General features: G+C 43.9%; 1 protein-coding gene, 2 long non-coding RNA genes and 1 pseudogene across 3 annotated transcripts; 3 read left to right on the top strand and 1 right to left on the bottom strand.

The window, feature by feature from the left end:
* Positions 1 to 1176: 1176 nt before the first annotated feature.
* LOC125538530 (chloroplast processing peptidase-like) lies at positions 1177 to 2649 on the bottom strand. Its single transcript, XM_048701814.1, has 5 exons — positions 2584 to 2649; positions 2371 to 2439; positions 2197 to 2265; positions 1651 to 1737; positions 1177 to 1318 (listed from the first exon to the last, which is right to left on the bottom strand). The coding sequence occupies exons 1-5, from the start codon at positions 2647 to 2649 to the stop codon at positions 1247 to 1249; spliced, it is 363 nt and encodes a 120-aa protein (XP_048557771.1). The 3' UTR covers positions 1177 to 1246.
* Positions 2650 to 20523: 17874 nt separating this feature from the next.
* LOC125540458 lies at positions 20524 to 26352 on the top strand (annotated as a pseudogene).
* Positions 26353 to 30734: 4382 nt separating this feature from the next.
* Positions 30735 to 33012, top strand: LOC125534620. Its single transcript, XR_007294526.1, has 3 exons — positions 30735 to 31077; positions 31888 to 31992; positions 32823 to 33012. It is a non-coding gene; the product is annotated as an uncharacterized LOC125534620 (long non-coding RNA).
* A 3806-nt stretch (positions 33013 to 36818) lies between these two features.
* Positions 36819 to 38513, top strand: LOC125540457. The gene is made up of 2 exons (XR_007297314.1): positions 36819 to 37139; positions 37210 to 38513. It is a non-coding gene; the product is annotated as an uncharacterized LOC125540457 (long non-coding RNA).
* Positions 38514 to 67017: the final 28504 nt, after the last annotated feature.

The following is a 67017-nucleotide window of genomic DNA, read 5'->3' as shown; positions in this document are numbered from 1 at the left end:
AAGGAAATTCAGAATATAGTCCTGCCGCATCGCAGCGAAAAAACATGGTTTTTGATGCTCTGTTTCTTCAGCAAGAATCTCAGGCACCTTGATCCTTTGTTTGATTAACAACTTCTTGCTCTTTTTAGCAGTATGAGCATGGCTGTTGCAGATGAAGGAACATGGCAAGCATTAGCTTGTATGTATGGACGGGCGATGAGTACCACGTATTACATTCTTAATTAAGCATAGGGATGGGCGATGTTACATTCCAGGATTCCCCGTTGCTACGAACGAACCAAGGAAGGAAGGAAGGAAGCCACCAAAGTATGCAGGCAGGCATCAAAGTATGCACAAGAGGAAACAATAGCGGTCGTGTAGTAAAAGAATATGACAACACAGATTTATCCACAGGCAGTAAGAAACTACCACAATGGTTTTCAAACTTGTGACAGATACTACATTCGGTCATGCGATACATAATAAAACATTACCGGTAAGATTCAGACAGCTACGGTTACTACAAGGTGTAACCTTAGGCACATTTTGCAGGTTCTACCAACAAGTAGTAGGCTTAACTAACACCTGACAGCAGCCCAGGGGCGAGAGACAACAGCTAACCAAGTCACTACGTAGTTCTTCCCAGGATTAAGTACTAGTACTACACAGACAGCGCTACATCACACTGCATAGGAAGGTCTCGTGGATCTACATACTAAGAAGGGCTCGAGGCCCAGCATAGCTCGATAACATCATATCGACTTAAGCAACTGTAAGTCCATAACCAAGAAATTCCTTAGAGCACATTCTTCTAGCAACTACATACAGCCATAATACTAAAGCAACTTCAACAGAGCGAATCCTTAGAGCACATTCTGGTATGTGCATTAATACTCTCACACCATTAGAGATCACATAATTATCATAGCAATTCAATGATTCAACTTCAACAAAGCATGGATGCAATATGACTAGCACAAGATTTCCTCAACAGCCATAGCCAACATAAAACAGCTGAAATCAAGCTAATCCTTTTAGAGTGCATTCTAGCAACTCAAACATATATGTGCATTCCCACTCTGAAGCTATTACACGAAATTAAGAACACATAAGTCCCAGCTCTTATTTACACTCAACACCTTGACAGTACAGCTATATATAAATAAACCTTTGGGAAAAAATTCAATACAATCTGTAATGACTTCAGATGAGTAGCATAAGAATTTCATTGTACAGAGAGATAAAGCATGGGAGTGGATGTGTTGTCTTACCATACACGAGAATCACAGCTGTTATTACGGTTATCACCCATGACGAATACATGGCCTTCAGGGAGGCGCTGCAGGACGATGCAGACTCTTAGTAACAGATGGATTCGGGAATAGAATTGAGCAGACAGTGAGAATATGATTGGAGGGAGAGATCATCCACCATCTGAGACCCATCATTTCATTTCGACAGAATAATGGGGGTACTCAGGAAGTCAACAACATGGAGCAGCCATGCCACTTTTGGTCCTCCTCTTGCAGTAGTAGTATGTATAGTCATTTGTTTGTGTAGAAGTAATGGGTATACAAGTATCTCTGGACCTGGCAATAGCAACTCCTCAATGTTGTTCAAGGAGACAATGCTCACTCAGCAGGGTAATAGAAAGAGATGCAACGAACAAACCATGGCTTCCATCGTGTACGACGCATGGGGTGCGGTGTAATGTTCCTTCTGTGCAACACCGTTGACAATATGCTGGCCTTGTCGAACCTGTAAGAATGTGCGTGAGTAAGCACAATATTGGCAGCCAGGTTCAATAAAGAATGTACAGTATAATGCATCTTGACATATATTTGGCATTTGCTGAAGCAGCCTACATATGTGAATCAGCAGAGCAGCGTGAACAGATGACACTAGTACTAAGTATGCATCTGAAGATATATGTGTTGTATTTGTTGAAGCGGCATGTATCAATCATTAGGATGAATGCATGGTAGTAATAAGGTGGGTGGGCCGGGGATGCTCATTATGTAATGTATCTGCTTGATGCTACATTTTGAGTCAATAAAAACGCCCTTTATCAGGAAAAAAAGTAATAAGGTGGGTGGAGTTGAATGTTAACACCGCCTTTGGTCGAGCAAAGCATCATATTTCAGTCAGTCAGCAGAATGAATGAGTAAATGTTTGAATGTGTGATAGTAAGTGGAAGAAGATTTGGTTGATGATTACCTGGATGAAGTCTCCAGGGGTGGCAATAACCCTCTTAATGAATACAACATCCTTATTTATGCCACAGTTCTGCAGTAAAAATTAGGAGAAATGTAGCATCAGATTGACTAACTGACAAGTAAAAATGGAATGGAAGAATATATATAAGGAGAGGTAAAAAGCAGAGCAATGTACCTGCAGCGCGGTAGGCACCCTGAAGAAGACAATGTCGCCCACAGACGGCCGCCGGAACATGTAGCTCACCTGACCAAAATCAGAATCGAAATCAAATCATTCATTCCCCATTTCATTCTTTGGTAGATCATGGCAGATCCAAGGGAGACAAGCAGAATGGAAGAGATCTATCTACACCATCTAGCAGGGGGAAAGAAAAGAAAAGGAAGCTACTTTTTCTGCGACGGCGCGGTCGCCGGGGCGGAGGGTGGGCGCCATGGAGGCGGAGGCGACGATCATGAAGAGCTTGGGAATCGTGTCCGTTATCCCTTGCATATTATAGTTCATCATGAAGTTCTAGTAACTAGAGAATTTTTTCAATTACTATCTTATCTGGAAGATTAATTCCCACTTGATTCAAGCAATTGTAGTACGCAGACAATCTGAGCATATGCTCACTGGTTGAGCTATTCTCCTTCATCTTGTAGGCAAAGTACTGTCAGAGGTCTCATACCTCTTGACACGGGCATGAGTATGAAATACCAATTTCAACTCTTGGAACATCTTATATGCTCCGTAGCGTTCAAAACCTTTTTGAAGCCCCGATTCTTAGTCGTAAAGCATGGTGCACTAAACTATAAGTAGTTATCATACCGAGCTTTGCCAAACGTTCATAACGTCTGCATATACTCCTGCAATAGGTCCGTCACCTAGCAGTGCATCAAGGACATAATTCTTCTGTGCAGCAATGAGGATAAACCTCAGATCACGGATCCAATCCGCATCGTTGCTACTAACATCTTTCAACTTAGTTTTCTCTAGGAACACATATAAAACATAGGGAAGCAACAACGCGAGCTATTGATCTACAACATTATTTGCAAAATACTATCAGGACTAAGTTCATGATAAATTAAAGTTCAATTAATCATATTACTTAAGAACTCCCACTTAGATAGACATCCCTCTAATCATCTAAGTGATCACGTGATCCATATCAAGTAAACCATGTCCGATCATCACGTGAGATGGAGTAGTTTTCAATGGTGAACATCACTATGTTGATCATATCTACTATATGATTCACGCTCGACCTTTCGGTCTCAGTGTTTCGAGGCCATATCTGCATATGCTAGGCTCGTCAAGTTTAACCTGAGTATTCCGCGTGTGCAAAACTGTCTTGCACCCGTTGTATTTGAACGTAGAGCTTATCGCACCCGATCATCACGTGGTGTCTCAGCACGAAGAACTTTCGCAACGGTGCATACTCAGGGAGAACACTTATACCTTGAAATTTAGTGATTGATCATCTTATAATGCTACCGTCGAACTAAGCAAAATAAGATGTATAAAAGATAAACATCACATGCAATCAAAATATGTGACATGATATGGCCATGATCATCTTGCGCCTTTGATCTCCATCTCCAAAGTACTGTCATGATCTCTATTTTTACCGGCATGACACCATGATCTCCATCATCTTGATCTCTATCAACGTGTCGTCACATGATCGTCTCACCAACTATTGCTCTTGCAACTATTGCTATCGCATAGCGATAAAGTAAAGCAATTATTTGGCACTTGCATCTTATGCAATAAAGAGACAACCATAAGGCTTCTGCTAGTTGCCGATAACTTCAACAAAACATGATCATCTTATACAACAACTTATATCTCATCACGTCTTGACCATATCACATCACAACATGCCCTGCAAAAACAAGTTAGACGTCCTCTACTTTGTTGTTGCAAGTTTTACGTGGCTGCTACGGGCTGAGCAAGAACTGTTCTTACCTACGCATCAAAAACACAACGATAGTTTGTCAAGTTGGTGTTGTTTTAACCTTCCCAAGGACCGGGCGTAGCCACACTCGGTTCAACTAAAGTTGGAGAAACTGACACCCGCCAGCCACCTGTGTGCAAAGCACGTCGGTAGAACCAGTCTCGCGTAAGCGTACACGTAATGTCGGTCTGGGCCGCTTCATCCAACAATACCACCGAACCAAAGTATGACATGCTGGTGAGCAGTATGACTTGTATCGCCCACAACTCACTTGTGTTCTACTCGTGCATATAACATCTACGCATAAACCTGGCTCGGATGCCACTGTTGGGTAACGTAGTAATTTCAAAATTTTCCTACGCACACACAAGATCATGGTGATGCATAGCAATGAGAGGGGAGAGTGTGTCCACGTACCCTCGTAGACCAAAAGCGGAAGCGTTATGACAACGCGGTTGATGTAGTCGTACGTCTTCACGATCCGACCGATCCAAGTACCGAACGCACGGCACCTCCGAGTTCTGCACACGTTCAGCTCGATGACGTCCCATGAACTCCGATCCAGCAGAGCTTTGTAAGAGAGTTCCGTCAGCACGACGGCGTAATGATGGTGTTGATGATGCTACCGATGCAGGGCTTCGCCTAAGCACCGCTACGATATTACCGAGGTGGAATATGGTGGAGGGGGGCACCGCACATGGCTAAGAGATCAATGATCAATTGTTGTGTATAGAGGTGCCCCCTGCCCCCGTATATAAAGGAAGGAGGGAGAGGCCGGCCCTAGAGGGGGCGCACCAAGTGTGGGGAGTCCTACTAGGACTCCCAAGTCCTAGTAGGATTCCCCTTTCCTTTCCGTAGTAGGAGAGAAGGAAAGAGGGGGAGAGGGAGAAGGAAAAGGGGGCTGCACCCCTTGTCCAATTCAGACCAGAGGGAGGGCACGCGCCTCCTTCCTTTTGGCCTCTCTCCTCTATTCCCGTATGGCCCAATAAGGCCCAATACTTCTCCCGGTGAATTCCCGTAACTCCCCGGTACTCCGAAAATACCCGAATCACTCGGAACCTTTCCGATGTCCGAATATAGTCGCCAAATATATCGATCTTTATGTCTCGACCATTTCGAGACTCCTTGTCATGTCCCCGATCTCATCCGGGACTCCCAACTACCTTCAGTACATCAAATCACATAAACCCATAATACAATCGTCACCGAAACTTTAAGCGTGCGGCCCCTACGGGTTCGAGAACTATGTAGACATGACCGAGACACGTCCCCGGCCAATAACCAATAGCGGAACTGGGATGCTCATATTGGCTCCCATATATTCTACAAAGATCTTTATCGGTCAAACCGCATAACAACATACGTTGTTCCCTTTGTCATCAGTATGTTACTTGCCCGAGATTCGATCGTTGGTATCTCAATACCTAGTTCAATCTTGTTACTGGCAAGTCTCTTTACTCGTTTCGTAATACATCATCCCGTAACTAACTCATTAGTTACAATGCTTGCAAGGCTTATAGTGATGTGCATTACCAACTGGGCCCAGAGATACCTCTCCGACAATCGGAGTGACAACTCCTAATCTCGAAATACGCCAACCCAACAAGTACCTTCGGAGACACCTGTAGAGCACCTTTATAATCACCCAGTTACGTTGTGATGTTTGGTAGCACACAAAGTGTTCCTTCGGTAAACGGGAGTTGCAAAATCTCATAGTCATAGGAACATGTATAAGTCATGAAGAAAGCAATAGCAACATACTAAATGATCAAGTGTTAAGCTAACGGAATGGGTCAAGTCAATCACATCATTCTCCTAATGATATGATCCCGTTAATCAAATGACCACACATGACCATGGCTAGGAAACTCAACCATCTTCGATTAACGAGCTAGTCAAGTAGAGGCATACTAGTGACACTCTGTTTGTTTATGTATTCACACATGTATTATGTTTCCGGTTAATACAATTCTAGCATGAATAATAAATATTTATCATGAAATAAGGAAATAAATAATAACTTTATTATTGCCTCTAGGGCATATTTCCTTCACAGAACCTGAGGATAGATCGAAATTCGGTGATGAGACGGTCGTCTATTCTGATGGCGAGTCATCCACCAGTGAGACCGAGTCATTGTTGTTGGCGAACGTAGTAATTTCAAAAAATTTCCTACGCACACGCAAGATCATGGTGATGCATAGCAACGAGAGGGGAGAGTGTGATCTACGTACCCTTGTAGATCGACAACGGAAGCGTTAACACAACGTAGAGCAAGTAGTCGTACGTCTTCCCGATCCGACCGATCCAAGCACCGTTACTCCGGCACCTCCGAGTTCTTAGCACACGTACAGCTCGATGACGCTCCCCGGGCTCCGATCCAGCAAAGCTTCGGGGATGAGTTCCGTTAGCACGACGGTGTGGTGATGATGATGATGTTCTACCGACGCAGGGCTTCGCCTAAGCACTGCAACGATATGACCGAGGTGGAATATGGTGGAAGGGGGCACCGCACACGGCTAAGGAACGATCACGAGGATCAACTTGTATGTTCTAGGGTGCCCCCTGCCCCCGTATATAAAGGAGGGAGGGGGAGGTGCGGCTGGCCCCCAAGGGGTGTGCCTGGAGGAGTCCTACTCCCACCGGGAGTAGGACTCCCCTCCTCTTGCCTTGTTGGAGAAGGAAAGGGGGAGAGAGAAGAGGAAAGGGGGGCGCCGCCCCCCCTTCCTTGTCCTATTCGGACTAGGGGGGAGGGGGCGCGTGGCCTGCCCTGGCCGGCCCCTCTCTTCTCCCTTCTGGCCCATGTAGGCCCATCTACCCCCCGGGGGGTTCCGGTAACCCCCCCGGTACTCCGGTAAAATGCCGATTTCACCCGAAACAATTCCGATGTCCAAATATAGGCTTCCAATATATCAATCTTTATGTCTCGACCATTTCGATACTCCTCGTCATGTCCCCGATCTCATCCGGGACTCCGAACTCCTTCGGTACATCAAAACTCATAAACTCATAATATAACTGTCATCGAAACCTTAAGCATGCGGACCCTACGGTTCGAGAACAATGTAGACATGAACGAGACACGTCTCCGGTCAATAACCAATAGCGGGACCTGGATGCCCATATTGGCTCCTACATATTCTACGAAGATCTTTATCGGTCAGACCGCATAACTACATACGTTGTTCCCTTTGTCATCGGTATGTTACTTGCCCGGGATTCGATCGTCGGTATCCAATACCTAGTTCAATCTCGTTACCGGCAAGTCTCTTTACTCGTTCCGTAATACATCATCTCGCAACTAACTCATTAGTTGCAATGCTTGTAAGGCTTAAGTGATGTGCATTACCGGGAGGGCCCAGAGATACCTCTCCAACAATCGGAGTGACAAAACCTAATCTCGAAATACGCCAACCCAACATGTACCTTTGGAGACACCTTTGGAGCACCTTTATAATCACCCAGTTACGTTGTGACGTTTGGTAGCACACAAAGTGTTCCTCCGGCAAACGGGAGTTGCATAATCTCATAGTCATAGGAACATGTATAAGTCATGAAGAAAGCAATAGCAACATACTTAAACGATCGGGTGCTAAGCTAATGGAATGGGTCATGTCAATCAGATCATTCACTTAATGATGTGATCCCGTTAATCAAATGACAACTCATGTCTATGGTTAGGAAACATAACCATCTTTGATCAACGAGCTAGTCAAGGAGAGGCATACTAGTGACACTCTGTTTGTCTATGTATTCACACATGTATTATGTTTCCGGTTAATACAATTCTAGCATGAATAATAAACATTTATCATGTAATAAGGAAATAAATAATAACTTTATTATTGCCTCTAGGGCATATTTCCTTCAGTCTCCCACTTGCACTAGAGTCAATAATCTAGTTCACATCGCCATGTGATTTAACAACAATAGTTCACATCACTATGTGATTAACACCCATAGTCCACATCGATATGTGACCAACACCCAAAGGGTTTACTAGAGTCAGTAATCTAGTTCACATCGCTATGTGATTAACACCCAAAGAGTACTAAGGTGTGATCATGTTTTGCTTGTGAGATAATTTTAGTCACCGGGTCTGTTATATTCAGATCCGTAAGTATTTTGCAAATATTTATGTCAACAATGCTCTGCACGGAGCTACTCTAGCTAATTGCTCCCACTTTCAATATGTATCCAGATTGAGACTTAGAATCATTTGGATCAGTGTCAAAAACTTGCATCGACGTAACCCTTTACGACGAACCTTTTTTGTCATGTCCATAATCGAGAAACATATCCTTATTTCACCCAGGATAATTCTGACCGCTGTCCAGTGATCTACTCCTAGATCACTATTGTACTTCCTTGCCAAATCAGTGCAGGGTATACAATAGATCTGGTACACAGCATGACATACTTTATAGAACCTATGGCCAAGGCATAGGGAATGACTTTCATTCTCTTTCTATCTTCTGCCGTGGTCGGGCTTTGAGTCTTACTCAACTTCACACCTTGTAATACAGGCAAGAACTCTTTCTTTGACTGCTCCATTTTGAACTACTTCAAAATCTTGTCAAGGTATGTACTCATTGAAAAAACTTATCAAGCGTCTTGATTTATCTCTATAGATCTTGAAGCTCAATATGTAAGCAGCTTCACCGAAGTCTTTCTTTGAAAAACTCATTTCAAACACTCCTTTATGCTTTGCAGAATAATTCTACATTATTTCCGATCAACAATATGTCATTCACATATACTTATCAGAAATGTTGTAGTGCTCCCACTCACTTTCTTGTAAATACAGGCTTCACCGCAAGTCTGTATAAAACTATATGCTTTGATCAACTGATCAAAGCGTATATTCCAACTCCGAGATGCTTGCACCAGTCCATAAATGGATCGCTGGAGCTTGCATATTTTGTTAGCACCTTTAGGATTGACAAAACCTTCTGGTTGCATCATATACAACTCTTCTTTAATAAATCCATTAAGGAATGCAATTTTGTTTATCCATTTGCCAGATTTCATAAAATGTGGCAATTGCTAACATGATTCGAACAGACTTAAGCATAGATACGAGTGAGAAACTCTCATCGTAGTCAACACCTTGAACTTGTCGAAAACCTTTTGCGACAACTCTAGCTTTGTAGATAGTAACACTACTATCAGCGTCCGTCTTCCTCTTGAAGATCCATTTATTTTCTATGGCTTGCCGATCATCGGGCAAATCCATCAAAGTCCATACTTTGTTCTCATACATGGATCATATCTCAGACTTCATGGCCTCAAACCATTTTGCGGAATCTGGGCTCATCATCGCTTCCTCATAGTTCACAAGTTCGTCATGGTCTAGTAACATGACTTCCAGAACAGGATTACCGTACCACTCTGGTGCGGATCTCACTCTGGTTTACCTACGAGATTCGGTAGTAACTTGATCTGAAGTTTCATGATCATCATCATTAGCTTCCTCACTAATTGGTGTAGGTGTCACAGAAACCGGTTTCTGTGATGTACTACTTTCCAATAAGGGAGAAGGTACAATTACCTTATCAAGTTCTACTTTCCTCCCACTCACTTCTTTCGAGAGAAACTCCTTCTCTAGAAAGGATCCATTCTTAGCAACGAATGTCTTGCCTTCGGATCTGTGATAGAAGGTGTACCCAATAGTCTTCTTTGGGTATCCTATGAAGACATATTTCTCCGATTTGGGTTTGAGCTTATCAGGATGAAACTTTTTCATATAAGCATCACAATCCCAAACTTTAAGAAACGACAACTTTGGTTTCTTGCCAAACCACAGTTCATATTGTGTCGTCTCAACGGACTTAGATGGTGCCCTTTTAAACGTGAATGCAACTGTCTTTAATGCATAACCCCAAAACGATAGTGGTAGATCGGTAAGAGACATCATAGGTCGCACCATATCTAATAAAGTACGGTTATGACGTTCGGACACACCATTATGCTGTGGTGTTCCAGGTGGCGTGAGTAGTGAAACTATTTCACATTGTTTTTACTGAAGACCAAACTCATAACTCAAATACTCTTCTCCACGATCAGATCGTAGAAACTTTATTTTCTTGTTACGATGATTTTCCACTTCACTCTGAAATTCTTTGAACTTTTCAAATGTTTCAGACTTATGTTTCATCAAGTAGATATACTCATATCTGCTCAAATCATCTGTGAAGATCAGAAAATAATGATACCTGTCGCGAGTCTCAATATTCATCGGACCACATACATCAGTATGTATGATTTCCAACAAATTTGTTGCTCGCTCCATTATTCTGAAGAACGGAGTCTTAGTCATCTTGCCCATGAGGCATGGTTCGCAAGCATCAACTGATTCATAATCAAGTGATTCCAAAAGCCCATCAGCATGGAGTTTGTTCATGCGTTTTACACCAATATGACCTAAACAGCAGTGCCACAAATAAGTTGCACTATCATTATTAACTTTGCATCTTTTGGTTTTAATATTATGATTATGTGTATTACTACGATCGAGATCCAACGAACTATTTTCATTGGGTGTGTAACCATATAAGGTTTTATTCATGTAAACAGAACAACAATTTATTCTCTTACTTAAATGAATAACTGTATTACAATAAACATGATCAAATCATATTCATGCTCAATGCAAACACCAAATAACACTTATTCAGGTTCAACACTAATCCCGAAAGTATAGGGAGTGTGCGATGATGATCATATCAATCTTGGAACCACTTCTAACACACATCGTCACTTCACCCTTAACTAGTCTCTGTTTATTCTGCAACTCCCGTTTCGAGTTACTAATCTTAGCAACTGAACTAGTATCAAATACTGAGGGGTTGCTATAAACACTAGTAAAGTACACATCAATAACATGTATATCAAATATACTTATGTTCACTTTGCCATCCTTCTTATTTGCCAATCACTTGGGGTAGTTCCGCTTCCAATGACCAGTCCCTTTGCAGTAGAAACACTTAGTCTCAGGCTTAGGACCAGACTTGGGCTTCTTCACTTGAGCAGCAACTTGCTTGCTGTTCTTCTTGAAGTTCCCCTTCTTCCCTCTGCCCTTTTCTTGAAACTAGTGGTCTTGTCTACTATATATCAACACTTGGTGTTTTTCTTGATTTCTACCTTCGTCAATTTCCGCATTACGAAGAGCTTGGGAATTGTTTCCGTTATCCCTTGCATATCATAGTTCATCACGAAGTTCTACTAACTTGGTGATGGTGACTAGAGAATTCTGTCAATCACTATCTTATCTGGAAGATTAACTCCCACTTGATTCAAGCGATTGTAGTACCCAGACAATCTGAGCACATGCTCACTAGTTGAGTGATTCTCCTCCATCTTTTAGCTATAGAACTTGTTGGAGACTTCATATCTCTCAACTCGGGTATTTGCTTGAAATAATAACTTCAACTCCTGGAACATCTCATATGCTCCATGACGTTCAAAACGTCTTTGAAGTCCCGATTCTAAGCCATTAAGCATGGTGCACTAAACTATCAAGTAGTCATCATATTGAGCTAGCCAAACGTTCATAACGTCTGCATCTGCTCCTGCAATAGGTCCGTCACCTAGCGGTGCATCAAGGACATAATTCCTCTGTGCAGCAATGAGGATAAACCTCAGATCACGGATCCAATCCGCATCATTGCTACTAACATCTTTCAACACAATTTTCTCTAGGAACACATCAAAATAAACACAGGGAAGCAACAACGCGAGCTATTGATCTACAACATGATTTGCAAAATACTACCAGGACTAAGTTCATGATAAATTTAAGTTCAATTAATCATATTACTTAAGAACTCCCACTTAGATAGACATCCCTCTAATCCTCTAAGTGATTACGTGATCCAAATCAACTAAACCATGTCCGATCATCACGTGAGATGGAGTAGCTTTCAATGGTGAACATCACTATGTTGATCATATCTACTATATGATTCACGCTCGACCTTTCGGTCTCAGTGTTCCGAGGCCATATCTGCATATGCTAGGCTCGTCAAGTTTAACTTGAGTATTTTGCGTGTGCAAAACTGGCTTGCACCCGTTGTAGATGGACGTAGAGCTTATCACACCCGATCATCACGTGGTGTCTGGGCACGACGAACTTTGGCAACGGTGCATACTCAGGGAGAACACTTTTATCTTGATAATTTAGTGAGAGATCATCTTATAATGCTACCGTCAATCAAAGCAAGATAAGATGCATAAAAGATAAACATCACATGCAATCAAAATATGTGACATGATATGGCCATCATCATCTTGTGCCTTTGATCTCCATCTCCAAAACATCGTCATGATTTCCATCGTCACCAGCATGACACCATGATCTCCATCATCTTGATCTATATCAATATGTCGTCACATGGTCGTCTCGCCAACTATTGCTCTTGCAACTATTGCTATCGCATAGCGATAAAGTAAAGCAATTATTTGGCGCTTGCATCTTATGCAAAAAAGAGACAACCATAAGGCTTTTGCCAGTTGCCGATAACTTCAACAAAACATGATCATCTCATACAACAACTTATATCTCATCACGTTTTGACCATATCACATCACAACATGCCTTGCAAAAACAAGTTAGACGTCCTCTACTTTGTTGTTGCAAGTTTTACGTGGCTGCTACGGGCTTAAGCAAAAACCAATCTTACCTATGCATCAAAACCACAACGATAGTTTGTCAAGTTGGTGCTGGTTTAACCTTCGCAAGCACTGGGCATAGCCACACTCGGTTCAACTAAAGTTGGAGAAACTGACACCCGCCAGCCACCTGTGTGCAAAGCACGGCGGTAGAACCAGTCTCGCGTAAGCGTACGCGTAATGTCGGTCCGGGCCGCTTCATCCAACAATACCGCCGAACCAAAGTATGACATGCTGGTAAGCAGTATGACTTATATCGCCCACAACTCACTTGTGTTCTACTCGTGCATATAACATCAAACCATAAAAACCTAGGCTCGGATGCCACTGATGGGGAACGTAGTAATTTCTGGGAACGTAGTAATTTCAAAAAATTCCTACGCACACGCAAGATCATGGTGATGCATAGCAACGAGAGGGGAGAGTGTTGTCTACGTACCCTCGTAGACGACAGCGGAAGCGTTATGACAACGGTTGATGTAGTCGTACGTCTTCACGGCCCGACCGATCAAGCACCGAAACTACGGCACCTCCGAGTTCTAGCACACGTTCAGCTCGATGACGATTCCCGGACTCCGATCCAGCAAAGTGTCGGGGAAGAGTTCCGTCAGCACGACGGCGTGGTGACGATCTTGATGTACTACCGTCGCAGGGCTTCGCCTAAGCACCGCTACAATATTATCGAGGATTATGGTGGAAGGGGGCACCGCACACGGCTAAGAATATGATCACGTGGATCAACTTGTGTTCTCTAGGGGTGCCCCTGCCTCCGTATATAAAGGCTCAAGAGGGGGAGGCCGGCCGGCCATCATAGGGCGCGCCAGGAGGAGTCCTACTCCCTCCTGGGAGTAGGACTTCCCCCCCAATCCTAGTTGGAATAGGATTCACGAGGTGGGAAAAGAGAGAGAGGAAGGAGGGGCGCCGGCCCCCCTCTCCTTGTCCTATTCGGACTAGGGGGAGGGGCGCGCGGCCCAGCCCTGGCGCCTCTCCTCTTCTTCCACTAAGGCCCACAGGCCCATGTACCTCCCGGGGGGTTCCGGTAACCTCCCGGTACTCCGGTAAAATCCCGATTTCACCCGGAACACTTCCGATATCCAAACATAGGCTTCCAATATATCAATCTTTATGTCTCGACCATTTCGAGACTCCTCGTCATGTCCGTGATCACATCCGGGACTCCGAACAACTTCGGTACATCAAAATGCATAAACTCATAATATAACTGTCATCGTAACCTTAAGCGTGCGGACCCTACGGGTTCGAGAACAATGTAGACATGACCGAGACACGTCTCCGGTCAATAACCAATAGCGGAACCTGGATGCTCATATTGGCTCCTACATATTCTACGAAGATCTTTTATCGGTCAGACCGCATAACAACATACGTTGTTCCCTTTGTCATCGGTATGTTACTTGCCCGAGATTCGATCGTCGGTATCTCAATACCTAGTTCAATCTCGTTACCGGCAAGTCTCTTTACTCGTTCCGTAATACATCATCTCGCAACTAACTCATTAGTTGCAATGCTTGCAAGGCTTATGTGATGTGCATTACCGAGAGGTCCCAGAGATACCTCTCCGACAATCGGAGTGACAAATCCTAATCTCGAAATACGCCAACCCAACATGTACCTTTGGAGACACCTGTAGAGCTCTTTATAATCACCAGTTACGTTGTGACGTTTGGTAGCACACAAAGTGTTCCTCCGGCAACGGGAGTTGCATAATCTCATAGTCATAGGAACATGTATAAGTCATGAAGAAAGCAATAGCAACATACTAAACGATCGGGTGCTAAGCTAATGGAATGGGTCATGTCAATCAGATCATTCACTAATGATGTGATCCCGTTAATCAAATAACAACTCTTTGTCATGGTTAGGAAACATAACCATCTTTGATTTAACCATCTTTGATTAACGAGCTAGTCAAGTAGAGGCATACTAGTGACACTCTGTTTGTCTATGTATTCACACATGTATTATGTTTCCGGTTAATACAATTCTAGCATGAATAATAAACATTTATCATGATATAAGGAAATAAATAATAACTTTATTATTGCCTCTAGGGCATATTTCCTTCAGATTTTGAGAAAGCATATGATAAAGTTAAGTGGCCTTATCTTCAGCAGACAATGCGCATGAAAGGATTTAGTGAGGCATGGAGGAACCAGGTGGGTTCTCAAGTCCAGAAGGGTAGTGTCGGAATCAAGGTTAATGATGATATCGGCCATTATTTTCAGACACACAAGGGTCTGAGACAGGGCGATTCTGAAGGAAATATGCCCTAGAGGCAATAATAAAGTTATTATTTATTTCCTTATTTCATGATAAATTTTTATTATTCATGCTAGAATTGTATTAACCAGAAACATAATACATGTGTGAATACATAGACAAACAAAGTGTCACTAGTATGCCTCTACTTGACTAGCTCGTTAATCAAAGATGGTTATGTTTCCTAATCATGGACAAAGAGTTGTTATTTGATTAATGGGATCACATCGTTAGATGAATGATCTGATTGACTTGACCCATTCCGTTAGCTTAGCACTTGATCGTTTAGTATGTTGCTATTACTTTCTTCATGACTTATACATGTTCCTATGACTATGAGATTATGTAACTCCCGTGTGCCGGAGGAACACTTTGTGTGCTACCAAACGTCACAATGTAACTGGGTGATTGTAAAGGTGCTCTACAGGTGTCTCCAAAGGTACATGTTGGTTGACGTATTTCGAGATTAGGATTTGTTACTTCGATTGTCGGAGAGGTATCTCTGGGCCCTCTCGGTAAGACACATCACTTAAAGCCTTGCAAGCATTGCAACTAATGAGTTAGTTGCGGGATGATGTATTACGGAATGAGTAAAGAGACTTGCCGATAACGAGATTGAACTAGGTATTAGATACCGACGATCGAATCTCGGACAAGTAACATACCGATGACAAAGGGAACAACGTATGTTGTTATGCGGTCTGACTGATAAAAGATCTTCGTAGAATATGTAGGAACCAATATGGGCATCCAGGTCCCGCTATAGGTTATTGACCGGAGACGTGTCTCGGTCATGTCTACATTGTTTTCGAACCCGTAGGGTCCGCACGCTTAAGGTTTCGATGATAGTTATATTATGAGTTTATACGTTTTGATGTACCGAAGGTTGTTCGGAGTCCCGGATGTGATCACGGACATGACGAGGAGTCTCGAAATGGTCGAGATATAAAGATTGATATATTGGAAGCCTATATTTGGATATCGGAAGTGTTCCGGGTGAAATCGGGATTTTACCGGAGTACCGGGAGGTTACCGGAACCCCCCGGGAGATATATGGGCCTTAGTGGGCCTTAGTGGAAAAGAGAAGAGGCAACCAGAGATGGACCGCGCGCCCCTCCCCTCCCTTGGTCCGAATAGGACAAGGAGAGGGGGTCGGCCCCCTTCCTCTTTTCCCCCCCTCCGCGAATCCTATTCCAACTAGGAAAGGGGGGGAATCCTACTCCCGGAGGGAGTAGGACTCCTCCTGGCGCGCCACCTCTAGGCCGGCCGCACCCCCCCCCCCCTTTGAACCTTTATATACGGAGGCAGGGGCACCCCCTAGAGACACAAGTTGATCCACGTGATCATATTCTTAGCCGTGTGCGGTGCCCCCTTCCACCATAGTCCTCGATAATATTGTAGCGGTGCTTAAGCGAAGCCCTGCGACGGTAGTACATCAAGATCGTCACCACGCCGTCGTGCTGACGGAACTCTTCCCCGACACTTTGCTGGATCGGAGTCCGGGGATCGTCATCGAGCTGAACGTGTGCTAGAACTCGGAGGTGCCGTAGTTTCGGTGCTTGATCGGTTGGGCCGTGGAGACGGACGACTACATCAATCAAACGCTTCTGTTGTCGATCTACAAGGGTACGTAGATCACACTCTCCCCTCTCGTTGCTATGCATCACCATGATCTTGCGTGTGCGTAGGAAAATTTTGAAATTACTACGTTACCCAACAGATTCCATGTCTCCTCTGTTGTTTAACATAGTGGCCGATATGTTGGCCATTCTTATTGGTAGAGCCAAGCAACATGGTCAAGTGGAGGGGTTAGCTAGTTCCTCATCTGGTTGATGGAGGAGTATTCATCTTACAATACGCTGACGACACTGTCCTTTTCATGGAACATGACATTGCTAAAGTGCGTAATATGAAATTTATATTATGTCTCTTTGAACAATTGTCTGGTTTAAAGATAAACTTTCACAAGAGTGAGCTGTTCTGCTTTGGGAAGGCCAAAGACGAGCATGATACTTATAGACAATTGTTCGAGTGTTAACTAGGTTCTTTACCATTTAGTTATCTGGGCATACCGATTCACCGCCATAAGTTATCTAATAAAGAATGGAAGTGTATCGAAGATCGAATTGAGAAAAAGCTGAGCCGCTGGAAGGGTAAGCTTATGTTTTATGGAGGTCGGTTAGTGCTGATTAATTCGGTATTGACTAGTATGTCGATGTTCCTATTATCGTTCTTCGAAATTCTGAAAGGGGTACAGAAGCGACTTGATTTCTTTAGATCACGGTTCTTCTGGCAGTCAGATGAGACTAAGAGGAAATACCGACTCGCGCGATCGGATATCCTTTGCCGACCAAAAGATCAGGGTGGTCTTGGTATTGAAAATTTAGAAATCAAAAATAAATGCCTTATGAGTAAATGGCTCTACAGGTTAGAAGCAGAGCCGGAGGGCATGTGGGCACAGATTTTGCGCAATAAATATTTGCAGTCGAAAACACTCGCTCAGGTTACCACGAGACCAACTGACTCTTCATTCTGGAAAGGGCTTATAAGGACGAAGGATTTGTTCTTTCGTAGGGTCAAATTCTTGGTTGGCAATGAGATGTCAACAAGATTTTGGGAGGATAAGTGGTTGGGAGAGACGCCCTTAGCCGTCCAATATCCAACCCTTTATAACATTGTGCAACGTAAGGAGGACTATATAGGTACAGTTTTCCAAACGATCCCCTTGAATATCCAGTTCAGACGTGCGCTAGTTGGTGAGCGATGGACGGCCTGGATGCACTTGGTTCAGAGATTAATAGATGTTCAACTCTCCGACCAGCTAGATTCGACGCAATGGAAATTAGCTAAAAATGAGGTCTTTACGGTGAAATCGTTTTATATGGATCTAATTAATTCTGGCGCAATCTCAAGATCATTGCATATCTAGAGAATTAAGGTTCCCTTGCGTATTAATTTTTTTATGTGGTTTGTCCACAATCAAGTTATTCTCACCAAGGACAACCAAATTAAAAGGCGTTGGGTAGGTAGTTCACGTTGTTGTTTTTGTGATCATGATGAAACAATACAATATTTATTTATTGAATGCCCACTCGCCAAATTGCTTTGGAGAACGATTCATATAGCCTTCAATATTAACCCTCTAGTTGACATTGATTCGTTGTTTGGAACGTGGTTAGCTGGGTTGAACATACTATTGCGGCTCGTATTTGGATTGGAATATGTGCGCTTCTGTGGGCTATATGGAACCGTCGGAATGATTTTATTTTTACAGACAATACAATTTAATTTTCTTGCAGGTCATCTTCAGAGCTACTGCTTGGATCCGTACGTGGTCCTTACTCACTCCTATGGACTCCAGGGAGCCTTTGGTTACTGAGTGCAACCAGAGGGAGATGGTAGCACGGGCTATATTCAGCCGGTTCGGATGATGGTCGCATAGCAGGATAGGACTCTAGGAGTCTTATCATACATATTACCATACCGGTTGTGATTGTCAGCGCATACTTTTATCTTTTTCATTTGCTTTGCTCTGCTCGCGAGCTGTAATACTTTTATGACTTTATGCTACTTTGCGAACTATTAATAAGATAGTTGCATGCATCATTATGATGCAGAGGCCGGGGATAAACCTCTATTTCCAAAAATAAAATCGAATTCTTGGGTGAGGAGCTTGGAGATGATGGGCGAGGCGACCCAACCTAGCAGCAATGCTAACTGGATCCATGGCTACAATTAGCTTCGAGAGAGGGCCGGGGAGAGAAGGCTAGGCTGCAGTGCAGGTTGTATGGATATGTAGCTCAGGCTGGTAGGAGTTAGTCATCATACTGATTGCTGAGAAAGACCAATTAATTGTAGTATGTCAAAGTTGGTTGGCGATCGAGTTGGAGATAAGAAACGGGAGGAGCTAGCTCAATTAATTGTTCACGCATGGATAGGAATCTATTGTATTGTATGGCGTTGGGCAACAGGCTTAACTTCACTTCAGAACCACTTGTAGAAAATTACTCCGATTTCTATGTGGAAAAAGGGGGGCCACCTGCCGGTTTGTACACCGATAGATTGATCCTCCCTGACGAAATTTCCGAGCAGAAATATGCGTGAGAACAGAGATGCGGAAACAACGCACAAGTAAAAAAGCACACGGCCGGCCAAGAAATTTCAAAGTTGGTTGGCGAGTTGAAGATGAGGAATGGAAGGAGCTCAATCATTCATTCACACAGCGTAAGGTACTGTTTTGTTTGGGAATCTTCAGAGCCACTTGCACAACCTTTAAGGTCGATGCCCTCAAAAAACAAAAACAAAAAATAGCCAGGTCGATGTAGAAATTTCCTAAGTGATATACCTACTAGTCTTGAGTTTTCCTTGTAGAGCAATGATCGATAGAAAATTAGCCGGTCCACGCACACGCACCGATCGATCTTCCCGGAAACATTGCACAAGCAAAGCGCCCGTTTCAATCGGGCGGTGGGTTTCAATCGCCGTAGTTTTTCTTTCGGGGAATCGCCGCTGTCTGTAGTGGAGTCGATATTTTGGGCTGGCTCTGCAGATTTCTACGTGGGCTCTGTGGCCACTGCAGCAGTCCCAATCTATGGCCAAATTTCGGTTTTTGCTCTTTCTTTGTTTTTTTCTCCAAACTTTATAACTCCCATGAGATTATCTCAAACTGTGGGAGAGCGCATGACGAAACAGAATGCTAGGGTTTTTTCATGAAGCACTGGACAAAGACATGAAAAATTTCCAGGAAGTATCTATGGTGGACATTATTGGAGCTAAATCCGGCAGATACCTCAGCGCAGGGTATCCTGGAGTAGCGAGTTAGGTCGAAAGGGAAACCGGCACAGAGTTTACCAGGTTCAGACCCTTAAGAAGAGGTAATACCCTACTCCCGCTCGTGTATATTCGATTGAGGTATAAAAAGGATAGTTATAAACCAAGCAAGGTATTGTATGATGATCTATCGACTAGCTCGGACCCCCTACTTATATAGCATAACAAGGGTCCTAGGGTTATACAACCTAGCCGGCTACGTCGGTGAAGGAGGAGTCCTCCGTGATTTCGGTATCCTTGTCTCCGGAATCTTCTCGTAGACTGCCATGGGTTGTCCTAATGGCCCAGGGCAGAACCAACGTAGGGGTCCTTGGGCCGGCCCGCTACCATCAAGGTGTGGTACCCTGGGTGGTAACAACACTTCGAAAGCACATGGATAGGACTTTTTTATTTTCAACTTAATAAACGTTGCCATTTAGTAATTATAAATCAGGAAAATCTACTTGTGTGGTGATGGGCAACCGGCTTATCTTCAGAGCCAAACAACTTGTGTGACCTTTTTGGTCGATGCAGAAAATTCGTGAGTGATACCGATTTTCTTTTGTAGCGCAATCATGCACCGATTTCGGTTGACACAATCCTGGAGCTAGCTCAAAATTTGTTCTGGCCCGTTGTTTCTAATTTTTCGAGTCCTGCAAACATTTCCACTCCAATAATGCAAGCAGGCTCCAACTTGTGGTCCTGCTGGCTGCTGCCACTCCTCATCTCTTTCTTCAGCTCGCGAGATTGCAAGAGCAGTACCACTCCTTCTTCCCACCGTAGGAGAAGACTTCTTCTTCCCCGTCCAGCTTGCAGCAGCAGCTCTTCTCTCCCCGTCGGCCGCCGCCACTCCGCCATCTGATCCCCACCGTCGCTCCCTTTGCTCTCGCTCTACATCCCCTTCTTTCTCAGTCTCCGCTCGGTCCTCTCTCCATCGGCATCGGCGATCTATTCTAGGGTTCTGCTTCTCGGTCTCCCCTTTCTCCTGCAACTGCAGACCCAAGTGATTTTTCCTCCGTCGGCAAATCATTCCTTCTTTGCATATTTAATTATAGCTAGTTAGTACTTCCGTCCTAAAATAAGTATCTTAACTTTGTACTAACTCTAATATAAAATTGTACTAAGTTTAAGAAACTTATTTTGAGGTGTTGCGTTGGGCATCAACAATGCCTAAAAGATAAGATTGGTAAGCTGAACCATGAAAAAACACTTTGACGTTGTACCTCAAAGTTACTCGTCATCTTCGCAAGCTAGCTTGTCACTTCAAAAATAGCTGCACAACATTGCTACAGTGATTATGGTTGTCCTCTTGGTTTATGGTGAATTTTGATAGCCAACATGTATGTATTTTCTCTTCTGGTAAGTATGTAATCTGTATAACCCTGTACTTGGTGTGTTTACACAATAACTCTCGACTTGATGATGATATAGTCAGAACCGAGCTATGAAGTGGTCTCGGAAACAAAACTCGCGGCATCATTGATTTTAAGGGCTGATAAGCTTTTCGAGACTACATATTTTAGGTCCAACTTGTTAAATAGCACTACCTGTTTTATACTCCTTCCTTCCGTTTCATAATGTAGTGCCTATAGACTTTTTGAGAAGTCAAACATTGCAAACTTTGACCATGTTTAAAGAGAAAAATATTTACATTTACAATAACAAACACATATCATCGGGTATATTGTGAGTTATACTTTTATATTGTAGTGTTGTAAACATAGATAGTTCTCTCCAAAAACTTGGACAAAGTTTGTTAAGTTTGACTTTTCAGAAAATCTATATGCACTGCATTATGGAACGGAGGAAGTATATTTGACTACATCGATCTCCACCTGCTACTTGCATTTCTCATTAATCACATGCAGATAACGACACCTATTTGCTTTATGTATGTACATATCAATGTATGTATGTGTACATATATGTTCTCAAAAGATTAAATGGTTGGTGTGCGCAGGAAGGAAGCCATGGCGGTTGTTCTTGATGCTTTGGCAGCCCGTGTGATAGAAACGATCACGAACATCGGAGAAGAGAAGATCCGCATGCTGCTAGGTGTCTCCCAGGAGATCAACAAGCTGCGAGGCAACGTGGAGCCCCTCCAAGACCTCCTCACCGATGCCGAGAGGAGGCGCATCACTGACAAGAACGTGCAGGCATGGGTGACCTGCAGGCTCAAGAGCGCCATGTACGAGGCCGATGACATCCTTGATCTCTGCCAGCTCGAGGCCATGGAGCGAGAGGAGGAAGGAGCACCCCATCGGTGGGGGTGCCTCCCGCTGTTTATCCCTCCGGGAGAAGCTATCATGTTTGGGCTGCCTTGGGGATATCCTCCAGCCGTTCCTGTTCTGCGTGAAGAACCCTGGATTCGCCAATGAGGTAGGCGGCCGCATCAAGAAGCTAAATGATGAGCTGGCCACCATCTGCATGGGCGTCGCTGACTTCAACTTCATTGACCTTGGCTCCTACGAGCAACGGAGGAGGCCGCCGGCCAGTTCGGCTTCCTACCCCAGGCGCGAGAATGCACAGTTTGTCCAATCAGATCTTGTGGGAGATCAGATCAAGAAGAATACAGACGAACTGGAGCATAGGCTCATCGCCGACAGTCGCCAGGGTGGTGGCCATAGTTGGCCAGGGCGGTATAGGGAAGAGCACCCTCGCCAAGAAGGTCTTCGCAAGTGAGGCCATCAAGAAGGAGTTCAAAACCAAGATCTGGCTGAGCGTCACTCAACAGTTCACCAAGGTGGACCTACTAAGAACTGCCATCTCCCAAGCCGGGGGGGTGCATGGTGATGAGAAGGACGAGACAATCCTTGTGAACGCCCTCACCGACACTCTATCAAAAAACAAGTTTCTGTTGGTCATGGATGATGTGTGGAACCAAGAAGCATGGGGCAATGTGCTTCGAACCCCGGTTCTTAACGCCAATGCTACACAACCAGGAAGCCGAGTCTTGGTTACCTCAAGAAAGGATGATGTTGTTAGGAGCATGGGAGCTTCCATCGTGCGTGTCAACAGGCTAAACGATGAAGATGCTTGGTGCTTGCTAAAGAAACAGCTGCCGCAGCCACAGGTTAGCAACTCATTTGTTTTATAAATTGGCACACCCTTAGTACAACCAAAGTTGTACTAATGGTGCGTCAATTATGGATAGGAGGGAGTACAATATTTGGACATCACTTTAGTCAAACTTTATTAGTACTTGTTCTGCATTTGGGTTGGATGTATGGAATCACATGTGTACGTTTGTATATCAATTTTATTACTCCCTCCTTCCCGAAATATAAGGTGCGATTGACTTTTTAAGGTCTTTGATGCACGACTTTGACTATTAATATATATCAAAGTATATGGATTGGACATGTATAAATGGCATCGTCATATTTGTCTTACAAAACAAATTTATTTCATATGTATGTATACTAATTTTATGGACATACAATACATGAAAATCATAGTCAAAGTTGCGCAACGAAGACCAGAAAAGTCAAACCGCGCCTTATATTTTGGGAAGGAGGGACTATATTTTAATTTCTTGTTAAGTAGTTTCTCCAATGTTGTCTACGATATTGGCTCAACCGTCAACAGGATACATTTGACCGCTGCTTTTGATTTGTATATGTTAATGGAAAAATGCATTCCTGTTATTCATGGCAAATCAAATGGTTCCATTTTCATATGGAAATTTGAATGGTATCCGATATGATGCGCTAGTTTCCACATGATCCGTGGTTTTTTAGTTGCGGTGGAACATAAGTCCTACCTTGGCAAGAAAATGAGAACTATCAAATGTGTGTATATGTGAATCCATAATCGGCCAGAACAAAATAAAATGGAAAAGTATAGAGAATTGTGCATAAGCTTTAATCTTCAAATTCTAGTTTAGATAGGAAAATGTTGTTTGTATAAATTTGAGTTCTTTCAAGGTTTTTAATTTTGTAAGTTGGAAGGCTATGTTTCAAGTCTTAGTTTTGAATGTATATATTGCTAGCTTCTGTAATTTTTTGTAATTTGTAATTCTGATTATGTATAACCCATTTTTCATCTACAAATGTGTTGTATTTTTGCATATTTACGGACATTATTTTTGTAGAAGTACCGCACATGCTGTTTTGATCCAAGATTATTTTTTCCCTTTTTAAAATTTAAAAAGATATAGCGCATACATCAATACTACTGTGTGATGATCTTTTGGAACAGGGCTACTTTGTTAGCTCATACATTCTATTTGAATATGAAGTTATGTGTCATCAAAAAGAAATACAAACTCATGTTTATATGATGTGCAAGTGCAACTGTGAATATTACCATTACTAAGTTGCCCTATATTGTTGGCAGGTCGGTGTTGGAAGTGATTTTGATGAGCTGAAAGATATTGGGATGAAGATTATACAAAAATGTGATGGGTTACCACTTGCTATTAAAGTTATGGGTGGACTCTTAAGCACAAGAGATCCTAAGGAAAGCAACTGGGAAATTGTTTTACATAAGAATCTTTGTTGGAAAGAAGAAGACGGAGAACAAGAGGAACTAAATTTCTCAGTAAGCTTGAGCTACGACGATTTATCTGTAGAGTTGAAGCAATGCTTTCTGTACTACTCACTTTTGCCAAAGGATTCGCGTTTTACAAGTCATAGAATTGCTAGCATGTGGATTTGTGAAGGGTTTGTTCAGCATGATGGGAGGTCAAATTTAGAACAAGTCGATCTAGAACAAATAGGGGCTATTATCATCGGGAGTTGGTGGCTAGGAATCTTTTGGAGCCCAATTATTCAAATAATAACATATGGGAGTACACCTTGCATGATGTTGTCCGCTTGTTTGCTCAATTTATGACTAAAGAAGAAGCGTTTGTGGTTCACAAGGATCAAGTTGACATTAGAAATCTTCTTCCAGAAAACAATTCTATTTGCCGTCTCTCGATAAAATCTACTCATTCAGAACTAGAGTGGACCATCCTAGAGAAGCAAGAAAGATTGAGGACATTATTATTGATAGGCTGTAAGATCAAACCTGGTGTCGCATTGAAGAATTTTGCTAGGCTACGGGTATTGGATATAAGCTCCAAGGAATCTGATTGGTTAGTGGACTCTGTGTGTGAGCTAAGGCACCTAAGATATCTGTCATTCTCCAATACAAATATATCTAGGCTTCCCGGTGACATCCATAAGATGAGGTTCCTTCAACACATTCATCTCCAGAGCTGTACAAAGTTGGAAAAGCTCCCTGACAACATCACAAAACTAGCGTGTTTAAGATATCTTAACTTACGTGGGTCCAATGTAGATGTTATGCCAAGAGGGTTTGGTGGTCTAACAGATTTGAGATCCCTTCATGGATTTCCAGTGAAGATGGATGGGGACTGGTGCACTTTGGAAGAGTTGGAGGCTCTGTCACATCTTAGAAATCTTTCAATCCAAGGTCTAGAGAATGTGTCTGGTAGTTCAGTTGCAAAAAGGGCCAAGATTAGCAACAAGAAGAGGCTGGAATATTTGGATTTAAAGTGCTACAAGTACAAAGATTATGAAGTGCGCCAAATTGAGGTGGAGCAACAAGAGATAATAGAGGCTGTATTTGATGAGTTGTGCCCTTCACCTGCTAGATTGGAGACACTATTGATACGAAGATATTTCGGTCGTCGACTACCAAATTGGTTGCAGTCCCCAGTGGCAACAACCTTTAAAAGCTTGAAGGATATTACACTAGGGCACATAACACACAGCACCCAACTACCCGATGGTTTCTGCAGGATACACGGTTTGGAAACACTACGTATCACGCATGCTCCAGCCATCGAGCATGTCGGGCCTGACTTCCAGACCCATGATGGAGGTGCTGCATTTCCAAATCTGAGAAAATTGGTGTGGAGTAGGTTGTCTGGATGGAAGCTGTGGGACTGGGAGGCGGAGAGCAAAGTCATAGCCATGCCAGCTCTGGAGTATCTCAAACTCAGGGACTGCAAGTTGCCACGCCTTCCCCCGGGACTTGCTAGTGACCACAGATACAATCTGAGAATCATTGAGCTAGTGGAGCTCACGCTCCTAGAATATGTTGAGAACTTCCCTTCAGTTGTGGAGCTCAAAGTGTACAACTGCCCTGAGCTCAAGAGGATGAGCGGCCTCTCCAAGCTGCGGACGGTCCACATCTGCGATTGCCCAAAGCTGGAGCTGCTGGAGGGTGTCCTGGCGCTGGACAGTATGGAGTTGGATTGGGAACACTGGGAGGTTACTGGACCAGATGCCAGGTGCACCCCCAAGGCCAAGGGATATCAACAAGCTCAAGACGAACTGCCGCGTGAGCTCCCACAAGATCTTGTTATAGCGAGGATGAACTCGCTCAAGAGATGACCACTTTCACCTGTAATAAATCTATGCTCAAGCAAGAATGTAATAAGAGACTAGTGTAATATGTATTACTAGTATCACTACCGGAATAACCTTATATGCCTACGGCCATATCTATGCCGACGGCTGCCGTAGGCATAGATGGAGCTATGCTGACGGCCTGGCGAATACCGTCGGCATAGAAAAGCCGTCGGCATAGCTTCATCTATGCCTACGGCTGCCGTAGGCATAGTAAGGCCGTCGGCATACATCGATCTATGCCTACGGCAGCCGTAGGCATAGTTAGGCCGTCGGCATAGAGGTGGCCCTGGTGGCTCGGGGACAGACGGCGGGCTGACGCCGTCAAATCTATGCCGACGGCCCTGACGGCGGCCGTCGGCATAAATATCATCTGTTTTTTTATTAGGAGCTGCCACGCGGCAGAGCTATGCCGACAGCAAAGCCGTAGGCATAGTTATCCATCTTTGCCTACGGCAAGGCCGTAGGCATAGCCCCGCCACGTGGCGCCTCCTGGTAGCCCCGAGAACTATGCCTAGGCATGGCCCTAGGCATAAATATCATCTGTTTTTTATTTTATATTATTTTTATTTTTTCAAAAGTTAAAATTTGAATAATTTAAATCTAACTTATCTAAACTTAAACATACACAAATTATACATCGACTTGGGGTAGAATTTTCCATAGATTATTAATATCCAGTTTGTTTTTATTTTTGAGTATGTTAGAAATGTGACCTCGTGTACTTTTGCATATATGTCCTTATACTTTGTTAAAAACATAAGTAATTGATACTTGGATCGATTTTGACAAATTTTATATAGTTTTTTATCAGAATCTTGAAAGGATTATGTTGCTATACTATGTTTCAAATTTGAACTAACTTAAATCATGTTTGCTTCAAATTTACAGGAAACACCATTTTGTTTTGATTTTTTTTTGTATATTTTGAGAAAAAACCCTTCGGGGGGTAGCAATGCCACCAGAGCATCGCGTCGGGTCCTCATACATGTCTTAAGGTGTGGTGGCACGTATAAAGAGGCAATATGCGGCTCCGGTGTGAGGTCCTCCCCCTCACGGACGGCAATGAAATCGAAGTAATCCCTCCACGGTTTTGGCGTTGCATGAAATAGTTCTGAACACTCGGAGTGTGACCAATTCATGAGATTTTTACACAGTGCAGACACATGTGATATAATTGGTGTGGCAATTTCTTATATTTTTTAAAGATGCAAGAGTATGTGAAAAACCCCCCCACTACGGATTGTTCTTCGCGTGTCTATGAGTGTGGCCAGGGGCCTTCGGGGGCTAGCCATGCCACCAAATCTTGCGTTGGCTCCTCTTACATGTCTGGAAGTGTGCTGTCAGGTGCAAACACCCGTCATGCGGCTCCGGAGTGTGACCCATTTCACGGAAGGCGCTGCCGCCAGCACTTGGACGGGGGAAACAGCCATGCCGGGTCGACACGAGGGGGATCCGATGGTGGGTTGGGCCCAGACCTTGTTTAATGAAATGTTCCTATGGGCTGACCTATCACAATCAGGTGGAAAAGTCCGTTGGTTAAAGGCCGTCCGGTGTAAGTCAAAGGCCTAGATCTCCGGGTCAACGGGGCTAGGTAAGGCCGGTCGAGGGCCTTCGGGGGTAGCAATGCCACCAAAACTTGCATTGTGTCTTAACATATATATACAAGTGTGATGGAGGGTTGAAATAGCCAACAGAGCAACAGGCAGCACACTTCCTTCACAAAATCACACACGTTCTTTCTCGATAACCAGATACTACCTTGGAGATGGTGCAGTTTACAAGCGGCCTCCTGTCAGGCTTCTATGAAATATGCTCAAACTTTTACAAGGTCCATATGACTAAACCGTGCCAGGTCCCGAGGATTTCCGGCATCGCATGATTTCCCGTGGATTTTAACGGCTAGATCCGGCATGCTGCCGAGGTACATTCACCCTATGGTGGTGGGCCTACCCCTCCTTTGGTTGCACTAGGCCTACACATACCGCAAAGACATCATATGTGATTTAACAAAACACTTTTGGACATCATTTCAGGTGGTCGCCGTGCAGATCTGCAATTTCCCGTGTTGAAACCCTACGGATGCAGTAAATGTCTCAAATATTGCAGGCGGGCCCGAAAAATGCCATGTACTGGCACGTGTCATGCAATTGCCCCCTTTGAGAGCACGAGAAGTTTCAAGGTCAACGGAGCAACAGGCAACGCACTTCCTTCACAAACCGGACACGTTCTTTCTCGATAGCCAGATACTACCTCGGGGATAGTGCAGTTTACATGCAACCTCCGGTCAAGCTTCTACGAAACGCGCTAAAACATTCACCGCACCCTACAAGGGCCATATGATGACACCATGCCAGGTCCTGAGGATTTCTGGCATCGTATGATTTTTGGTCGATTTTAAGGCTGGATCCGGCATGCCGCCGAGGTACATTCGCCTCTCGGTAGTGGGGCATGCCCCCCTTGGGTTGCACTAGGCCTACACATACCGCAAAGACATCATATATGATTTGAAAAACCACTTCTGGACATCATTTCAGGTGGCCGCCGTGCAGATCTGCCATTCCCGCATTGAAACCCTACGGATGCATTAAATGTCTCAAATATTGCAGGCGGGCCCGAAAAATGCCATGTACTGACACATGTCATGCAATTGCCCCCTTTGAGAGCACGAGAAGTTTTGAGGTCAACGGAGCAACGGGCAACGCACTTCCTTCACAAACCGGCCACGTTCTCTCTCGATAGCCAGATAGTACCTCGGAGATGGTGCAGTTTACAAGCGACTTCCGGTCAGGCTTCTACGAAACACGCTAAAACTTTCAGAACACCCTACAAGGGCCATATGACGACACTGTGCCAGGTCCCGAGGATTTCCGGCATCGTATGATTTTCGTTAGATTTTAACCGCTGGATCCGGCATACCGTCGAGGTACATTCACCCCCCGATGGTGGCGCCTACCCCTCCTTTGGTGCTGTCGTTCGATGCTGAGGGACGTCGCACGTATCTTCGTCGACGGTGACGGGGAAAGCCGAAGAGATGTTCCGTGCGACTGTCCGTAGGTCCCCGTCCGGACTCATAGTCGTCATACCGGACGCACCATTCCCCGATCCATTCCCTCCCCACCTCACCTCACCATCTCCTCCTCGCCGCCCTCCTCTCCCGTCACGGATCATCGACGGTCGGTCCAAGAGGGTAGAAAAAAATAGAAGAAAAACAAAAGGGAGAACACAATTGTATGAGCTTGGTTTCTATTGGTGGAAACGTTTGTGCCACGGATCGATGATGTGGCGCAAATCCATCCATCTAGCTGTCCACCCCACAACCATCCATCCATCCATCTAGAGAAAAGGAGAAAAAAAGAAAAAGAAAAAAGAGCCCACCCCTCTGTCTCTCGCACCTCGCTCTCTCCCCACGAACCTCTCTGTCTCTCGCGACTCCTCTCTCCCCCACGAACCCCTCTCCCTCGCCGCCGCCACCCCCGATGCCGGCTGGTTCCGGCGAGCTCCGGCGGCGCGCAGCACACCCCCGAGCTCCCCTAGGTCCGCTCCACCCTCCCCTCCGTCCAGAATCGGCGCTCTCGTCCTCCACCGACCCCGTGGCTAGCTAGGGTTTCGACCGCCACCCCTAACATCGCCGGGATCAGCCAGATCCGGCGACGGCGAGGCCAGAGCTCGACAGATCCGTTACGGGCATGGCGCAGGTACGTCCTTCCCCTCTCGCTCCACTCCCCTCCGTCCAGAATCGCGCTCGCCCTCCACCGTCCCCGTGGCTAGCTAGGGTTTCGGCCGCCACCCCTAACATCGCCGGGATCAGCCAGATCCGGCGACGGCGAGGCCAGAGCTCGACGATCCGTTACCGGCTGGCGCAGGTACGTCCTTCCCTTTCCTCGCCCGATCCACCCCCACCTCACCTTCTCCTTTCCTTCCCTTGCTACAGGTCACCTTGGAGCGGTCTGGACGGCGACGACGGCAGGAGGGCGCCGTCCTTCCTGCTCGAGGAGGCAGAGGACGAGGGGCGCACCTAGCTGGCGGCCCTGTCCTGCTCGAGGAGGCGGGCCTGCCGAGCTCAAGCACGGCCACAGACGACCCAGCCTCGGCAGGTAGCACCTCCATCTCCTCCGCCTCCTTCCTCTGCTCACTACTGCTGCTGCTAAGTAGAGGAATATGTGATGCACTGCACCACACGAAGCTGGCTATATCCTTCACCGGTAGCTAGTTTGATCTAACCTGATGGACAAGCTAACATACATAGCAGTAGTTGCTTTTTTTATCATCCCCCCACCGGCCAGAGCACAACGTACACATACACACACAGAGGAAATCTCTAGTTAGCTTTTTTTTAGTTTGTCCTCTAATTTGTTATTGGCCATAGGCCATAGGCTCGTGACAATCTCTGTGACAATCTCTAGTTAGTTTTTTTTAGTTTGTCCTCTAAAATGTTAATCAGTCCACTCTCTCAAAGTTGAGTTTAGGTTGCTGCATATGAATGATTTTTTTTCTTAGTTTGGGTGCTAGGTACTGATAGAGTTGGTGTATCCATAGATAGCATACACTTGCGCATTTTGTTGAGTTCTTCTGTTGCGAATGAGAACAACCATCATGGACCTCCTCTGTTTTCAAGCAGCTTGCTTCTCCATGTATGATTTATGCAGCATATACATCTTGCTCCTCTTTTATCAGTAGCAATGGAAGTTGATGAAATTTAAGTGTCGTGTTGTTCTAGAGATGCAGGGAGGGAGGGACTTCCATGGATTGGACTGCAAGGATTGGATGTAAACCAATGCACATGAGGAGGAGAGATGCAAGCTAGGTCATGACCTAAAGGTCCCTGCCGTGAACCCCTTCCCCTTCCCGTGTATAATCATGCTCAACAAATACTTGATATGATTTTGGTTAATCTTCAATTCAGCCCAGCTAGTTGTTGTAGTACTTGCTTGTCTCCTTCCAAATGTTGCCCTAGTCCGTTGAGTTTCTTATTGCTCCAGGTAGTACTGTTATTTTTCTGCTCTGCGATTTGGTTTGCATGGTTCCAGGCTCCCAGTCTACCGCTTTTGTTGCTGTGATTTCGAGCTCTGTTTTCTTTATTATGACAAGTTGCAAAATTAGTAGTGGGAAGTAAACTTTTGTTAACTTGTTGGCTGAACGAATGGAACTACTGTTATATTTGATTTGTTGCTCAACTAGTGCTGCAATGATGGAACCGATGATTGTGCATGATGCATCCATCCATTCTATCGGAGAGGCCGTGTTTTTTCTTCTTGTGCTAAGATTGCCAGCATCACATATCCTATGCTTTTGTTTCTCTAGTAGAGCCTTGTGAGATTGATGTGTCTGCCACCGTCCTCGAATGGTTGTTCAATAATAATGGTCCTAGCTAATTACTAGTATGCGCTGCTGCTAAAACAACTTGCCCCTCGTTTGATTTCAAGGATGTTGTTGCTGCTAAAGTAGCAACAACAACGACAACAACCATGCTTTGGTTCCCCAAAATTCAGATTGCACTTGCATCTCTACATACACACACATATGAACATGCACCTCGGTTTGGTTCAGTTTGCATATTTACATTTGCTTTAACTTTGACTGAAACTATCTTGGTGACACTTGCATCAATGGTGTGTTCTGCCCTTGTAGATGTCCTTGGAGAAGATGGCCATTGGAGTGTAGGGGAGAAACAACCTTGTCCTGCTCGAGGAGGAGGAGGAGGACCACCCGAGCTCGACGACGACATGGCAACAGGTAGCACTCGCCTCTCTCCCAAGGTGAAGGTCTGGTCCGCCTGTTTAGATGGTCTGCTCTCGTCTTATGCATGTGAGGGGAGAAGAAAGCCATTGGACTGAATTATATTTGCATGTGAGGGGGGTGATCCTTTTGGTAGATGCAGAGTATAGATTCACAAAATTCACCACATGAGCGTACTACCTATATCCAAATCCTGGATACCACTTGCATCTTTTGTATGTACACATGAAAAAGCACGACGGTTTGCTTCAGTTTGTATGTATCCGATTGTTTTTTACTTTTGACTGAAACTATCTATCTTGGTGGCACTTGCATCTCCTGTACATACATACATATGAATCAGGACCACACTTTTCTTCAATTTGTATGTGTCAATTTTTTTTGGTTGAACTTTGAGTGAAACCAACTGGCTGGCACCTCAATCTGTACATACACATGAATCAGCACCACCCTTGGTTCAGTTTTGTATGTGTCCATTTGTTTTTACTTTGACTAAAGCGAACTTGATGACACTTGCATCTTCTGTATATACATATATACATATGAATCAGCACCACTCTTTTTCTCTTTGAAGCTTGCCTTGAACAAGAACTGATGCTTGATAGATACAACCGAAACTGGAGCATCTCTGTACTGTATGTATTAGTAGTATTGTTCGGTTCAAGCACCAACATGACAAGTTATCTATAAAAAAAGCAATAATTTTCTGCCTTTTTAGTTCTAAGTGATTTTCTTTTGGTAAATTTAATGTATAGATTACATATTCATCCTCATATGTAGGATCTTTTGTTTGTTGTACTGACTGTATGCCACCTCCATCGTTGCAGCCTTGTCTCCCCCACCACCGCCCCTCGGCCTCCTATAATGTTGTTGTGGATTCTTAGAATGGAAATGTTATGTACATAAAAAATATACTATGGTCTGTGTTTGCAAATCCATGGCTGTTGAATCATGTATGTATAAGCATTTGTAAATAGCTAGCCTTGTTGGCTAATCTTTTTTTTTTGGTTCTGGTCAGCAACTATGCCGACGGCAATGCTGTAGGCATAGATGGCTGTCGTGACACCAGGGGCGCGCCACGTGGCAGGGCTATGCCTACGGCAAAGCCGACGGCATAAATATCTATGCCGACGGCTTTGCCGTAGGCATAGCCGTGCCACATGTCGTCCCAACCCTGCCTCCAGGAGGAACCAGGGGACGACACGTAGGCATAGCCCTGCCACCAGGAGGCACCAGGGAATGCCACGTGGCAGAGATATGCTGACGGCTTGGCCGTCGGCATAGATTTCCACCTATGCCGACGGCCAAGCCGTCGGCATACCTCTGCCACGTGGCTTCCCGTGAATCGTCAGCGCTTTTGACGGCGCCGTTCGTTGCCGTCAGGTGAAAAACACTGCCGACGGCTAAACTATGCCGACGGCTGACGCCCGGCCGTCGGCATAGGCCCCTATGCCGACGGCTATTCTACGCCGACGGTCTGACAAGACTACGCTGACGTGATCTACGCCGACGGGCCTATGCCGACGGCAGCCATAGGCATAGATCTATGCCGACGGTAGAGGACCTATGCCGACGGCCCTGGGCCGTAGGCATAGGCCGCGAGTCCGGTAGCGTATGTCCCTTCCCCTTACTCTGTACATCACCTGGAATGGATCAAATATATACTCTTGTTCAGTTTAGGCTTGGGTTTTGTTGCCATACTGAAGTAGTTTTGTTGCCATACCATACTCTTGTACAGCCAGCCATACTGAAGTACTCCCTCCGTTCCCAAATGTAAGTCTTTCTAGAGATTTCAATAGGTGACTACATACAGAGTAAAATGAGTGAATCTACACTCTAAAATATGTCTACATACATCCATATGTTGTAGTCCATTTGAAATGTTTAAAAAAACTTATATTTCGGAATGGAGGGAGTAGTTTTGTTGCTCTCACTTGCATAAACAGTACTACATCATGCTGATAGATGCTAGGATGGTTGTTAACCATGCTTATTATGCTCCTGAAAAGGCGCGCGCCAGGGATTTACGGTGATGGAAGAAACAAACTACTGTATATTCTTTCTTCCGTTTGCAAATAAATGGAGCCAAAATGTAGTTACGGCAGAAAACTGACCGGGCGCGTCCGCGAGCGTTTAAGGGGTCATATTTGCTATGTCCGGCTGTAGATGCTCTTGGGGTGTGTTGTGTTGTTGTATTTAGGCCTTCCTATGTTATTTTTCGGCATCATAGTCGCGTGCATTTAGTTGCCCGGTATCCCTGGATCTGCAATTGTAAGAGGGTTTTCTCACTATATTGTATCGTTTGGCCATGTAATTTGGTTTATGTTTTATTTATAAAGTTAGGCGTAAGTCTGTTTCGAGAATTTTTGAAATTTTGGATTTGCAAACTTTACGGTGAAGGTTCAGGCCACATCAAATTTGGCCAATGGATGGGCGCAAAATATATGATGTGACCAAAAATCCATAGTTATGTGAAAATTGACTTGCCACGGATGTGTTTTTAGTCACTTAATTATCTCCGATTAATTGCTTGACTGACGCAGCAACTTCAACAAGGACGAGGACTGGTTCTCAAGTCTGAACCTCCTTCTCTACGTGCAGCTGACTGATATCAGATAACTAAGACAAGCAATTAAAGCTACTACTGGGTGATATTCCTACTAGGATTTGACCATGTGGTGTGGCTTATTGATTTTTAACCGTTATCCCCTCGATTTTGTATGAGTTGTGTGCATCTCGTTATGCAGAGACCAGATATGAAATCTTTATGTTTGTATCCTCTCGAAGCGGCATCAAGAGTGAACACAATTTCTCTTTGTTAAAAAAAATAAACTATGGTCCGTGTTTGGATGAGGGGTGTTTTTTTCGACTTTAGGAGCCTAGCTCACAATTTCATTTATCATGAAACTGATAACAGAGGAGTCATGATGGGTATTTTTTTTCATCCAAATATGCCCTAATGTCAGTGTAGTAGTACATTACACGCATATAATTTTCCTTCAACAAGGTGTTACTCTGTTCTTATGAACTTAATACTCTAGATGCATGCTGGATAGCGGTCGATGTGTGGAGTAATACTGTAGATGCAGGCAGGAGTCGGTCTACTTGTCTCGGACGTGATGCCTATATACATGATCATACCTAAATATTCTCATAACTATGCTCAATTCTGTCAATTGCTCAACAGTAATTTGTTCACCCACCGTAAAATACTTATGCTCTTGAGAGAAGCCGCTAGTGAAACCTATGTCCCCCGGGTCTATTTTCATCATATTAATCTTCCAACACTTAGTTATTTCCATTGCTTTTTACTTTGCTTTTATTTTACTTTGCATCTTTATCATAAAAATACCAAAAATATTATCCTATCATATCTATCAGATCTCACTCTCATAAGTGACCATGTAGGGATTGACAACCCCTTATCGCGTTGGTTGTGAGGATTTATTTATTTTGTGTAGGTACGAGGGACTCGCGTGTAGCCTCCTACTAGATTGATACCTTGGTTCTCAAAAACCGAGGGAAATACTTATGCTACTTTGCTGCATCACCATTTTCTCTTCAAGGAAAAACCAACGCAGTGCTCAAGAGGTAGCAGTCTTTCACAAAGCACATACCTTGATAAAATATTGAAGAAGTTCAATATGGATCATTCAAAGAAGGGGTTCTTGCTTGTATTGCAAGTTGTGAGATTGAGCACGGCTCAATGCTCGACCACGGCAGAAGATAGATAAAAGATGAGTGTCATCCCCTATGCCTCGGCCATAGGATCTATTATGTATGCCATGCTGTGTACCAGACCTGATGTAAACCTTGCCATAAGTTTGGTAGGAAGGTACCAAAGTAATCCCGGCATGGAACACTGGACAGCGGTCAAGAATATCCTGAAGTACCTGAAGAGGACTAAGGATATGTTTCTCGTTTATGGAGGTGACGAAGAGCTCGTCGTAAAGGGTTACGTCGATACTAGTTTCGACACAGATCTGGATGACTCCAAGTCACAAACCGGATGCGTGTATATTTTGAATGGTGGGGCAGTCAGCTGGTGCAGTTGCAAGCAAAGCGTCGTGGCGGGATCTACATGTGAAGCGGAGTACATGGTAGCCTCGGAGGCAGCACATGAAGCAATCTGGATGAAGGGGTTCATTACCGACCTAGGAGTTATTCCCAATGCGTCGGGCCCGATGACTCTCTTTTATGACAACATTGAAGCTATTGCCCTTACCAAGGAGCCCAGGTTTCACAAGAAGACCAGGCATATCAAGCGCCGCTTCAACTCTGATCTGACAACCTTGCATGTAGTACATTACACGCATATAATTTTCCTTCAAGCATATATATGTACATGGAACAACAAATTGTAGGAAACGGAAGGAGCTCAATTAATTTTCCACATATCAATAGGAAATCTACTTGTATGGCGTTGGGCAACTGCCTTATCTTCTTCACTTCAGAACCAAACCACTTGCGCGTGTCGACGTAGAAAATTCCTTGAGTAATACCACCGGTCATTCCTCCACCGATTTCAGGTGACCGCAATATTGGAGCTAGCCCATTGTTTCTAATTTTCGAGCTAGCTAGTCCTGCAAAATATATTAGTGTCGATAGCTCTGTATGTTTGTTAGCACAGTTGAATAATTAAGGTGCACTGGAAATAACACACCGGCGTGACTGACTACTGTTAAGCATCTCGATCGAGACTGAATCATCTTCAAAGGATGGCACTCCCGTTAGTCCATCAAATTTTATTTTTCTATGATGAAAAGGGGTTTCCCCCCGCCCCATATCTATAATCTATAATACTATAATAGTTGATCCCCACTTTCATATTTCTCTTGACATGCAGCATGTCCACATCATCATCCATGTCCCACACATTGCACCTCCCAATACCTGATTTTTCTGACCTCTGGTAAAGCCACGTCAACACACATCATTGTTTATAATTTCGAAGAAATTAAGACGGAGGTCTGGCTGCGGCGCTACGCCCTGTCACCTCCCCAATTAATTCCCCCATTTCCTACTGTGTCAATTCCTCTTCATCTTCTCCATAACATAAATGGAGGAGTAACAGATGGAGTTCTTCTCCCCTTTAAGCGATGCAACCGCAGAGCAATAGGGAGCCCTTCTGCTTGAGGGGATTGGTGAGGTTTCTCCCATGAAAAATCATCATACTAGATCAGACGAATTTGAAGCCCCCTGTTGTCGATGCAGTCACCTGCTGGTACAGGTCTTGAGGAGGCGCTGGGTGGAAGCTCCTAGAAACAGCTGGCCGTCGGTTGGAGACGACGCCTCCGTCATGCAGCCACCGCCCACGGCGTCGCCCTACTCCTAACTAGCCATCGGCAACTGCCCGTGCGGCCGGCTCCGCCATTCCCGCGTTCATCAAGGGCTTCACTACATGGTACGCCTTTCTATCTCACGCGCCTCACCTCCCTACCTCGGTATGAGCCACCGGCTGATCTGGCCTCTCCGTCACACGGTTCATGCACGCGTAGATAGAAAGAGAACCGATGTGCCACCGTGTCGTCCCTGCATCTTGATGCCAACGCCCAGCTGTGGTGCCCGTCGACTGAACCAAGGAACGCGACATGGCACTCGGCCTCCCTGTGTGATGCCCGCACCAAAACGTCAGAGAGAAGCGTTTGCCGTTGTGTTCGCTGCGACTCCTCCTCTGTCAGTGATGCAACAGCTGGATCCGCACACGGAGAGAGCCTGCACCTGGGGCGGCAACGGCACCATGGCTGATGACAACGCAGGGATGCTCCACCTCTCTCTGCTAGATGACCTGACGAACGTGATGAACAGAAAACAAAGCCATCAATTAGATTGGGTCCAACCAAGATGAGGGTATTCAGGTCATTTCATATGTATTTTCTTGGCTGAAGAATTTAGAAACTGATTGAAACAAGGGCAAATGAACAAGAAACCAGAATAATGTGTGTCAAACATCCAATCCCACGTGAAGCTATATGTCCACCTTCCCCGGCACAAGCCATCTCATTACCTCAAGGTTTCATTATGGGCCAACATCGACATCATATTTGTAGATTTCTGTAGGTGTGAAAAGTGGGGAATAATGTGCTTAGACCAGTCTGTCAAATTCAGACGAACCAGGAAATGGTACCTTATGGTGTACACATATAATGACCATAAGATTTATTTTTTAACACAATGGCCGTAAGAGTTTGATATGTAGTTCTGAAGAAAGCAGTTCAATGTGAGACAGATACTTTCCATCAAAGGATATTTTTATCAGCCCCTTGAACTTTGTCGATTGTGCGGTATGCTACAATTCAAAGTGATAAGATGGCAATTTAGGTCGCCATCGGCCTAAAAGAAGGATTCAGCAGCTCCCTGTTCGCCATCGCTACCATATTTGCTTCTGTGGCATAGTTCGCTCTTCATTTTCTAGCTGTTGGAAATGTTGGATCTTTTGATATTTTTTTTTGGGTCATCGATCTGAGGTGTAGTACTTTTTTTGATAAATAATTTGGTAAATAAACATCATTCAGTACATTTCCTAGATCACTTCAGTATTTAATTAATTATAGGTTGTGATTGAAGTTTCAGCAGAAACCTAAGCACAACATATCTTGGTTCAGTTATTGATATAAACTACAATGCATATGAGAAAAATATTATAAGCGCCATAAACAACCTGCTGAAACCTATGATTACATAGAGGATAATTATTTCAGTGCTCTTCCAAGCTAACATAAATACTGAAGAACCGAATCCCTAGACATTAGTGATAAATCTCTTTATGTGTGTGCACATGTCTATTTGTTCAACATTGTCAATGTAAATATGAATATCCCATTGGATATCTAACATCGCCAACACCACAGATTTAAATGCGTTTGATCAACATTGAAGTCATATTTCTATTTCATTCATCTAATCCCGCAGCAACGCGCGGGGTATTATCTAGTTATTAAAAACGAGGCAAACCAGACAGGCCTTGAAGTGTTTCCATAGCTCAGGCTCAACCAGAGTAGCTGAATCAATCATATTCAATTTGCACAATCATTCTTTTTATAAAGAGGATTTGTGCGTCCGTAAGAAAATCAAAAGTGCACTGAAAATTATGTATGTAATCCACAAAGCACGAAATTGATCCTGGATTGACCAGCACATGGGAAGATTACTCCGATTTCTATGTGGAGAAGAGGGGCCCACCGGCCGGTCTATATATGCATCTTCACTGACGAAATATCCAAGCAGTAAACATGCATGCATGACAAGAGAAATGCGGAAACAACAACGCAGAAGTAACGCAGAAGCACACGGCGACGAAATTTCAAAGTTGGTTGGCGAGTTGATGACAAGGAATGGAAGGAGCTCAATCAATCATTCACACAGCGGAAGGTACTATTTTGTTTGGGAAATGGCTTATCTTCAGAACCACTTGCACAACCTTTCTTGTCGATGCCCGCAAAAAAAAAATTAAAAAAAAAATCAGTTCCATGTAGAAATTTCCCAAGTGATACTACCTACTAGTCTTGAGTTTTCCTTGTAGAGCAATGATGGATAGAAAATTAGCTGGTCTATCCACCGATCGATCGATCGATCTTCCCTGAAGAAATTTCGGAGTAGTAACCCGGAAACATCGGACAAGTAAAGCACACCTTTTTAGCCAGTTGTTTCCAATTCTGGAGTCCTGCAAAATTTATTAGTGTCAATGGCCCTGTTTGGATCATGGGGTTAGAGCTAGTTTGGGTTAGTTTGGGGCTCAAATAACCCAAAAGTATCCAAACAGGGAGGGTTAGAGTGGGTTAGTTCCATCTAACCCAACTATCCCGGTGGAGAGGTACTTATTTGGGTTAGAGTGGGTTAGAAAATAACTCTAACTCTAACTGTGTTAGAGTATCCAAACAGGGCCAATAACTCTGTATATTAGCACAGTTGAATAATTAATCAACTTCACAGAAAAGATGCACTCCCATGCATGCATCAATCAATCATCTTTAGATTGACCAGGTCATCGATGCAGCTGACTCTGTAATATGTCCTCCGTTTTAAAATAAGTGTCTTAACTTTCTACTAACTTTAATGTGTAATTATACTAGTAAGTTTGAGACATTTATTTTAGGACTGAGGGAGTACGTAAACTTACCAACATATACATGAGACTTTTTTTTATAAAGGGCGTTTTTATTATCCATGCACAAATGCAGAATGCAACTCACGCCGGAGAAAAAAGAGGTTTAACTGTGCGTAAACTTACCTCTATCTATATTCTATAGTATATGGGCTCCGTGGCCACTGCTGTGGCTGGTGTGGCCAAATATCGGCTTTCTCTTTTCTTTGGTCTTCTCTGAACTTTATAAAAATCATTTTTGATCTTAAAAGTGTTCGCCAACTTTTAAAAAGGTTAAAAACTAAAGGTGTTGCCAAAAAAGGAAAAATGCTCACGAAATTTACAACAATGTTGATTTTTTTAGTTTTAAAATGTTCACCAAACTTTTAAAAGTATTCACAATTTTATAAAAAAAATTAAAGGATTTTAAATTTAATGGTCACACCAATTTGGGAAATTGTGCTTATATTTATTATAAAACTTCTTATTCTTGAAAAATATTCATGAATCTAACAAATGATTACACATATTACGTAAATGTTCATGAATATTCAAGATGTCGTTGGAATTAAAATATGTTCATGCAAATAAAAAAAATTCAAACTTGAAAAATGTTCATGAATTTGAAAAGGTAACAATAAAAAGGAAAATAAAATTACATGACTTTTAATCATTTTTTAAAATGTTTTGAAAAAACTAAAACTTTTCATGAAAATTTATAAATGATGATTTTTTTATTTTAGAATATTCGCTGAATTTTAAAATAAGGTTAAATTTTTTGTGTAAAATGTGGTTATTTATATATTTATTTCTCGTTTAAAATGTAACTGTTAGATAATAACGAGAAATAAACGAGAGAGAGACACAGATTTTTACGTGAAAACCCTCGCGGGAGAAAACCACGGACGCACGAAGGCGCAATCACTATAATGAAGGAGTATTAGAAGCACGAGACGACAGACAGTTTTTAGGTGCGACTACATGGGGTATATATTAGGGGCAACACATAAGAGTCCTTGTAGGACAAGTAACAAGTTGTACTCGTACGCGTCGATACCAACGCAAATGCCCACACCGTCTGTACTACGTCTAGTCCAATCCGGTAGAATTTGGATGACAATTTAACAATCTCCGCCTTGAGCCAAATTCCCTCCAGTAGTCGAAGAAAGTAAATAACTCCTTCTAAATCAATATAAACACCTTGTGCGTCAAAGTCCATAGGACTACTGAGAAATACTAACTAAGTCTGAGCAAAGCTCAAACTTATTGGTAGGAACTGGCTTTGTCATCATATCAGCAGGATTATCATGAGTACTTATCTTGCATACCTTCAAATTGCCTTCAGCAACAACATCTCGAATATAGTGATATCTGACATCAATGTGCTTTGTTCTCTCGTGATACAATGGATTCTTTGTAAGATATATAGCACTTTGGCTGTCACTAAATACGGTAGGGCAAGATGAATCTCCACAAAGCTCAGTGTATAAACCTCTCAACCAGATAGCTTCTTTGCAAGCCTCGGAAATAGCCATATACTCGGCATCAGTAGTGGAACATGCCACAATAGACTGCAAAGTTGCTCTCCAACTCATAGCACAACCACCAATGGTGAAAACATAACCTGTGAGCGATCTTCTCTTATCCAAATCACCAGCAAAATCAGAATCAACAAAACTAACAAGTCCATCTTCAGTTTTCCCAAATTGTAAATAAGCATTAGAAGTACCTCGCAGGTATCTGAAAATCCACTTAACTGCTTTCCAATGCTCTTTTCCAGGATTAGCCACGTATCTACTGACAACACTCAATACATATGATAAATCAGGATGAGAACAAATCGTGGCATACATAAGTAAACCAACTGCACTCGAATAGGGAACTCTAGACATGTACGCAATATCGGCATCTGACTTAGGACATAAAGCTAATGACAATTTGAAGAGTGCAGCTAACGGAGTACTTACTGGCTTCGCATTATGCATATTAAAACGACGAAGAACATTATCAATATAACCCTTCTGACTTAGATATACTTTTCCAGATGGTCTATCTCTGGATATTTCCATGCCAAGTATTTTCTTTGCTGCACCCAAATCCTTCATCTCAAATTCATTACTCACTTGATTCTTTAGTTCATTAATCTCTGACATACTTTTTGCAGCAATTAGCATATCATCAACATAAATGAGCAAATAAATAGTTGAACAATTGACAGTTTTCAAATAAACACAACTATCATAATTACACCTTTTGAAACCTCGAGAGAGCATAAAGGTGTTAAATCTCTTGTAAAGGTGGCAAATCTCGTTATGGATTGAAGCTTCAATCCATAAAGAGATTTCTTTAACTTACAGGCAAGCTTTCGTTTTCCAGGAATAACAACACCTTCAGGTTGTTCCATATAAATATCATCTTCTAATTCTCCATGTAAGAATGCAGTTTTAACATCCAATTGTTCTAGCTCAAAATCATGCATGGCAACAATACCGAGTAAAGTGCGAATAGAGCTATGCTTCACAACAGGAGAAAAGACTTCGTTATAGTCAATACATGGAATCTGACTATAACCTTTAGCAACTAACCTTGCTTTATATCTTGTCTCATCATTAGGAGAAACACCTTCTTTCCTTTTGAAAACCCACTTGCAATGAATAGGTTTCTTCTCTCTACATAATTTTACTAAATCCCAAGTGCCATTCTTTTCAAGTGATTCCATCTCATCATGCATAGCGGTCATGTTGGGTTTCGTAGTGATTTCAAAAAATTTCCTACCCACACGCAAGATCATGTGATGCATAGCAACGAGGGGGAGAGTGTTGTCTACGTACCCAACGCAGACCGACTGCGGAAGCGCTGACACGACGTAGAGGAAGTAGTCGTACGTCTTCACGATCCAACCGATCAAGCACCGAAACTACGACACCTCCGAGTTCGAGCACACGTTCAGCTCGATGACGATCCCCGGACTCCGATCCAGCAAAGTGTCGGGGAAGAGTTCCGTCAGCACGACGGCGTGGTGACGATCTTGATGAACTACAACAGCAGGGCTTCGCCTAAACTCCGCTACAGTATTATCGAGGAATATGGTGGCAGGGGGCACCGCACACGGCTAAGGAATAGATCACGTGGATCAACTTGTGTGTCTAGAGGTGTCCCCTGCCTCCGTATATAAAGGAGCCAAGGGGGGAGGGGGCGCCGGCCAGGAGGAGGGCGCAGGAGGAGTCCTACTCCTTCCGGGAGTAGGACTCCCCCCCCCCCCCAATCCTATTCCAACTAGGATTCCCATGGGGGGAAAGAGGGAGAGGGGGGCCGGCCACCTTCTCCTAGTCCTAATAGGACTAGGGGAGGGGGAAGTGGCGCAGCCACCTTGGGCTGCCCCTTTCTCCTTTCCACTAAGGCCCATGAAGGCCCATATGGCTCCCGGGGGGTTCTGGTAACCTCCCGGTAACCCGGTAAAATCCCGATTTCACCCGGAACACTTCCGATGTCCAAACATAGGCTTCCAATATATCAATCTTTACGTCTCGACCATTTCGAGACTCCTCGTCATGTCCGTGATCACATCCGGGACTCCGAACAACCTTGAGGTACATCAAAATGCATAAACTCATAATATAACTGTCATTGTAACTTTAAGCGTGCGGACCCTACGGGTTCGAGAACAATGTAGACATGACCGAGACACGTCTCCGGTCAATAACCAATAGCGGGACCTGGATGCCCATATTGGCTCCTACATATTCTACGAAGATCTTTATCGGTCAGACCGCATAAGAACATACGTTGTTCCCTTTGTCATCGGTATGTTACTTGCCCGAGATTCGATCGTCGGTATCCAATACCTAGTTCAATCTCGTTACCGGCAAGTCTCTTTACTCGTTCCGTAATACATCATCTCACAACTACCATATTAGTTGTAATGCTTGCAAGGCTTATGTGATGTGTATTACCGAGAGGGCCCAGAGATACCTCTCCGACAATCGGAGTGACAAATCCTAATCTCGAAATACGCCAACCCAACATCTACCTTTGGAGACACCTGTAATGCTCCTTTATAATCACTCAGTAACGTTGTGACGTTTGGTAGCACCCAAAGTGTTCCTCCGGCAAACGGGAGTTGCATAATCTCATAGTCATAGGAACATGTATAAGTCATGAAGAAAGCAGTAGCAACATACTAAACGATCGGGTGCTAAGCTAATGGAATGGGTCATGTCAATCAGATCATTCAACTAATGATGTGACCTCGTTAATCAAATAACAACTCTTTGTCTATGGTTAGGAAACATAACCATCTTTGATTAACGAGCTAGTCAAGTAGAGGCATACTAGTGACACTCTGTTTGTCTATGTATTCACACATGTATTATGTTTCCAGTTAATACAATTCTAGCATGAATAATAAACATTTATCATGAAATAAGGAAATAAATAATAACTTTATTATTGCCTCTAGGGCATATTTCCTTCAGGTCATTCACTTATTACTATCACCAGAAATAATAGCCTCGGAATATGAAGAAGGCTCAGCATTACCTTCAATTTCTTCTGCAACAGATAAAGGAAAAGAAACAATATTGCACTCTTCAATTAACCTGTCAGGTTTATTAATTAGTAACCCGCCTAACTCTATCACGTGCGAGATTCCAACTGGGTGGAACAATATGCTGATTTGGAGTAGGAGTGACATGTTCATCATCAACGACGGTTCATCATGTGCATCAACATTTTCATTACCAGATATATCACCTGAATCAATAACATTCTCCACCTGAACAGTAGGCTCCTGAACAGCAGGCTGATGTTCACTCTCAACGGGAACATTAGTAGATGAAACATCCTTCTGGGTTTTAGGATTCCATAATTTAAAACCTTTAACACCAGACTTATAACCAAGAAAAATGCACTTAACAACCCTAGGCTCCAATTTTCCATTATCAACATGAGCAGAAGCAGTGCAACCAAAAACTCTCAACTGTGAATAATCAGCAGGTGAACCAGACCATACCTCAATTGGAGTTTTCTTATTAAGAGCAATAGATGGTGAACGGTTAATGAGATAACAAGCAGTGGAAACGGCCTCAGCCCAAAAACGCCTATGCAACCTGCATTGAACAACATGCAATGGGCTCTGGAAATAATGGTTCTATTAATACGCTCAGCAACACCGTTTTGTTGAGAAGTATAAGGAATGGTGTAATGTCTGACAATGCCTTCTGACTTGCAATAATTCTTAAATTGCTTAGAACAGAATTTCATACCATTATTAGTGCAAAGTATATTTACCTTCTTTTCAGTTTGTCTTTTAATCATAATCTTCCACTCCTTAAATGGTGAGAATGCTTCATATTTATGCTTCAAGAAATAAGGCCAAACTTTTCTCGAATAATCATCTATAATAGTCAGCATGTAACTAGCACCACCTAGTGACTTTTTGCGAGATCGTCCCCATAAATCAGAATGCACATAATCAAGAATACCTTCGGTTGTATGAGTCGAAGTGTTGAACTTCACCCTCTTGTGCTTGCCGAAGATACAATGCTCACAAAATTTCAATTTACCAGGTTTATATCCATCAAGAAGACCTCTCTTATTTAACTCTGCCAAACCAAGTTCACTCATATGTCCAAGACGCATATGCCAAAGGTTAGCAGCATCACAATCAGAATTCTTTGAAATAGCTAGAGTAGCGTTACCTAAAACGGTAGAAGCTCAAAGGTAATAAAGACCATTGGTCGAACTTAAGTCACCTTTGATCACAATACGGGAGCCTTTGGTGATCTTCAAAACACTATCTCCACATGAATATTTGTACCCTTTTGCATCAAGGTCACTCACAGAGATAAGATTTCTCTGTAGATACCTTGTGAGGCATGAATGGATGGATGTACAAAATCAGATGCTATCTGCTATATCTACTCTGTTTTTTTTGAAATGGAACACCCCGATTCCATAAATCACACATGGATCTTGCTGTAAAAAAAGACTCTATATTATTTGGCTTGGGGTTAGAGGTGATTTGGAGGGTGCTCAGGAAACTTGAGTGTGTTGGCCAAGTGTAGACTCCGTTTTCCCCTCAAAGTCAGAAAACTCAAGTATTAATTAGCCTATGTGTTTATCCTCTGTCTGTTTTTTCTTCTGTTTCTGAACTTGTTCCTTGAGCATCTTTAACCAACACCTCCCAGCCAGTTAACAAGGCCCTTCGTATCCCTCTTCCAAGATCCGAATTCCGCAAGCTTAAGAACAGGAATGAACCAACATAGGGAACGGAGGGGATCTTTGTCCATTTGACATCGACATGGACAATTAAACAATATGATGGGAGAACTTGTACTGACTAGCAAGTAGCAACACACACTAATTAAACAACGCCGACATGCAGAAAATGTTACAAAAATGTACGGAAACTGAATACTATAGTAAATTATAGTTGTAGAAGTTTCGGACTGTTTGCCTTAGAGGCAGGAGAGGCGCTGCATCAAGGAGCAAACAAGTTGTCCAAGTTGAACTGCTCCATGTCCTCGTCGGTGAAGAGGTTATCGAAGTTGAACTGATTCATGCCCTCGTCGGCGAAGAGGTTATCGAAGTTGAACTGATTCATGTCCTCGTCGGTGAAGAGGTTATCGAAGTTGAACTGATTCATGTCCTCGCCGGCTAAAAAGTTGTCGACGTTGACCTGATTCATGTCCTCGTCCGTGAAGAAGTCGTCGATGTTGAACTGCTCCTCGTCAGAGGCAGCGCCGCTGGGCGCGAACTGCGTCGAGGGGCCCTCCGTGTCAGCGGCTGTAACGTTGGGCATGGACTGCATCGGGGCTCCCTCGGTCGTCGCGTTCTTCTTGTAGAGACGGCACAACACGTAAGTGTCCTGATCAGATCAACCGTCCATGTGTTGTCATTAGGAGCATCTGGAGCAAGCAAAGCAATCGATCGATAGATGCTATGGAAGATACCTGAAGCGCGGCCATGCCGTCGCGGTGGAGACGGTACTCACGCATGACCCAGTCGGTGTGCTCGCCGTTTGGTGCGCGGCCATGATGGTACACGAGCGTCTTCTTCTTGCCAATGACTGCATCCATGTGGTGGTGCTTGACTGACCGGTCCTTCCCTGTGGACTTCCAGAACCCGAGCGGCGTCGCCCGGTTCATCCGAACACTCTTGGGACCATACTTTCGGTCCCTCGGTGCGAACAAGTACCATTCCACTTTCGACCCATCAGCCCCGGAGCTCGATGGAAACGCCTTGTCTGTGTAGACGCATGCATGATGCATCGATCATCAAGCCAATCCATACTTGCTACAATTAATCATGTTTTCATCTCACATATGTACTGTAGCGTCGATCATCTATTCATAGAAAATGTCGGTACGCAAGGTGCAAAAATAAATGGGAAAAAGAGAATACAAGAATCAGCCGGCCGGTTTGATTTGAAATATAGACATAGATAGATAGATACCTGGTAGTTCCCAGGGCTCACACTTGTACAGGTCGACCTCGGGGATGAAGTTGAGCTGCAGCTTCTGCTCCTGGAGGACCTTGGGCCTGAGGTAGCAGTTGACGAGCTCTTGGTCCGTCGGCTGGAAACGGAACCCCGGCGCGATATCCACCTGTGCATCCGCGTTGGCTGCCATACTAGTCAGTTGGTAGCTTTTCCTTCCTTCTCGATCTAGAGCTCCGTTGAGAAAAGGTCGTTGGCTGCTTAATTTGGTCTTTAATTTGTTGAGAAAAGGTTGCGAGCTGTGTCTGCCATATATAATGCGTGCCGTGTCGCAGCAGGGAGTGGCGACATGGGGTGGTTGCTTCGCTATATGGAGAAACTCGCGGTAGGATCTAGCGACATGAAGTTGTGGCGCCGAAAGGGGAAGCATCTTGCCGACATGCCAACTTGCATTGCATGCAGACATGTCGCGGCAGGAGGTGGCGACATGGGATGCTTACTTCCCTGAGTGCACAAGCGTCCCGTCAGAGGGATGCCGACCTGCCAGCTTGCTTGGGCCACATGGAGAAGAGTCGCGTTACGGGTTGGCGACATGCATGGGATGCTGCCAACTTCCGTCCACATACAAGTCACTCCGCTATAAATATTCAAAAAAAAGTCACTCCACTATAGTGTAGCTCGAGCAACTGTAGCGCAAATGGAAGGCTGGAACCAAACCGAAAGTGCTCACTGCTCGGAACCATAAGTACTTCCATTACTCATAGCTTAAAGATGTGGCCCACATGTCAGCCATCCAAAGACAACTCACATCCAGACTAAATTGTCGCCGTTACAAGTATCAATATTATTATTCTTTTGCAAAAAGGATCAAATCTATAATAAAGATTCACCGGAAGAACAAAGCACAGATCAAACATAATAAAAATTACATCGAGGTCCATGGACCACCGAACGACCATTGCCGCCGCCATAACGAGCCGCTAACGCGTCGCTGTCGCCACTCCCATACAGGAGCTGGCCAGACCTTGTCGATGACAACCAGGAAGTCTTCGTGCACGTGCCCACTAAGGACCAGCGCCCCGAAGCCGTAGTTGTCGATGTTGAATCCTTAAATTGATCTGAAGAAACCTGGCATCAAGTATCGCCGTTGCGTACGCACGAGAAGAAACCCTAACCTCGCCGCCCCGAGGAGCTGACACGAATCTACACCGGAGCTCCCAACCTCGACGGATTAGTTTTACTACACATGCTACCTTATTGGTGAAAGCAGAGCGGATATGCCTCATTTTGTAACATAAAACTTTTTTTTTCTTGAAGTCGGGTCAGAAAATGGAATCCTCAATCATGACTTTTTTTATGTGTATTGTTTGATTTGTAATATTGAATCCCAGTAGATTATTTCCCTAAGAATTTTTTTTACCTGTATTTTTCACTAGAAATTTCCCATCCAATCAGACATTTTTGAAAGAATCCTCTATTTTTATGGTGCAACCAAACTTATTTTGGTGCAGACTCAATGTCATATTGAATTGAATGGGCATGACACCCAATGATGCACGAATTTCACGTATTGCGTACCAGTGTATACGTAGTGGAAATCATAATGTCGGTGCTTACGTGCCTTGTAACCGGATCTTTATTTTATATAAACTAGATGATGCCCCGCGCGTTGCTGCGGGAATTTTGTATGACATGATGTTAAGAAAATAAGTGTAAACTACACAGATAAATAATATGATGGTATTGGATCTTTCGGATACAACATAAATTGCTGACGTCCAAATCATACTTGCATAATTTTTTCCCTGACAATATCAAGTATATGAATTATTAAATGGGATCGTACTTATTTCTTTGTCAATTTAGTCTTGGAAGAAAATGACAACCGTTAATATTTTCTGTCTACATCCTCTAAAATAACAATGAAGTGATGGTGCAAGTCCAAGGTCCCATGGTGAAATGTTTGAACACAACTTCTTCACAAACCACATCAGGATCTTTAACCTTATCAAACGCCAAATGCTCACGATTCGATATTAGGCAACAAATTTTAGATCTAGTCTTGTAATGACAGAGTAGAATAGCAGAACATGAGGGGGGTAATAGGTATAAAAGAAGAAGACAATATTTTCTATATTCTGGTGAAAAGAATTGAAGAGAGAATGGACTCACTGAGGCATCAGGGCTATTGATCTTGCCGCGGCAAAAGCTAGCGACTGCTGATTCCTTCGTCTTGGCTAGACTGAACTCACCTAGCATCGCGGGCTTAGATTAATGATCTCGTCGCCCTTGAAGGCTTCTACCTGGATTCATAGAAGGCGAACAAATGGTCCAGCAATGGCAGTGATGAACACAGGATGTGAGGGCCATCACTGGCCGCACTCAGCTGACCCGCTTCCACCTGCTGCGTGGAGATGAAGGTTAGTGGATGACAGGCAAGATGCGCCTGCACGGCTGCACCGAGCAGCGTTCGCCACCGCTGTGGGGAGTCTTTCCGGGCTTCTGCCGAGGCGCGGCACCCGACGTAGTATGGGAAAAGATGTATGGATAGAAGGAAGGTGAGAAGATTTAGTGGTGATTTTTTTTAAGAGAATGGAAGGAAGGTGAGAAGAAAACGGTGGCCATTCATTCCCATCGTCAAAGAAATTTCCTCGTCCTCCTCCCATGTTAAAGGGCATGTACAATGGTTGATAAGATAGTCTTATTTTAAGTTTTGCATGTAAATTAGAGATGACAAAAAAACAAATCTACAATGGATCATCTCTTAGTCTTATCTTCAATAATTAGTTGTTCCTAAAAACATGATGAGACAAATTGTGCTAAGAGATCATCTCTTGTCTTTTCTTAAATAAGAGAAGACAAGCCTTCTCTTATGATTTCTCTTTCCTCCAACTCATCATTTATCCTACGTGGCACTCTTAAGATAGAACCATTGTACATGCCCTAATAGCTTGTGAGAGTCTGCATATTAATCCCCACCGTAATCAAAGCAATCTCCTCATATTCCTTTCGTGTAAATAGCTAGAGTTATGGTAGGAGTATTTGCATGCGATCACGTATTGATGGCTGTCCATAGAACCATTGCATGGATGTAATAATTGTCGTTTATTCTGCATGGCTAGCCAATGGATGACTGTTGCATGCGGGCTAAGGTGGAAGGTTGCATGCATATCTCATGCTGAGTGGATAGAAAATTGCTGACGTGGTGGGCTGAATTGAGCTAGTGGATTGCTTAGTGAGATTTTGATGTGGACACTTTACATGTTAAGAGAATTGGGACCAACTTTTTAATAATGTAAGATGAGACACATATTATCATGCAAAAAAAAATACAAGGCGCCTTCCCCATCAACAGATCTCGATGCATCATCCTACGAACTACCTTTGTCGATCTTCTTTATTATCTTCGAGAGAGATTACAAAGTACCGAGAGTTAAACCCTGTCGGTCTAGACTCCCGCTAATTCATCTAGAGCTATCGACGTGAATTTGATGCAGATCACTTTGAACCCTCGATCTTACGAACATGGTGTGGCTTGAGAATCATAGACTATCGGAAATGTTAACTGGACACCGTCAGCCCACCCCGTTTTGCACGAATCCTGACACAGCATACTTACCACGTCGGATTCCCATACTCGTTCGCTATAAGGGAAACGCCAGCGGACCATATTTCAAAGTACTAGAGCCATCCCACTGGCTAGTGGCGCACCCCTTCGCCAGGGTCACTTGGGTTTGAATCTCAGTCCCCCCTTTTTTCCCTTTATTTTTTCAATGGATGGCATTTTCTCTAGGCGAAAATCAACATGGCAGTTTTATAAACTTTTCAAATTATGTCACATGGTATTTTTTATTTATTATAAGAGATGGTATTTTTCATTTATTTAAGAGATGGCATTTTTATATTAAGAGATGCCATTTTTTATTATTAAGAGATGGCATTTTTATATTAAGAGATGGCATTTATTATTATTAAGAGATGAACTTTTTTATTATTTATAAGAGATGGCATTTTTATGTTAAGAGATGATATTTTCATATTAAGAGATGACATTTTTGTTATTATTAAGAGATGTCATTTTTTATTATTAAGATATGACATTTTTAAATTAAGAGATGGCATTTTGGTTTTTTCTAGATGGCATATTTTGTTTATTAAGAGATGACATTTTTTTATCATGGCATTTTTAACAGATGGCATATTTTTGTTTTTGGTCTATGAAAAAAAATGTTCTCTAATTTCTACAGCATGGCATTTTACATTTTTTTCAGATCTAATTTTGTAATTGGGCCTGGAGGCCTGGTAGCCGAAGGGGAGAAGCTAAAGGGGCCGCTGGTTCGCTCAATCGCGAGCTCCCCAGCGAATGAATCGGTCGCTGGAGCTTCCACCCATTTTTTGTCTATAGGTAAGCTATATGTTATTCAAGGTATCAATAAAAAACCCCATTTTTGTAGGTTCTACTTACTTTTCATTGGCTTCGGAATAATAGAGTACCCGCACTAGCCTCTGACCTCTACTCCAAAACCTGAACTTCACAGATCCGAAGCCTAAACCTTCACTTCAGCAGGTCTTGTTTTCAAACTTACGGCGACCGGACGCCAGATAAAGGGGTCCTAGTGTATCGATCACCGCACTGGCCTCTGGATACTTTTTATATGTGCACTACAAGAAATCTGTTAATTCATGACGGATTTGTGGTTATAATCGGAGAAACCGTCATGGATCAGCGAGATCCAAATGTACCTCAAAACTATAGCCCCTATACGACAGACATCGAGTGACCGTCACAGAAATTGTCATCGATCGACCAGTTGGGCCTAGTCAGGCTTACACATTTTCTTCTTTGTACATCATTTGGACCGTCATCGATGGCTCATGCTAATGTGTCCCACGTGTCTTTTGCTTGGTCCACATGTCAGCAAGATGAAAAAAAAACTAGACCGAAACTGAGAGAGCGTGTGTGATAAGGAAAATTTTAAGTTGCCGGCGCGGGGAGTCGAAATTTTCAAGCCAGCCCATTGAACCGCGAGCCGCCGCCACTCCATCTATCCTCACTAGTAGAAAAACGGCATAATGTGTAGCACATTAGTCCCGGTTTGTAACTAAACCGGCACTAATCATCACATTAGTGCCGGCTCCAACGGCTAGGCGGGCGGCGGTCATTAGTACCGGTTCGTGGCGAACCTTTCGTACCGGTTCGTGCCACGAACCGGTACTAAAGGCGTGGTGGCAGGCTTGTGTCAGGCTGGGGCCCCATGATAACCTTTAGTACTGGTTGATTATATGAACCGGGACTAGAGATTCACCTTTAGTACCGGTTCGTATAACTAACCGGTACTAAAGGTCATCTTATATAAACCCCTTCGTCGAGCCCGAGCGCTCTGTTCTTCCCCTTTCCCCTCTCCTCTGTTTTCTTCCTCTTCCTCTCGAGCTCACACTCCATTTTTGCCAAAATTTGTGAAGATTTGAAGGCACCCCATCCATCCAATCGATCACAAAGGTTAGCAACTTTGTCCTTTCATCTCTCATTTCTAGATTAGCTCTTACAATGCTCTATAAGTATAGTGATTTGTGGGTTTTATTTTGGGAGGAATTATATGTGGTAGTATTTGATTTATATGCAATTTGAGGTCAAAATAACTTTTAGTTTGCATATGTAGGTGTGGTTTACTTAGTGTCTTCCCGTCTCCGTCCTAACCACCGTCGATCGCCCGCACCGTCCCGTCGCCGGCACCACCTTGTGGTGAGCCTCTTGTTCTCATCTTTTTTATATAAAAAAAATCATGTTTGTGTGATTTAGATATATAGTTACTCGTATAATTATCTTACCCGAACGTTGTTTGTTATACATAGTGCCATGGTTTTGATATCCGTCCCCGTCGGCCCTCGTCCGGTTTATGATTCAGATGTGGTATATATTTCTTTTATAACTATTTGTTGCATTTCGTGTTTATGACAAATTATGCCCATCAAGTTGACATAGATATATTTATCTAGGAGGTATGTGAACCGGAAATTCGAACCGACCCTATTGTCGAGAGGTTAAATTTAGTTGAAAAAACGAGTATTTCAAAGAGAAATTGAAAAGAATTGAGGGGGAGAAGATGGAATGGGAGTTGCATGTTGCCGATGTCATCGATGATCACAAATCAAGATGGAGAAAATGCGCTTGAAGATTAGAAAGATTAGAAAATATGCCATTGATAGTGAGGCTTAGTATCATTATGATGTTGGATCAATTGTTACCTTAGTTGTGATCGATCGCATTTGTTGTTGCATTTAAATGCTTTACCTAGAGAGTTATTTGTATGTTGAATTTAAGTGTTGTATGAACTTTATGTATGAACTTGTATTAATTTAGTTTTTTCCGTGTTGTGTAATGAAGATGAGCCGGCAATGGATGTACGATGACCGATGCTCTCTCCAGCTCATTAATGGCGTGCATACTTTTCTGCTTGCGGCTGAGGCAAACAAGCGGGCGGATGGTTTTATGCCTTGTCCATGTGCTGACTGTAAGAATGATCGGAATTACTCTAAGTTAAAAACCATTCACATCCACCAGTTTGAGTCCGGTTTCATGCCCCACTATAATCTTTGGACCAAGCACTGAGAAAGAGGGGTTATGATGGAAGACAATGAAGAATAAGAGGACGACGACATCTATCCTGGCCATGGGTTCCCTGAATACGATGGTACAACAACGGGGGAAGAAGCTGAGCCGGTAATGCGAGAAGAAGCTGAAGAAGAGGCATCAGATGAGCCCGCTGATGATCTAGGCCGGGCCATTGCCGATGCAAAGAGAAACTGTGCAAGTGAAATGGAGAAGAAGAAGTTGCAGCGCATGTTAGAGGATCACAAGAAATTGTTGTACCCGAATTGCGATGCTGACAAGAAAAAGCTGGGTAACACACTGGAATTGCTGTAATGGAAGGTAGAGAATGGTGTATCTGACAAGGGATTTGGGAAGTTGTTGGTAATGTTCAAGAAGATGCTTCCAACGGACAACGAATTGCCCGAGAGTACGTACGAAGCAAAGAAGGTTGTCTGCCCTCTAGGGTTAGAGGTGCAGAAGAGAGATGCATGCCGTAATGACTGCATCCTCTACCACGGTGAGTACGAGGATTTGAACGCGTGCCTGGTATGCGGTGCATTGCACTATAAGATCAGCCGCGATGACCCTAGTGATGTCGAGGGCAAGTGCCCTAGGAAGAAGATTCCTACCAAGGTGACGTGGTATGCTCCTATAATACCACGGTTGAACCTTTGTTCCAAAACAAAGAGCATGCCAAGGTGATGCGATGGCACAGAGAAGACCGTAAGAAAGACGGGAAGTTGAGAGTATCCGCTGACAGGTCGCAGTGGAGAAAAATCGAGAGAAAGTACATCAGGGAGGAGTTTGTAGGTGACGCAAGGGACGTATGGTTTGGTCTAAGCGCAGATGACATTAATCCTTTTGGGGAGCAGAGCAGCAACCATAGCACCTGGCCTGTGACTCTATGTATGTATAACCTTCCTCCTTGGTTGTGCATGAAGCGGAAGTTCATTATGATGTCAGTGCTCATCCAAGGCCCTAAGCAACCCGGCAATGACATTGATGTGTACCTAAGGCCATTAGTTGATGAACTCTTACAACTGTGGAATGGAAAAGGTGTACGTGCGTGGGGTGAGCACAAACAGCAAGAATTTGACCTAAAGGCGTTGCTGTTCGTTACCATCAATGATTGGCCTGCTCTCAGTAACCTTTCAGGACAGACAAACAAGGGATATCGCGGATGCACGCACTGTTTGGATGATACGGGCAGTATATATTTGGATAATTGTAGGAAGAATGTGTAACTGGGACATCGTCGATTTCTTCCGAGCAGGCATCCCGTAAGAAAGAAAGGCAAGCATTTTAAAGGTGAGGCGGATCACCGGACGAAGCCTCGCCACCGTACTGGTGATGATGTACATGATATGATCAAGGATTTGAAGGTAATCTTTGGAAAGGGTCCTGGCGGACAATCTGTTCCGAATGACGCCGACGGACGCGCACCCATGTGGAAGAAGAAATATATATTTTGGGACCTGCCCTATTGGAAAGACCTAGAGGTCCGCTCCGCAATCGACGTGATGCACGTTACGAAGAATCTTTGAGTGACCCTGCTTAGCTTCTTGGGCGTGTATGGGAAGACAAAAGATACACCGGAGGCACGGGAGGACTAGCAACGTATGCACGGAAAAGATGGCATACATCAGGGTCATTGATACGTCTCCAACGTATCTATAAAATTTTTATTGTTCCATGCTGTTTTATTATCAATCTTAGATGTTTTATAATCATTTTATAGTCAGTTTATATCATTTTTTGGTACTAACCTATTGACATAGTGCCAAGTGCCAGTTGTTTTCTGCATGTTTTTTTACATCGCAGGAAATCAATATCAAACGGAGCCCAAACACCGCGAAACTTTTTGGAGATTTTTTTGGGCCGGAAGGAACACTATGGGCCCTGGTGGCACCTGGGGGGAGTTCCGAGGTGGGGACAACCCACCAGGGCACGCCAGGAGGCCCAGGCACGCCCTGGTGGGTTGTGCCCACCTCGGGTGCCCCCCGGACCGCCTCTTTGCTCTATAAATACCCCAATATTCCAGAAAACCTAGGGGAGTCGACAAAATATTCATCCAGCCGCCGCAGAGTCCAGAAACACCAGATCCAATCTAGACACCATCACAGGGGGGTTCACCACTTCCATTGGTGCCTCTCCGATGATGCGTGAGTAGTTCTTCATAGACCTACGGGTCCGTAGTTAGTAGTTAGATGGCTTCCTCTCTCTCTCTTTTGATTATCAATACAATGGTCTCTTGGAGATCCATATGGTGTAACTCTTTTTGCGGTGTGTTTATTGGGATCCGATGAACTTTGAGTTTATGATCAGATCTATCTTTTTATATCCATGCAAGTTATTTGAGTTCTTTGATCTCTTATATGCATGATTGCTTATAGCCTCGTATTTCTTCTCCTATATTGGGTTTTGTTTGGCCAACTTGATCTATTTATCTTGCAATGGGAAGAGGTGCCCGGTAGTGAGTTCGATCTTACGGTGCTTGATCCCAGTGACAGAAGGGGAACCGACACGTATGTATCGTTTCCACTAAGGATAAAATGACGAGATTCATATCTAACGCCATAGATATACGGATCTTGTCTACATCATGTCATCATTCTTAATGCATTACTCCGTTTTTCCATGAAATTAATACACTAGATGCAGGTTGGATAGCGGTCGATGTGTGGAGTAATAGTAGTAGATGCAGGCAGGAGTCGGTCTACTAATCGTGGATGTGATACCTATGTAATGATCATTGCCTGGATATCGTCATAATTATTTGAAGTTCTATCAATTGCCCAACAGTAATTTGTTTACCCACCGTTGCTATTTTTCTCGAGAGAAGCCACTAGTGAAAACTATGGCCCCCGGGCCTTCTTTCTCATATATTTGCCTTTGCAATCTATTTGCCTTTACTTTTATTTTCAGATCTACTAAACCAAAAACCCAAAAATACCTTGTTGCAATTTATCTTATTTTTCAACCAATCTACCAATATTTATCTCTCTCTCATGTTTGTTACCCTAAAGGGATTGACAATCCCTTTAACTCATCGGGTTGCGAGGTGTTGTTATTTGTGTGCAGGTGCTGTTTACGTTGTGTTGCTTGGTTCTCCTACTGGTTCGATAACCTTGGTTTCACATCTGAGGGAAATACCTACTGCCGCTGTGCTGCATCATTCCTCTTTGGAGAAAAACCGACGTAGCTTCAAGCGACATGAAAAGGAATATCTGGCGCCGTTGATGGGGTGGATCTTCAACATAACCAGGTTCCTAATCACATATCTCATCTCCTCGCAATTACATTATTTGCCATTTGCCTCTCGTTTTCCTCTCCCCCACTTCACAAATATTTGCCGTTTTTGTTCGCTCTATTTTTCATTCGCTGTTTTCCGGTCGGATCTATCGCCTACTTGTGTTCTTGTTTACAACTGGTCAAGATGACGCAGGAGAACAATAAGTTGTGTGATTTTTCCAATACCAAAATAATGTGTGCTTGTGTTGCCATGTGTCTTCTATTTGCTTGCATCTTCAGTTGCTAAAATCCTATTGATATGGATCCTCATCCACTTGCTAATCTTTTCAAAAGATCCAAGTATGTTGAACCAATTGCTAGTGAGTTGAGTGCACTAGATTATCTTTATGAAGTTTTGCTTGAGATTCATGAATCCGATAATTGTGATGAAGTGATAAAAGAAGAAATTTATGAAGTGATTCATGATAGCTCCTTGTATGAAAAGCATGATTGCAATGGTGTTATTATAATCAAACACACATGGAACCTGTCGTGGGTTTTGTCACGACAGATGTCCTAGCGTAAGGACTTAGTCGTGGAGCCATCGCAACGAGATTAGCTTAAAGGGGTTAAAGCGGGACAAAGGACATAGGGAGTTTATATTGGTTCGGCCCCTTGCGGTGAAGGTAAAGGCGTAATCCAGTTGGAGGTGGTATTGCTAGGGTTTCGATGACCAGGGAGCGAATACGCTTAGCCTGGCTCTCGATCTCTTCTTTCTTGCCCCTAAACCGTCGCCGGGTCGTCCCTTTATATACAGAGGTTGACGCCCGGCGGTGCACTGAATCCCGGCCGGCTCATAAACGTGTCTGGCTCGGTATCCACTCTTTCCTACCTTACAGTACAAGTCATACACCTATGGCGGTTTACGTCTATGGGCCCTAACCCGCCTTTGGGCTTTGGGCCTTCCTACTAAGTCTCCTTCGTAAGTCACCATCTTCTATGTCTTCATGGGCTTCAATACTGGTAGATCATCATGAGCATAACCCGGCCCATCCTGGGCGGTTTATACTCAATAGTTATATCCCCAACATTAGGCCCCAGGTTGATTTGAACTTGTTTATGTCAATCTTCAACACTTAGAAAAATTCCTTCTTCATCACCTTCACGAAGACTTGTAACTTGCCGTGACGTCATCTTCTGAGATCCTGATAACTCGCCATGACGTCACCTGTCATTAATTTTATACAAAACCAAAATCATATTTAATGAATCTCCAAAAATCGAGGCGTCGGCCCTGTTACATATCCAATTTGGAGCTCCTCGATTCCCGCGCATGCCACTTATCCATTCTCCTTATAAATAGGACCGGGGGTCCCCTTCCCCCCCCCCCCCCCCCGTGCCTCTTTATCTCATCTTCTTCCTTGCGACGCCCTAGTGCTCGAGCTTAGCTGCCGCCGTCAAGCTTCACCTCTGCTTCAACGTTGGCCGTTGCATCAACCTGATTGGTCCAGATCTCACTCGCACGCCTCCGCTGCTCCAGCAGCCTCGGTAAGTTCTTCCTCCTTCCCTCTCCGTAGATCCCATTAGGGTTCGTTCAAGCTCATGGAAGTTTAGCGATGTTCTTCCCTTGTTCTTCACTGTAGCATGAACTCTTGTTCCAAACTTGGTATTTCCCTGTGCGGTAATAGCCATAGTCCTTTCCACATCAGAACATCACTTTTGAAGTAGAAAATCCAATCTGAACCTTTAAGTACCAATATTTAGGTTTGAATATATTTTCATTTTCTGACACACGGTAGATCCGAAATTGTGATATCCCTTTGTGAAAACTTTTTTTCATCACTTAGTCGCTTTCCAACTTCAGATCTATACTTTCAATATCTGTGTAGGCGGTTTAACTCAGAAAATTAATAACCTGCCAAGTACCATTAGTCCCCTCTTAAACCGCCAATTGCGCATCTCTGCAACTTGATAACATCAATCGCCGTTTTAATACTTTTGCATGCTTCAACACCTTTCTGCCTCTTAACCTTTAGCGGATTTATCATGAATCTTAAACCGGCACAAACCTTCTTTCTGGTTATCGAATAAATGGCGAAGTCATTTTATTGCTGCAACTGGGTTCAATCCCGGGTTACAGAAGAAAAACTGAACGGATGTGTTGCTACTCGTGCTTTAGCCAAAAAGGAAGTCATCCACTGGAGAGTCCCTGATCCCGAAAATCCCCGTGAACCCATGGAAGGGGAAGTGATCGTTTTTGTTGACCATCTGAGTCGAGGATTCAGCCCTCCCGGATCAAAAAAATTCAGTGATGTGCTTCACTTCCTCCAACTTCACCCTCAAGATATTGGACCGATGTAACGCCCCGAGACCGATGTGCCAGCTGTCGTTTAGTTAGTCGCTGGTGTTGCCTTGTCATTGCTTGCGTGTCATGCATTGCATATCATGTCTTCATGTGCATTTCATTTGCATACGTGTTCATCTCGTGCATCCGAGCATTTTCCCCGTTGTCCGTTTTGCAATCCGGCGCTTCGTTCTCCTCCGGTGGTCATTTCTACCTTTCTTTCTTGTGTGGGGGTTAAACATTTCCGGATTGGACCGAGTCTTGCCAAGCAGCCTTGGTTTACTACCGGTAGACCGCCTGTCAAGTTTCGTACCATTTGGACTTCGTTTGATACTCCAACGGTTAACCGAGGGACCGAGAAGGCCTCGTGTGTGTTGCAGCCCAACACATCTCCAATTTGGCCCAAAACCCTCTCCATCATCTAGAGCGTTCGATCACGATCGCGTGGCCGAAAACCGCACCTCATTTGGACTCTCCTAGCTCCCTCTACCTATAAATATGTGATCCCCTCCGAAATTCCGCGCAGATCAAACCCTAGCCCCGCTCCTCGCGCCGCCGGACAAGACGTCCCACCACCGGCCGGACATGTCCGCCGCCCTCAGCCACCTCACTCCGACCAATCCCGTCGCGCCACGTCACCCAACCGCCGCCGCCAGCCTATCCCGAGCCGCCACCTCACCTCCCCTGCGCCCACTTCGCCGCCATCCTCCCGGGGCCCAGATCCGGCCCGCCCGAGGGGCCGAACCGGGCCACCACGGGGCCCTCTCTTCGCCACCGCGTGCTGGGAGCCCGAGCGCTCCGCCGCTCCTCCGTTGCCGGCCTCCGCCGTCGCCTGCAACCTTCGCCGGAGTCGAGCCCCGCCTCCTGCTCGTCCCTTGCACCACCGCCGCGCCCGTAGAACCCGTCTTCGCGACCCCGCCGCCTTGGAGCTCCGCTCGTCGCCAGCTGACCTCGCTGTCGCCGGGAATGGGGCCCCCGCGGCCAGATCCGTCCGGATCCGGTGCAGCAGCGCCACCCCGGCACCTCCCCACGCAGGCAGCCGACATCGCCGCCTCCTACCTCCCCGATCTAGGTGGGGATCGGAGGAGGAAGACCTTCCGCGTGGGCCACCTCCTCCGCCCCAGGCCCAGATCGCCTCGGCCGGCCTCTCCCTCCTTCCTGGGCCAAGCCCATGGGTGAGCCGCCTCCCTGCGCCCCACCTTTTTTCCCTTCCTGCTGTTAGGCTTGCCTCAGATTCGGCCCGCATCGTTTTTTTCCAGATCTGGACGATTTGTCTATATTTCCTGAGACTGCTGTTTTGCAGATTAGTCCCCCTAGTTCATGCATTTAATAACTCACTAACCGTGCATCGGATTAAAATGTTTTATATATGAAACTTGCTCAGAATTTTGTGTAGATTAATAATATCCAACTTTCATCTATGTTTGAAATGTTAAAAATGATGTTTGTTTAAATTTGCTCCTATGCCATGTTAAAATGATTTAATTCATAACTAAATAACCGTAGCTCCGATTTAAATAAACTTTATATGTAAATGGGGTAGAATTTTGCCTAGTTTAACATGGCGACCTTTATTTGCATGTTAAACAAGTCTAAAATTGTGTTTAGGGCAGAACAGTACCAAATCTAAAATATGCTATGGAGATTTACCGGAATTGTTGTTCGTTGTTCCGGCCTCATTTAAATTTGCCTAGATAGGTAGTTTTCATCCGCTTCACCCCTTGCCATGTTAATCAACATTTAATATTGTTGGGTACATAAACGAGAGAGAACTAAATAATGGTTGTGGTGTTCCGTCAATATGCATCCCGATGCATATTGAGCTCCACTTAATTTGTAGGATTGTTTGTGCACTTTGCCATGCCATGCTTCATTAAACCGGACATGCATCATACTCGATTGTGCATCATGCCATGTTGATGTGTTGGTTGTTTACCATGATTGTTTGCTTCTTTCCGGTGTTGCTTCTTCGGGTTGGTTCCGTTAACGTCGTGTTGTGAGGATCCGTTCGTCTACGTCCGTTTGTCTTCTTCATGGACTCGTTCTTCTTCCTTGCGGGATTTCAGGCAAGATGATCATACCCTCGAAATCACTACCATCTTTGCTATGCTAGTTTGCTCGCTCTTTTGCTATGCCAATGCTACGATGCCTACCATTTGCTTGTCAGCCTCCCAAATTGCCATGTCAAACCTCTAACCCACCATGTCCTAGCAAACCGTTGATTGGCTATGTTACCGCTTTGCTTAGCCCCTCTTATAGCGTTGTTAGTTGCAGGTGAAGATTGAAGTTTGTTCCATGTTGGAACATGGAGATGTTGTTCCTTGTTGGAACATGTTTTACTTGTTGGGATATCATAATATATCTTATTTAATTAATGCATCTATATACTTGGTAAAGGGTGGAAGGCTCGGCCTTATGCCTGGTGTTTTGTTCCACTCTTGCCTCCCTAGTTTCCATCATATCGGTGTTATGTTCCCGGATTTTGCGTCCCTTACGCGGTTGGGCTATTATGGGAACCCCTTGACAGTTCGCCTTAAGTAAAGTTCTTCCAGCAATGCCCAACATTGGTTTTTCCACTCGCCACCTAGCCTTTTCCCTTGGGAGTCGCGCATCCCGAGGGTCATCTTATTTTAACCCCCCCGGGCCAGTGCTTGTCTAAGTGTTGGTCCGAACTGAGTAGACTGCGGGGCCACCTCGGGGAAACTTGAGGGCTGGTTTTACTCGTAGGATGTCTCATCCGGTGTTGCCCTGAGAACGAGATATGTGCAGATCCCATCAGGATGTCGGTACATCGGGCGGTGTTGCGGTTTAGTTTTACCCTGTCGAAATGTCTTGTTGTACCGGGATATCGAGTCTGATCGGAACGTCTCGGGTGGAGGTCTATTCCTTCGTTGACCGTGAGAGCTTGTGATGGGCTAAGTTGGGACACCCCTGCAGGGATTTGAACTTTCGAAAGCCGTGCCCGCGGTTATGGGCAGATGGGAATTTGTTAACGTCCGATTGTAGAAAACCTGAACTTGACCTTAATTAAAATGAATCAACCGCGTGTGTAACCGTGATGGTCTCTTTCCGGCGGAGTCCGGGAAGTGAACACGTTTGTTGGAGTTATGCTTGACATAGGTAGTCTAGGATCACTTCTTGATCATACTTTTATCGACTGTGCTTTGCCTTCTCTTCTCGCTCTCATTTGCGTATGTTTAGCCACCATATATGCTAGTCGCTTGCTGCAGCTCCACCTCATATCTTGCCTTTCCTATGAGCTTAAATAGTCTTGATTGCGAGGGTGCGAGATTGCTGAGTCCCCGTGGCTCACAGATACTTCCAAAACCAGGTTGCAGGTGCCGATGAGTCTGTGCAGATGACGCAACCAAGCTCAGGAGGAGCTCGATGAAGATCTTGTCCTTTGTGTTTTTTCATTCTAGTTGATCAGTAGTGGAGCCCAGTTGGGGTCGATCGGGGACCTTTGTCGCATTTGGGGTTCTTCTTTTATTTTGGTTCCGTAGTCGGACCATGAGTGTATTTGATTGATGTAATGTTTATTCATGTAATTGTGTGAAGTGGCGATTGTAAGCCAACTATGTACCTCTTTCCCTTATGTATTACATGGGTTGTGTGAAGATTACCTCACTTGCGACATATGCCTTCAATGCGATTATGTCTCTAAGTCGTGCCTCGACACGTGGGAGCTATAGTCGCATCGAGGGTGTTACAACCGAACTCCGTATCCAATATTTGCAATTTCGAGTGTTCTGTGAAGCTTACCTGCAAGAGGAGCCCACGGTCGAACTGTTCAGAGATTTTTACTATTTAAACCGCTGTACAGAGTTTGTGGACGGGCCCAATACTAAACTTGGCGGGGTATCAATCCAAAAGAGGAAAGATGTCAGCTTTCCTCACGCAAACCATCATAGCCATCCCAAAGACTGGAATCAAACTTGGTTCTATTACCAAGATATATCTCCAGCTGGTGAGAATCCTCTGCCGGGTTACCGTGCTCACCGGCTTAGCAGTACACATCCACTCTCCCAAAGATTCAGTGCAAAGGAACGGGCCAATTATGCACCACAGCTTTCAAAGCTCATAGCCTTTGTTGCGAACGGTTTAACAGGCGTTGACTTTGTCCGCCGCCGGGTGTCCTGAAGTATTTTGCGTTTAAGCCGTCGCCCCGGTTTAATGTGTGAATACACAGGGAACGTGAAAGACCCTCAACGCCACATTGATATTCAACTAACTGATGCTGAAGTTACTGAAGCCGTCAAGAAAATGTTGGATATACCGGTGGCCGATTGCAGCAAAACAGGGCTTAGTCCCTTCTGCGCTTTAAACAAACTGCCAGTTGTAAGAATTTCTCAACTCCTGCTTAATCCATATTTTTAATACTCCCATATGATCTTTTCAATCTTTAACAGGGTGATGATCCATTCTGGAAGAATAAACCGCAAGATAAACCGACCAAGACGACTCGTGCCAAGACCAAGGTCCACAAGAAGCCTGCCAAAAAGAAAACCGCCGAATCTTGATATTCATGAATCAGAGATAGAGCTTGATTCACTTGGCTCCTTTTTCATACATCTCATTGACAATGATTTTTATCAGGATGACGCAGAGGCTAGTCATGCTGGTGACGCAGAGGTAATTATTCTTTCCTCCGGCTCAGAACCTCTGCCAACTCCGAAAACTCGTCAAGCAAACTGATACGTCTCCAACGTATCTATAATTTTTGATTGCTCCATGCTATATATCTACTGTTTTGGACTATATTGGGCTTTATTTTCCACTTCTATATTATTTTTGGGACTAACCTATTAACCGGAGGCCCAACCCAGAATTGCTGTTTTTTTTGCCTATTTCAGTGTTTCGAAGAAACAGAATATCAAATGGAGTCCAAACGGAATGAAACCTTCGGGAACATGATTTTCTCACCGAACGTGATCCAGGAGACTTGGACCCTACTCCAAGAGTCAAAGAGGCGGTCACGAAGGTGGGGGGCGCGCCCCCTACCTCGTGGGCCCTTCGGTGCTCCACCGACGTACTCCTTCCTCCTATATACACCTACGTACCCCCAAACTATCAGATAAGGAGCCAAAAACCTAATTCCACCACCGCAACTTTCTGTATCCACGAGATCCCATCTTGGGGCCTGTTCCGGAACTCCGCCGGAGAGGGCCGTCATCACGGAGGGCTTCTACATCATCATAGCCCCTCCGATGAAGTGTGAGTAGTTTACCTCAGACCTTCGGGTCCATAGTTATTACCTAGATGGCTTCTTCTCTCTTTTTGGATCTCAATACAATGTTCTCCCCCTCTCTTGTGGAGATCTATTCGATGTAATCTTCTTTTTGCGGTGTGTTTGTTGAGACCGATGAATTGTGGGTTTATGATCAAGTCTATCTATGAATAATATTTGAATCTTCTCTGAATTCTTTTATGTATGATTGGTTATCTTTGCAAGTCTCTTCGAATTATCAGTTTGGTTTGGCCTACTAGATTGGTTTTTCTTGCCATGGGAGAAGTGCTTAGCTTTGGGTTTGATCTTGCGGTGTCCTTTCCTAGTGACAGAAGGGGCAGCAAGGCACATACTGTATCGTTGCCATCGAGGATAACAAGATGGGGTTTTTATCATATTGCATGAAACTATCCCTCTACATCATGTCATCTTGCTTAAGGCGTTACTCTGTTTTTAACTTAATACTCTAGATGCATGCAGGATAGCGGTCGATGAGTGGAGTAATAGTAGTAGATGTAGGCAGGAGTCGGTCTACTTGTCTCGGACGTGATGCCTATATACATGATCATACCTAGATATTCTCATAACTATGCTCAATTCTGTCAATTGCTCAACAGTAATTTGTTCACCCACTGTAGAATACTTATGCTCTTGAGAGAAGCCACTAGTGAAATCTATGGCCCCCGGGTCTATTCTCATCATATCAATCTCCATCGCTTTATTATTGCTTTGCTTTTTTACTTTTCCTTTTACTTTTCACTTTGCATCTCTATATCAAAAATACCAAAAATATTATCTATCATCTCTATCAGATCTCACTCTCGTAAGTGACCGTGAAGGGATTGACAACCCCTAATCGCGTTGGTTGCGAGGAGCTATTGTTTTTGTGTAGGTACGAGGGACTTGCGTGTAGCCTCCTACTGGATTGATACCTTGGTTCTCAAAAACCGAGGGAAATACATACGCTACTTTGCTGCATCATCCTCTCCTCTTCGGGGAAATCCAACGCAGTGCTCAAGAGGTAGCAAGAAGAATTTCTGGCGCCGTTGCCGGGGAGTCTGCATAAAAGTCAACATACCAAGTACCCATCACAATCCCTATCTCTCGCATTACATTAGTTGCCATTTGCCTCTCGTTTTCCTCCCCCCACTTCACCCTTGCCGTTTTATTTTCCCTCTCTTTCCCAATCTCCTCCTCTCTTTTTCCGTTTGCCTTTTTCTCGCTTGCCTTGTCGTAATGGCTAGTCTTATTTCTTCTCCGTTATCTCCCGAGAATGAAGTCCTAAATTTGAAAAAAGGGAGGCAGAAAATCTGAAAGACGGTTGGTATAGAATTTGCAATGCTCAAAACAGATCTACTAGGAAGCAATCTACTTCAGTTCTTCTTCGCAATTTTTATGTAGGTGCTAGTCCTTGGTATAGATATCCTTGATACCATTACCGGGGGGAATTTCTTGGGTAGCCATACTTTTGATTCTTATAATGCTATGATAGATCTATTTGGCTCACCACCTCTTTTGGTTAATGGAACTATGTTAACTTTGGAGCATGTTATGCAAAGGCTTGAAATTATTGATAACAAAGTTGCTACCATTGAATCGATTGAAAATCTAGATAAAAAGATCCATAATCAAATTTACCAATATGGATCTAAGGTAGGAATGACTTTGAAATTTTTTAAGGAAAAGGAACCCATGGTTAATGAGAAAATAAATCTAGATTCCACTCGAATCGATAAACTTGAGGGTATCATTATCAACTTGGGAACCGCTTTTTCTTCCGTAAAAAATACTCCTAGTCCTCCCACTAAAATTGCCAAGCCTATGTATGTTCCTAAGAATAAGGGTGAATCATCTAGTAAGGAAACTGCGGATCTTAAATCTATAAGTATTCACCCCGATCTTTTTGCTATCATTAAGGAACCATTTGCTACAACTGAATTTTTCGACCTTGTGCCTAAAAGTTTTATTATTACTAGAAAGAAAGAAATTTCTAAGAAAGATAGATGCCTTATTGAAGAATTGCCTACCAAAGATGGCAATACCTAGATCTATTCTCGCTTTTATACCTAGCTAGGGGCGTTAAACGATAGCGCTTGTTGGGAGGCAA

Source organism: Triticum urartu, chromosome 2 (genome assembly GCF_003073215.2).
Source record: "Triticum urartu cultivar G1812 chromosome 2, Tu2.1, whole genome shotgun sequence".
NCBI lineage: Eukaryota > Viridiplantae > Streptophyta > Magnoliopsida > Poales > Poaceae > Triticum > Triticum urartu.
This window is presented reverse-complemented; position numbering and strand designations above follow the sequence as displayed.

What these genes read in the sequence shown, in the direction of transcription:
- LOC125538530 (XM_048701814.1), bottom strand. Translation starts at nt 2,649, where the DNA reads ATGATCGTCGCCTCCGCCTCCATGGCGCCCACCCTCCGCCCCGGCGAC. An exon ending in GGGTGCCTACCGCGCTGCAG is followed by an intron (nt 2,266 to 2,370) that starts GTACATTGCTCT and finishes TTTTTACTGCAG; the next exon opens with AACTGTGGCATAAATAAGGA. An exon ending in CGTACACGATGGAAGCCATG is followed by an intron (nt 1,319 to 1,650) that starts GTTTGTTCGTTG and finishes ATCGTCCTGCAG; the next exon opens with CGCCTCCCTGAAGGCCATGT.